Source organism: Electrona antarctica (assembly GCF_951216825.1).
Source record: "Electrona antarctica genome assembly, chromosome: 13".
In the NCBI taxonomy this organism is placed as follows: Eukaryota; Metazoa; Chordata; class Actinopteri; order Myctophiformes; family Myctophidae; genus Electrona; species Electrona antarctica.
Genome location: NC_136794.1, coordinates 23182669 through 23254757, shown reverse-complemented (window position 1 = coordinate 23254757; position 72089 = coordinate 23182669). Strand labels below are relative to the sequence as shown.

Below are 72089 nucleotides of genomic sequence, written 5' to 3'. Positions count from 1 at the left end.
GGAATGTTGTCATGTCCTGTGGCCTTGTGGGGTTGGAGGGCACTCAGTTTCTTAATTACCTCATCAGTTGTTACCATAACTAGTTTAAAATCGTCTTTACAAACACCTAGGTTTTTGTAGAAGGTTGTAATGTGCTCTACACCAAAGAGCCCAGAGTGGGAGGGCAGTTTGTTAACCAGAGTTGTTGATATTAACTGTAGCCTACTGTAGTATATATAGTGTATGTCACTCCTGCAACTAAAATATTCAGGAAGCACTTCCCACACACGGCTCATAAAAAAACACATATGATTAAAATAATACAAATTATTCAAAATAAATAATCTATCCTCGTAAAGTAAGGGTGGCAAAAGTCACATTTTCAAGTTTCGAACATTGGATCTTTGGGTCCTGGATCGTTATGGGTACATTGCTACCCTGTGGCAAATATAAATATTTTACTAGCCTGTTGCAAATATAAATGTTTCATCAGCCTGTTGCCCATGTGTGAGAAGTGCTACCTGGATGTTTTATGCAGCAGGGGGAGATGCAGACAAACACCTGACAAAATAAAGGAAATCTCAAAGTCTGAGTGAAGGAGCGTTGTTTCCACTTATCTACCATGTCCTTTACTTTGACCAACATACTGTACATTTCAAGGCCAACAATTTTTGGGTTGTGCAACAACAAGACATTTCAATACAGCCAAATTATAATACTCTTTACATTTGTATTACTGGCTTCCTTATTTTAATGACACTGAACTGCATTGGAGCAGTCAGCTCAGATGGGTTATCTGGTACGCTAAGTCGCTAACCAGGACCCAAAGATCCAATGTTCGAAACTTGAAAATGTGACTTTTGCCACCCTTACTTTACGAGGATAGATTATTTATTTTGAATAATTTGTATTATTTTAATCATATGTGTTTTTTTATGAGCCGTGTGTGGGAAGTGCTTCCTGAATATTTTAGTTGCAGGAGTGACATACACTATATATACTACAGTAGGCTACAGTTAACTGCCAGCCAACACCAACCAAAAGTGTCACATTCCAGACGATGCTTTATTTGCTTCTGTGTAGGTGGTTCTACCTGGATTTAGCTTGGGTGAGGCACATACACTTTCCAAGACACACACACACACACACACACACACACACACACACACACACACACACACACACACACACACACACACACACACACACACACACACACACACACACACACACACTATGTTCACTATGTTATGGCTTGATATTTTGCTTTTAACTCTAGCATGGGCAATGGACTGGAACCCCACTGCATGTCCTTGCAGGAGACAAGCGCATACCATCACGCGCATACCATCACAAGCGCGCACACACACATGCGCGCGCACGCACGCACGCGCACACACACACACACACACACACACACACACACACACACACACACACACACACACTTAAACATGATCATCAGGTGTTATTGTTATATAAGGAGGTATAATTTTTTCAAAAAAGTGTACAGTATTTGTTAAAATGATGGTTTTATGGGGACGCAACCACCAGTTCATTATGTATGCGTGAGTTTAACCTTAGCACCACCCACCTAATCCAGTCCCTCCACCTCCTCCTTTAAGACCACCCACTTGTCCTAGTCCCTCCCCCTCCTTATAAAAGGACAGCCCATGGCTCTGCCCTTTTGTTTACAAAATTACACATTGGTGCCTGTAATGTAACAAAAATGTTAGAAGTTAACACTTCCCATATTTCTGAGATGTCTGATAAGCACCATTATGCACTTATACTGCCACTATTTTATTCATGTATAGGCCTATAATCCACGCATACCATATCAGACCTGTTTTTTCTGATTTGTTTTAATCATTTATTTATTTCCTCCAATTATATTAACCCTATTGTCACAATCAGCTCATCTCATCATCCAATTAAAACATAGTTTAACAGCAGAAACAATTAGATTGATAGATCATTTAGCATGAATAATTTGCCAATATACTGTAGGCTATTTTTTTCCTCCAGCTATACTGTAAGCACCCTGGCATTGAAACTGTCCTTTATTGACACAAAACACACAGCTCTGCCCTATGCACATGCTCTGGACAGAAGACTCTCCACTTTTCTATTGCTGATCAAACTCAATTTACAACATGAATATGCCGTTCCTTCTGACTGCATTGAGTTTCAGCAAAAGCAAAACCTGGTTGCCAGGTTTAAAGAAACAAGCGGCCAGGTCCACGAAAACGAATATATATGAAAACGTTTCAACAACACCAATCCTTTTAACAACATATTAATCTGAGGGCCCTTCACATGAACCATTGGTCAAGTCAACCACATCTCCCCTGCAAGTTACTTATATGAAAACAAGCCCAAGTCGCTTGTAATAGCCAGACATGGCAACATGCCTTCCAGCGAGACACAACAGATATACTTCTAATCCTTGACTTTACAGCCTTGTATAAGTATTAGGACCTACATATTGACTACAACAGCCAACAAGAATGCACACTGTGTCACTACACTCTGTATCAAAGCCCGGCCACTGTGATTATAAAATAAACTAGAAAAAGTGCCCTTCTGGGCACAGGTCTCCACCAGGAGGATAGGACTGTGTGAGATGTTTGGCAAAATGTTTAGGAGTAATATAAACATGTTTGCCTTTGATGGCAATTGGATGATTTGAGGCATTTTGTTCCAAAAATGTGTTTTGCAAAAATCAACCTGTTGGTGGCGCTATAACAGGCCAATGTGAAAAGGGTGGGATATATTCCTCAGCCTAGTAAGAAAATGTGTGAAAGATTTCACGTAAATTGCATGCTACGTTCCTGATTTGAGGCTTTTGTTCAAAACGGGGCAATCTTGCAAACTGTAAAAGCCAATTATAGCCAATTAGGATGGAATATGAAATATCGGACAGATCCGACTTGAGCACATGACCATAGAGATACTGTGTAACGATTTGTGAGATTTTTGGACAGAATCTGGAGGAGTAATATCAAAAGATGTGTTTTACAAAAGTCGGCCTCCTGGTGGCGCTATAAAAGGCAGATGCGGAAAATGCAGGTCAAAGGTTTGTCCTTGGCCTCTAGGGAGTGTGCATGCAACGTTTCACGCAGATCGGTGCAGTTTTAGGTAAAAAATGTGAAAAGCTGCCTCATGGTGGCGCTATAACAAGCCGTTCTGGAAAATGCGGGGCAGAGGTTCATCGTTGGCATCCAGGGAGTGTGTGTGCAAAGTTTGGCATCGACCGGGTTAACGGTGCCGGAGATTAAGTGTTCACAGACGGACGGAAGGACGGAGACACGGACGGAGTGCAAAACATACTCTCTCCCCATGCCTTCGGCCTGGTGGAGACAACAACGGACAACCTGAACTCCTGTCTCCTTGAGAGCAGCAAGAGCAGCAGAGCAGGTATAAGGCTGGTTTGTGGTTTCCTTGATTAATCCTGAGGACCCGACGTGAACATCTACTTGCTTCCAAGTTCCAATCTAACGAAAAACAATCTAATAGACGTCTGCTGACTCTGCTCTGCTGTGAACTGGTAATGTGTGAAATGACTGTTTGAAAATCTAGCAAACCGCGCCGTTCAGTTCACACGTGTGTATGTAGCAGGCAGCTCCGCCCACAGAGGTTGTCGTATTTTACAAAATCACACCCGTGTGAACTGAGTGGTGTAAGGTCTTATATAGACTGATCAGCTGTGGTCTGACGTAATGTCTGACGTAATGAAATCACACCCGTGTGAACTGGGTGACCATAGCAACCGTGCTCATTTTTTGAGCACAGACAGACAGACTAACAAAGCCAGTTGTAGGAGTGGTTTACACCACTCAAAAATATATAGAGGGGGAGGTGCGTGTGTGCGTGCAATAGTAATACGTCACACTATCAGTGTTTATATCATTGGCCCGTTTGACTGTCAAGGGTTCAGCCTCCAGGAAGAAACCCTAAATACAAAGTTATTACACCATTCCACATAAAAACGACTCCAGGGTGTCTAATGAAGTGCACAACTGGAAAAATACAAAAATTGTGGCACTCCATCTTTAATGAACTGAACTGTGAGTGTGGGCGGCCACATAAAAACAATTTTAACACGTTCTTTCCATTCTTTTGAAAAAACCTTCCTCCTAGTATAATCATAATACCTGATAATCATGTTTTAGGGGGGGATCACGGCACCCCGTCTTTAAGTAATGAGAGAGATAGGTTACATAGCTGTCCCTTGCATGTGCCCCCATGCCCATGTGCCCCGCCCATGCCCATGTGCCCCCATGCGCCCCTATAAAGTGTCCACGGGCCCCAATGCTGATGTCATCTTCACACTTTAAAATGTCCAAACACGTGTCACATTGATCAGTATGGGAGGAAACTGGGACTTTCCCTCCCAGAGGCTGGTACAGTATGTGCACGCACCCACACTCACACCCACACACCCACACCCACACACACACACACACACACACACACACACACACACACACACACACCTACTTGATGTTCTCGGTTGTCAGTGTGGAGGAGAGTCACACACACGAGTACACTACACCACTTTGTGCTCCCGTTCTGGACTCTGACATGAGCGATGGACTGGAAATGATACACAAATCCCTCAAGCCTGTCCTTAAATATTTGGTTGTGATGTCCAGCTTGAGGAATAGAATGGATGGTTCTATCCTTTGGCACATACACACTGGTAGATAAATACACACGCCATGTGTTGAACTTGGAACAGAGGATGAGCTCAAAGTCTTTGTCATGGACACACAAACACACTCAACCTCACACTATGTTGCCAGTGGTGGGAAAAGTACTCCAATAAAGAAATACTCTGTTACAAGTAAAAGTCAAGAATTAAAAATTAACTTGAGTAAAAGTACAAAGATATTGGCTTCAAAATGTATCAAAAGTACTCATTGTGCAGAATGTCCCATTTCAAGAAAATAGCAGATCTACAAGGTCACAATGAGGCACATCGCCACACATTGTGAGCTTGCAGATCGGCTATTTTCAAATGGTCGAAATGTGGTTAATGTATTTTTTGTAATAATATAAATCTAAAAGTTAACTAGTAACTAAAGTTTTCAAATAAATACTAGTGGAGTAAAAGTACAATATTTGGATCTGAGATGTAGAAGTAAAAGTAATGGAAATTGGAAATACTCAAGTACAGTACAAATACCTAATAATTGTACTTAAGTACAGTACTTAGGTAAATGTACTTAGTTACTTTTAACCACTGGGAGTCACTGTGTTGTGAGCAATGGATTGGAACGGTCACTGCGACTGACATGAGCACACGCGCACACTCTCACTGTCTCACATGCACACCCTGTCGAGGGCAACAGACTGGAACGTTACGTCCATGTGGCTAGCATGCATGTCCACAAACATACACACACGCGCACATGGTGCGTGCTATAGATTGGAAAGGGCCATCTTTCAGGCTGACCTAAGCAGTCAGCTCTTCCACCAAAGTAACTATGTACAATTACTCAAGTGGACTTAAGTACAACTTTGAGGTACTTTGACTTTACTTGAGTATTTCCATTCTTAGATACTTTATACTTGTACTCCACTACATATCAGAGGCAAATATTGTACTTCTACTCCACTACAGTTATTTAAAAACTTAGATTGACTTTATAGATTTAGATTATTACAAAACATAGATCTACAAGCTCACAACACGAACACATCATGACACGTTTAAACTCAGTGTGCGTATCATCTTGCGCCTGGGGCCAGTGTAATAACTGGATGGGGGCACACTACAAATCCCGAACATATGAACCTATACGAATTCACACTCTGCACACACAGCGGCAAGTTTGAGACTGAATGGTCAGATGATATCTGAATTATGCCAGGGATCATTTTTGTGTGACAGATACACACATACACATTATAACCACAGGTTTATTTTTGAGCGGTGCCTCCGCTCCATTACGCGGCTATGTGTGTCCCTATGTGTACGTGTCTGTCTGTCCAAGCACGGACAGCTGCAACACCTAAAGTGGCCAGCCCAGTAGAGTACAGCACAGAGTCAAGTGGCACAGAGTAGACTACAGCAGTGGTTCCCAAAGTGGTCATTGAGGGAGTTCCAGGGGGTCCCCAGCTAAATGATAGCTTGGAACCAAATGGAACCTTATGGGTCTGTAACTCTTCTAAAATGTAATTTAATCAATGTTAATTTAACGGTTAAATTAACATTGATTTTACAGTATAAATTCTGGGTCCCAGAGATATGTCATTAAATGTCATGTCAAACCTGGGGGTCCTTGAAATTAAACAGGTTGAGAATCACTGCCTGAGAAGTAAAGCTCTTCTCTTATGGGGGTCCCTGGCATACCTTTTCAAATGGGGGTCCGCAGGCTAGTTAGTGTCAATTTGGGGGTCCTTGACATGAAAAGACTTGGGAACCACTGCACTACAGTACGAGCCCTGGGCACGTTCCTGGGGGTCTGGATGTCCCAGGGAGAGAGAGAGAGAGAGAGAGAGAGAGAGAGAGAGAGAGAGAGAGACACACACACACACACACACACACACACACACACACACACACACACACACACACACACACACGCGCACACACACACACACACACACACACACACACACACACACACACACACACACACACACACACACACACACACACACACCTTGTTCAGAGGATAGTGGTCCAAATCCTCCTAAAATCAGGCATCTTCCCATCTTGTCTTGGTTTTCTAGTCATTTCTTCCTGGTCTGAAATCCTCTTTTTCTCCGTTACTCCTCCTAACATTCTACCGAGACAGATTTTCACTATCACCCAGGACTGCAAGCTCTATGCAATGCAAATGATCTGGTGTGTGTGTGTGTGTGTGTGTGTGTGTGTGTGTGTGTGTGCGCGTGTATGCAAGGGTGTGAATCAACCAAGAGTGTATGTGGGACAAAAAAAGTATTTATTTTTAATGGAAAGCTGAGGAGAGGCAGTGGAAACCTGTGTTTGTGACCTCCATTTCTGGCTGCATGGCACATTGGTAGAGTGGCTGGATTGAGTGGCTATTGCAAAGCACTCAGCCATCCATCGACCCATAGACATTGATCTGCTAACTCCCATGACCCTGAATGGCTGCTCAGTATGCTATGCAACACACACACACACACACACACACACACACACACACACACACACACACACACACACACACACACACACACACACACACACACACACACACACACACACACACACACACACACACACACACACACACACACACACACACACACACACACACACACACACACACACACACACACACACACACACACACACACTCTCGGCTAATTCTTGGTGATCACGTTCCAAACGTTAATTGACTGGAATCAGTCCAGGATAGAATACAAAAAAATAGTTGCACAAGTTATAATTTGGAGGATATATATATATATATATATATATGGGCCATTCTACGGGTTCAAATTGCAGTCCCACAATGAAAAACACATATTAAAAAACAATTGAGTGTTCAGACTTTTCACTGTAGTAATGTCATAGTATGGTCCGGGTGAGCAGTATGGGTTAGCGCGCCAGCCTGTGTCCTCCGTAAGGAGGAAGCCCAACAACCCTCGGTGAGGCCTTTAGGAGGGCCATGCAAGCAACAAGCGGAGCCGCAGCACCATTGCCCTGCGGAACCATTGCCCACCACTCCTGAATGAAGTGTCTGGTGCTGGGACTCTGGTGCAACGCACAGGTCCTGGGCCTGGTGAGAGCAGGAGTGGACCTGGTGAGACGTAGGAGGGGCCCGGACAGGAGGAGGGGCCCGGACAGCCCTGTCCATGCGCCAGAAGTGTACCTCCCAGCCCTGGCAGAGTAGTTCTGGAGTAGTTGCAACGGATTGTGTGGCCCTGGTTTTGCCCTGGGACTGATTGTGATTGAGGGTAGCTACTGGGACGTAAGTCGGGACATGATCACCCAGGCTGGGTCGCCTGAGTGAGGGGTATGATGTTGGTAGACCCGAATCCCTGTTGACCTCAGGATACATCACTGAGGATACGTCCCAGGTGAATCCATGCGATATATTTTTTGTTAATTAATCACAATACATTAATTGAGATAATATAAAATTAAATATATAAAAAAACATCCTTTAGTGGCTGTCCCAACCTCTAACCCCTAAATTTAAATTCATGACAAAAGTACTTAAATGATTTTTGTCACTTTTTTGTAATACCCCCATTTGATTTATTTTATAGGGAAGTTGAAATAATGAAATTGAAAGAGTTTAAGTCCATAGATGGAGCCTGGTTTAAGCCACACCCCCACACTCTTCACCAAGAAGTGACATAGACTTCATGTTCATCATGGCCAAATGATGAGTAGCTAGTTTACTTCAGTCTGAAATTAATGTCTTCCAAAATCGTCTGAAAATCTGTGTGTGGTTTTAAGGAGTGTCACTACCGAAACACATAATTTCTCATAAATTATAAACTATTTGGTTTGTTTGTGATCTGTTTTTCTTGGCCATTTTTTGCCTAGCATTGTAGAGTTAAGCTAAAAACTAGATAAAATTGTCACTACCGAAACAGTCACTACCGAAACAATTAGTCACTAATTAGTGACATGATTGTTTCGGTAGTGACAAAATTGGATGTTTATGCTTTTTAATGTACCCAATTCTGGCAGAGAGAGACAGAGTGAGAATGCAGGCAAAGGAGATGGAGAGGTTTGTTGGGCTTCCACACGACCTAGCACCGAAGTGATCAGGCAGTAGTAGTAGTTTAGTAGTAGCTTGAGCAAATGTAAAGCATCTTATGAGTTAATATTTAGTGACTATGGCACCACATTGTAAAGACAATGCTGTGGTCACTACCGAAACAGTGCAGTCACTACCGAAACACTGGTTGTTTTGTCTAAAATCAAAGATAGTGAGTTATCATTGATAACTCACTATCTTTGATTAAAATATTGGTTGATAACTTATCAACCAATATTTTAAGATCATGATTGGTTAGGTGTATGTGTAATGTCAACTACCAATAATGCTGATATAACCAATATAATCAACTTTATACATTTTACAAAGAATATTGCGTTTAGATTTTGATTACTCTCAATAATCCATTCAACATACAATAAATTGTTAAAATTTCAATTTAAATGTATTTAATTGTGGAACCACCTACCTAAATTCTTAAAAATGTCTGTACAGGGGGGAATTTAAAAAAAAGAAATAGATTAAAATAAGTACCTTTATTCGAAGGTAAAAGTCTATGTTTCAGTAGTGACAAATTTGGGGAGAGGAAAGATATTCCAATACATTATTAAAATACAATATGATAATTGACTGTGCCTTTACTAAATATGTGTCCCTTAGATCTGGTGCAACATGAATATAGTCAAAGCTTTTCCAAAACAATTTCCAACTCTGAATTTGAACCAATTCGGTAGAATGGCCCATATATCTAACCTCTGTCCAGGAAAATACATACACCATAATCCATGCAATTGCACACACAGCTAAGGATGAGAAATTATGCTCAGATATACACCTTTATGGTCAGTTATTTCAAAAGGTCTGCAGAAGCATATGCATACTACTCTTAAACAAATGGGATCTGCAGCTCAGTGTGGCTGTGGCAGGTGAATACAAATTTTGTTTAACCACATAAACACTGTGAACTAAACTAAATTGGTCAGCGTTCCCCAGGGGTTTATGCTTTTTTCCCTCTAGTCTACACAGTACACACCATCTCTTTGCTGAAAATAGATTGTTATCAGGGTCATACTAGGGTGGGGCCTAGAACCCATATATTGTAGGTAGGAACCAGTTTAGAGAGCTCAACTGGCTCCCAGTAGATTTCAGGGTTACCATTGCCAGATTGAGCACAGGGCATGGTTCATAAGATCATATATGGTGAGGTCCCCATATTTTTTTAAAGAAATGTTTTACTCAGGTTAACAAAGTACACAATTTTTTCACCAGAGCCAGTGTAGCCACTTTAACAATAAAGTGGCCAAGGGATTATTGCGAACGCAGTGATTGCGAACGCAGTGAGCATTTACTATGAGACCCAGCAGATCATGTCTGTCTGTCTGTGTGTGTGTCACGCTGTAACACCACCCGCCCGCCACCAGAGGGCGCAGCTGTATCACACACAAAAACACACACACACACATGCACGCACACACGCATGCACGTGCATCGCATGCACGTGCATCGCACGCACGCAAAAAAAAACATTAAAAAAAAAATGTATGTGTCAGACTGCCACAACAGCTGCGTTCGCTTCCCGCGTTCACGCGTCTTACTTGTTTACTTACTACTACTTACTGAGGTCTTTTAAACAGCAGACAAAATAATGCCTATTACTTAACTATTATTAGAAAAGGCTAGTCTCGAGAAAAATAAGGGAATGCTTGATTTATATATGTATGTACTGTAGGCCTATATGTTAGTTAGTTATGTTTTGTATAACGTATTAACTGTTAACTCTGAGAGGACCTCAATGGAAAATTTGTCTTAGGACTTTATTGTGTCATCCTCAAACTGCTGTAACCATGTGGTTTTATTGCTTTTCAAATAAATCAAATAAAAACTATAATGATTTTCGATAAATGTTTGCCTATTTTCACCAAGTGTTCGATGGTTACAGGGTGTGCGGCACTTCCTCATTCACAAAATGTACTCAGCTACATCCTTCCTTGTTAACAGTTAAATAAATAAATAAATAAGGAGTAAAACAATACATTTGAGCTGCATCTCTCTTGAACAAAATGCCCACAGTAGAGGCTGTTCTGTTGTACAGCTCACCAAGTACCTGCTCAGTCCAAACCCCATAATCCCTGATCTTGATGATCATATTTTGACTGTTTAAGACCACGACCGAAACAAAGAGTTTGAATCCGTTCGATGAGCAAAACCATGAATTACAGATTATTCAAGGGGAGAATTGGTGAAACATTTATGTCCTATTTAACTATATATTTGGCTTCAAAACAGACAAAATTTCATCATGCTTTAAGTAGCATGTTTTGCACAAAAAACACTCCTTGGGCTAAAAACGGCCACAGCCATCATCACAAATGTGATGAGGTCACCACATTTTGGGCACATTTGGGCAAGTGGACGTTGTGTATGTATGTGTATATATACAATATTGTAGGCAAAAAAACAAAACAAAAAAATATATACTAAATTTCCCATTTTAAACAAAAGAAACCTGTTGGCTGCCAGACTATACCAACAATTACATTCCTTTTCATAATCTGTACTTAACAGCAAGGAGAGCACAAGATCAAAGTGTAACTACCTCCCACGGGCCTATTAACAGCTCTGTGGTCTGTAGCCCATGACTCACGTGCGAGCACACACACACACACACACACACACACACACACACACACCTTGGGAAACATACAAAATTAGCTATATCTACATTCAATACTTTGAAAAATATTGCCTATGGTGACCAATATAGCAATATTATTGCGTATTGGCCTGAGACAAGCAAAAACACAATCTTGCTAATCAATAAAGTGGAAGTCCAGGTCATACAATTGGGGTCCATATCAGCAGTGAAAGCTGTCAGCTAAGCACTAGAAACGTGATGCCTGGGCATATTGTCCTGGCTGACCTGCATATGTGTACTTACATCAAGCTTGCTGATCCACATTCTGCGTATTGTGCCAAATATGAAAGCATCCACTGGAGCACGAAACCTTGACGATCGATAACCTCCACTGGACAGGGTCCAATCAAGTTCAGTTTCATTCCAAATTATGTTTGATAGAAGAGATGTCTGTAAACTTGTACCCATGTCATTGTTTCACTTTATTTTGCGACTTCATTCTATCAGAGCTTCTTCAGAGCATACATAATTCATTAATGGTTCATGTATGCTTTGATAGGCTAAAAGCTCAAAGTGAAACACTTATAAGTGAGTACAAATCAGTTTGATCTAATTGATGCACCTTAGCAAAGCCTTAGCTGGGTGGAGCGGTGGTTATCTTGCATTATCCATCAGAATCGTGTTTGAAATATTTTCAACGACGAAAGTAAATGGAGTGGGTCGAGGTTGTATGAAAGGCAAACATGACACCACAGAAAGGGATGAGTTTAGCTTTGTTTGATCCATGCTCTCAGCACATCTCTTCCAATCTGCATCAACATTATACCACATGACACATTATATCCCACACGTCAAACTAAAACCCAGGTAGCATCAGAACAAAATCACTATGAAATAAAGAGGGTCTTTTTGTTAGGAGCAAGAGCTCATTCTAATCTCATTTCAGTAATCACATTTGCAGTCATCTGCAACTCTCCAAACTCAAACGCATTTCTCCCATCACCATGGCAACATTCCATGCATGAAGAATGCAAATCCAATAGGTAAAATTGATCATGAGACGCTTGGAGAAACTGGACTTTGCCTCTCAAACTCAATTCATGTCAGACTTTTGTTAAATTCTACAAGCTCACCCCGACATGCTATTATGCACAATAAAGCCAAGCAGATGCAAGTCAAGAATTTGTACTGGGTTTTTGACTAACTTATAGTAGGGATGTGTAAAAGTGGCCAAAATGAAAATCGCTTACTATAATTCAATAGCATTCATGTCACCTGCAGGCCTATGCCAACAAACTATACTCTAAAATGTTGGATGATAAATTGATAATATAGCCTTTGCAACATATTTTCTTTGTATTAAAAATATTCTTCTTAATTTATTCAAATAAATCGATTAGCAATTAATCAGACCGATCCCTACAACTAATTAGCATACATATTTATTTTTGTGGACGATGAAAAGAAAAGGCTTATAATGATCAAGATGTTGAAGAGAGACACACTGACATCTTCTGGGCTTTTTTGTGAACTGCGACTAACTGCTATTCCACTAATCTCAGTTCACTCCTTTTCCAATTCTGTATACATAACAAGTACATTTACCTAGTACTGTACTTGATATTGTACTTTTGACTGCACTATTCGAAGGGAAAAGGTAGATTATGAATACACCACCATGAAAATAGCATATCTACAAGCTCACTATGCTTGCTCTGCTATTTTACATTTACCGGTACATTACATTTTATGAAAAAAAGAAATCAGGAAATCTTTGACTTTCTTTTGGAAGGTCTACATTTAGAAATATAAATCTATTAAAATACTAACTTCTTATTTTGTAAATTTTAATAATTTTTTTAAAAGCATGTACTTGTGTTAATGTTTGTATATCTATACTATTTATGTATATTTTAATGATCAATCAGGAAATGGAACACACACACAAGTTCCTATTGACTAGTAGAAAAAGAAAAATGTAATAAAAACATGACTAATATGAATAATAGTGTTTTGGCAATTGCTATTTGCAATTCACAAGTACAAGAGATTTTAAATGTCAAGATCAAGCATCTACAAGACAACTAAAAACCCAGCAAAAAACAGTAGATCATTTTAAAGGGTTTAATAATCATCAACACATTTATGTACAAAGCAAGCCATGTCATACCCAATTGACCAAAGAAAACAGGGAAATCCTAAAATGCATCTTTTTTTGTCTGTCATTAAAATAGCTAAGATTACACCAGGAATTCAACAGTTAAACACTATTAGGTACAGAATCACTAGAGTTTGACAAAACCTTCACAGATAATCTTCCACATTTATATAGCCCTGGGCAAGGCAGGGGTGTGATTGCGACAACACAGAGAAGTGAGAAATAATGGGGAAGGGGGAAACGAGGAAAGCTTTCCACTGGAAAAGAATGGGAAGCAAGTGTCCAAGAATCATAGGATTAAAAAAGCAAAATCACATTCGTGCCACATTTCCCAAAAGCACCAATGTTGTCTTTGTTCTACTAAAAGCCAATAGAAAACAAATAACCTCATTAGAAATCTTAGTTGCTGAAATCGAGCTGAAATGATGGTGTACACATTAGAGACCAATGCTGGGTCTGACTAGACTAGGTGGAAGAGCAATTTTCCACCAGTGTGGTAGCAGCTCAACTCAACTTTTTGGTTTTCCACTGGGCTGAAGTACCTAGTACTTTTTTGTTATCACGTTAGAAAGCAGAGGCTTTACCAGACGTGTGTGGAGTAGGTATACAGTACATGATAACTATTGTTGATGGAAAATACAATATAAATAATGTACTTAACATCCTACATACACTAATACCCATTGAGCAGTATTGAGATACGGACAGCTGTTCAGTTTAACAATGCAGTACAGTATGCACATCTTATACAAGAATTTTAATTATTTAAGTTCAGTTTTCTGGTTAAAATGTCCAAATGTACTGCATTGTTTTAGGGCTGATCTTGAGGTGGTGTTATGTGGACACTGCGGTGAGGCTGATGAACTGCTGCAGAGTAGAGCTGCAGCAACTGCATGTCCCATTTCTTTCCCAAAAAGGTCATCAAAAATATTTGTTGTACTGTGTAGAGATATTTTCCAGAGAGCATCAGTATTCGCTTTAACTGTAGCATTGTTTTAACACGCTTCTAAAAAGATGGTTTGCAGTGATGACCAGCTACATAGAGGGGACCCCATCTGTAGTGGAAAACCTTTGTAAAAACGAGTACGTTCAAGTTGAGCTGGTACCATTCAGTGGAAAAGCACCATAAACTGGATTGCTCCAATGCCGTCCTATATAAAGCGGAAGTGAAACAGCACTGCAATTCAGAGCATGGCATCCAAAAGCTTCTTAGTGCTCATAATGAGCAGCCATTTTTAGCTAGAGGAATCTTGTGACAATTTGGACATTGTCCACATTATATCATACGTTTGCCAAATCTCAAATTTGCCAGTAGTTCCATAGACTGAATATTGACCATCTGCTCGGATTTAAATTGCATTCTCAATTATAGTGCGAGTTCTATACCATTACAGATTAACCTGCTACTCTGAAATCCAAGGCAACAGAATCTACAGTGAAATGAGAAAATGTACAATACAGTTCATAATATACAGTATATGTTCTTCCACACTACAAAAGCAAGTGAAACAATGTTATTGATAATGTGTCTTCAATTCTGATTACTTATGACACTAGTGAGCGTGGTAAACCAATTGAATGATGGCGAGACCTGAATGGCCATGAGACTAAAGTCCATACATCCTATTCATAGCCGAGGGCAGGTTTCCCACACAGCATCTTGGCACCAAGATCTGGGTTTGTTCAATACATTGCAAAATGCAAAACAGAAACGTGCCCTTCCAAGAAGATGACCAAGTCTAAGGGATATTTAATGTCCTACAATCATCTGAACTGCCACTTGCAAATATAAAGCCATCACAATGGAAAGTGTGTTTCCCCCTTCGTCATAGCTACCTTTCAAACACAAAGAAACATAGTAAATTAAATTGTAATGAACAGTTAGCATACTAAACAGCAAGTTTCCCGACTGCACATTGCACTGAGCATTGACTCATATCTGATTGAGGTAAAAAACTATGTCACTTCTAAACCGACAAGGAATTGAACAGAATTAATTCCAGCTGCAATAACTTAACTTATTTCTATTGCTACCCAGGAGTGGCAACTATTGTTTTCGGCCAAAATTCAATTTGAACGTACTGGATTACATATACATTTTTAGCACTGTGGAAAAAGCTTTTGAGAGCTTGGAAAGCAAACATCCAAGTGTTTTACTGTAATGGAAAATTGCCCATGAATTACTAACAAAATGTAGATATAAGGAGAATCAAAACTATAAACAATAAACCTGACTCAAATACCAGAATAGGAGATCATCTTCATACCATTTTAAAAAGTTGCTGAAAAAACACCTAGTACATCTGTACAGCCATGTTTTGTGAAGAGATGCATTTTTTTTATCCAAACTTAAAACTCCCTCTCTCCTTGCAAACAATCTAATCATCTATTCCCTTCCTTCAATGTCAAGACCATGAGCTCTTCCAAATGTTTCAGCACACAAGCCAAAGGAAACTTTAGTCCATTGTCCTAGTCTAGGCTTGAGAAAACATATTACTGCTCTGTTCGTGTCTGCAAATATCAGGTCTGTGAATTCTTCTGTCCCAACCCAGTTTCATCAACCAGGGGTGATGGACATGAGAAGCCAGTCGCTGCTCGATAACATAAATGAATGTAAAATGCATTTAGAGAAGCTAATCTTTACAAAAAAAAACACCACTATTTTCTCGTCAGTCGTTTACCCAGTGTGAGCGGTAAACACTGGGGTGTTGTCATGTCTTCTATGTACACACTCATACACAATACAGTCAAACTGTTCTGTTTCCTCAGTGGTAATCATCACAGGCCTCAAAATCCAGATGCTCACTCATTCACACACCTAAATGGGGCAGTGGCTGTTGCCGGGGCTCCTGTGTTGTAACCATGACAACTAGGGAATCCTTCCTGTTTGGAGTTTAGAGAGGTTCAGTCAGGTGACCTGGCTGCAACAGGGAACTGTGGGACGGGTCAGTCCTCCAGTCAAGCAGTTCTTTTTCCCGCCCCATCCGGTCCAGTGGGGCTGTATACCAAAAGACCAAAACACATTTGGACTTTGTTCACGCTTGTTAAGTGATGTGTTTTTATTTATTTTTTTCCAAATAAAAAAGCAATGCTTCAACAACTTGCTCCGTCTTGACTTTGCTGGGTGATTAGTAAATTATATTAACATGATGTCTTGGTGTTGGATGAGATGAAATAGTCTGAGACAGTTTCTAATTGAAGGTGGTTATTTCAAGCGAGAAGAGACTGAATGATAGCTGGACATACACACGAAGGGATGAGTGAATAATAGTAAGCCAAAGAAAAATCAAAGTGTGGAAACATGCCCAAGATTTTTACTACTTCCTTGACAATGTCTCTTGAGTCTTCACATGCAAGAACAGGTTTTTAATGTATTGCTTATAAATGCAACAACCTAAAGACTAAATAGCCGATGAACAACTAGAAGGAAATTAACAGGTTGATTATAGCTTGACGTGGTTAATAAGAAAGTGGCCACCTAATCTAAAGAAAGGGATGGGGGTCAATGCAGTCAATTCAAAATGTATAGACAAAGTGTAAATCACCTGACTAATGACAAGTATTTAAAAGTCTGGAAATTATGGCCATGACATGACATATAAGGTTCTCTGGTCACGACTGCTTAAAACTAGTGGTTTTACCCTGAAGGTGCAGAGGTTCTAGCTCTCATCATCTGAGACATGGGGTTTTGCAATGGCCATCTCTTCCTTGCTGTTGGCGATCAACTTGCACTTCTGCAAAACATAAAGGACACGCATCATGGTAATGCAATTAAATTATATCAAATCAATATCACAATTATTAATATTTCTTTTGAATAAAACAATTTAAATAGTGAAAATAGCAGATGTGACGCGTGTCGCGTTCTAAATTGGCCATTTTTACTATTTTTGTATGGCACCACTGTACAGCTAAGTATAATACAGGGCTATGGGATTAATCAGAATTTAGTAAATTCACACACTGTCTGGAGTGTTCCACCCATGAGCCCTTACCTCAGTGAGCTCCTTGATAGTATGTATGTTAGCCTGTTGAGTAACCTTCCTCTTCGCTTCCACTATGTTATCCATATTGACGGTTGGGGTCGGGGGAGCAAGGCATGGGGGGGGCTTGTTGGTGATGGTGGGGAGCGGAGCCAGGGGTGGCATGGACGCCAGGGCACCCATGTTACTGAGAGCAGCCGTCATGGTGGCTGCCGTCATACTCGCCATAGCAGCGCTCATGGCCATGTTCCCCATCCCCATATTGTGGCCCATATTATGGTGCCCCATATTGTGCATCCCCATTTGTCCCATGTTCATGTTGGGCATATTGGGCATGTTGGGCATGTTGGGCATATTAGGCATGTTGGGCATCCCCATACCCATTGGAAGGGGTAGAGGTAAGGGCAGGTTCAGGGGTTGAGGGGACGGGGTGGGTAAGGGAAGCTGGAGGATGGCTTTGGGGCGAAGGCTCTCAGGGATGGGCACCCCAGCCTTGGCGCACATGGCAGCAGCATTTGCCTTGGCTATCTCCAGTAACTGCTCCTTGTCTGAAAATAAGGAAGGTAGGAAAAAGGGGAGGTAGGAAAAAGGGGAGCAACACAAGAAGGGTTAGAGGCATAAATAACAAACTACAATATATCCCCATCTGAAATCTAAGTGCATTGAAATTACCGCTGACAGTATTTGGTGATTCAGGAAATTACATAGTAATCACAGTATTTAACAATGGTGTTCCCGTGTGTCACTCGTACCCAGGTCAGTGAGCCGCGGCGGTGACTTGCTAGTGCTCCGTCGCGTCCGAGACCCAGAACGTCTCTGCTTACGGAGGATAAGAACCGGAGAGTGACTGGGTTCTCTTTTCCACCTGTCCCGCCGGTCAAACGAACGACTGCGGAATACTGGCCTCCTCCCTCTGCCCCTTGACCTCGACCGACGCCTGGACCGAGATCTGGATCGCTTGCTCCTGTCTCCTGATCTGGATCTCTTCCGCCTGGCTGCAGAGCGGCTCTTGGATCGTTTGCTTCTGTCCGGTGACTTGGACCTCTTCCTCCCCCGGGCAGGTGAGCGTGAGCGCCTCTTGCGTACCGGCGAGCGGGATTTGGACCGCCGAGGCCTGGCGCGGGACTTTGAGTGTGATCGCCTTCGCCGCACGGGTGAGCGTGAGCGACGGCGGCGAATGGGGCTGCGAGATTTGGACCGCCTCTTCTTCTTCTTCTCCTCTGTAGGGGAATCTGATCTCTTCCTCACTGGAGACTTTGACCTGGTAGAAAGTTAAATGTGAGGACTGATTAAACAATTTCTCCACTAAATACTTTGTAAGGGTATCTGCAGGTATCAGAACTTATCTCCTTTATAATTTGTAATAACTTCAGAAGATATTACAAATTATATGTAACTTTGTAAGTCAATTAAGTGCTTGAGATAGGCACCTTTCATTTTTTAATTGTGCTGTGCAAATGGAGGGTGGAGTTTACCTGGCTCCTTTCCATGTCTCTCCATCTCTCTCTCTCTCATTCTCACTGGGTTTTTTTCTTGGCTGTCTTCTTAAATTGAATCTGAAATTCTGCATCTCCATAACTTGATATCTGTTCTGCATGTGAAGCTGCTTATGTATATCTTGAATCAGCTGCCATTCATATACCTTCTTCATCTGTCTCTCACCCACCCCAAACCCTAATCTAACAGCATGGATTAGTTTTAACCCACCACACATGTCAGGAGCCACAGGTGATTTTTAACCCGCAGCATAGGTTTGTCTGACTGACTAATGACTGTTGGTATGTCTAACCATCATATGCACACCACCAGTCTAACCCTTCCTTCTTTCCTAATCTCTTGCTCTGCTTTAACTGCAATATTGGCCGGGATCCGCTCGTAATTCCGACGGCGCATTAGTCAGAAAACATGGCTTTGCGTGCAGTTAGGGACAGGGTTAGTAATGTGGGGAGTCGGCCCCATATTGGCCATCCAGTTAAAAGCTGTTACTATTTCAACAGGTACTATTCAATTTTAGTGTTCTGGTTCCAATTTGGTCTGCTCATATCCTGAATGAGTTATATCACCTAAAATTGGTATCTTGATCTGAAAATGTATTTTCTGTTTACTAAAGAGTTAGACGGGGAGAGCCCTGTTACACAACACTCAATGGCTAATATAATAAAGAGCTATTTAACATTTTAACAAAAACACTTACTGCATATTTTATTTAACCATAACTACCCGTATATCTGTCTGCCAGATGCAGCCAGTGCCTGTGAAGGGATGCCAGAAAACACAGAGGAGTGTTTGTTTTCTCCTTAAATATCACAAGTAGACTACTCAAATATGATCCATGAATGTACAGAATCCTTCTGAACTCAGAAGACTAAAACAAATTAGATATCTGCAACTACACCCCTTGAAAACAGGGAGCCGTCATCTTTTGGTAATTTTTATATCTCTCTCTCTCTCTCACAATCAGAACTCCACACACACATAACGAGCTGGAGGGCCACACAAACACACCCGAAAGCCACAAACCTGGAATGCTTCCTCCTGGGCGGTGACTTTGACACTGATCGTCTAGGAGAGGAAGTGGAACGTGAAGGCTTCCTGCGGACAGCAGGTGAGCGGGACTTGGAGAGATTCTTCTTCTGCCCTACTGGGGAAGCAGAACGTGAGGAGCTTTGCTGGCGTTTGGACGCAGTTTCGTCTTCCTCATCAGAGCCGCCAGAAGCATCGGAACCATGCTCCGGAGAACCAGACCTGGACCCATCATGTTCATCGGACGAGCTGGCCGGGCTACCAGTGCCGTCTTTCTGGTGGTTGTTGGAGGCCATGGGCTGTGCCACTGCGGGCTGTGCCACTGCAGGCGGTGGGGCAGAGGTGCCTGCTAGCGGTAGTGGTTTCCATGGGCCTGTGTAGGGTACATATCAATTGATGAGAAAATGTCCATCTCATTTGCGGCTTTGGGAGTGATAATACATACAACTATCATTTGGAATAGGTTTGAATGGAATCACAGCTCTCATAATGCATCGATTTACATAACGTCATGGCAATCCCAGAGAAACCATGTTCAATATGACACCTCTGTATATCCACCTTGTAAACACTTAACCGCCGGTTACATGGCTTCATTCCCAGCTTGGCGGAGCCCAGCCCCACTACTGGCATTGATGCGATCATTTTTAAATGACTACTGGGAAACTTAGGTGGAGACTGAATGGACTGTTTTGGTTGTTTTATCTATTCTGTTCGCACAATACACTTTTTTTTTTTAAGTAATCACTTTTTCCATTTATTTAGTTTCTTTTTAGTAATTTCCTTTAGAAATTAATTGATAAAATAATGTTGACAGATGTCCTTTGTGGAGTTTTACATAAGCTACAGCTACATGAAATCATTTAGTTTGTCTTTTTGTTTTATCAATTAATAAAAAAAATAACAATTTTAATCTAAAAACACAACATTAAAATAACTGGTCTCACATGCTGCTGGTGATGCTCCACTCTCTCCAGCTGCCTTTCCACTGCACACTGGCTCTGTGCTGACTTTGTCCATTTCGGAAGAAGTAGGTTTCAAGCTTTTGACAGGAGAAGAGGATGTTGAGCAGGCTGGGGAAGCGCTGTCAGACCCTCCATCACTGGATCCAGACCTGGACCTAGATCTGTTTAAGTCAGGGGAGGCCGATTTTGCCGGAGACCTCCTGCTGCTCTTTTTGGGGGATTTCGAGCTCCTCTTAACCGGGGATTGAGAGACAGAGCGTGATTTTGAGCGCTTGGACCTAGTTAGCGGTGACCTATTCCTCTTGACAGGAGACCGTGAGCGCTTTTTAACCGGTGTTCTGGATTTTGAGCGTCGCTGGGCAGGCGGGCTTTTGGATTTACTCTTAGATTTGGAGCGGCGGTTACGTCTGAGAATCACAACGGACCGTGATCTGGTCCGCCTGGCCCTGCGTATGGAACGGGAGCGTGAGCGACGGGCTCTTGGGGGTGGAGACCTCCTTCGACGAGGCGGAGAAGGTGTTCTGGAGCGCCTGCGACGTACTGGGGAGCGTGTCCAGGAGCGGCGAAGAGGGCGTCTAGACCTGGACCGGGAGCGGCGGATCCGAGTGATTGAGCGGGACAATGAACGCCTGCCAGATACACCTGCACGTCTGGGGGAACGGGTCCTGGAGCGCCTAGCACGAGATCGTGACACAGACCTTCGACCTTTCCTAGGAGAGCGAGAAGGGGACCTGCGGCCACTGCGTCTGGGTGATCGTGACAGTTTTCTCTTAGGGGAGAGAGAGCTGCGGCGCCGCTTCGGCGAAACTGATAGGGGGCTCCTTCGTCGTTTAGGAGATGGAGAACGCCGTTTTGGCCTCCCAGGGGATTTGGCCTTCTTTATCTTCGGTGAGAGGGAGCGAGAGGTGGAGCGAGACAGATGCCTGCCTCTTTTGGGGGACCTCGACAGGCGGCTGGATCTTTTCGGGGATTCAGGAGACTTAGACAAGGACCTCCGTCCAGGATTGGGAGACGGAGAACGGGACAGAGAATGAGACGGTGAGCGTGACAACTGCCTGGGCTTCAGGGGCGATACAGACCGCTTTCCCTTTGAAGCAGACTTTGAACGGGACCTTGACTGCTCTTTACCTGCTGTTTGACCAACAGTCTGTGGTCTACTAGGACTCGGTGATCGACTGGAGCTGGACCTCCGGATGTCTGGGCCTCTCGAAGGAGAGCGAGACTTGGACCTGGAAGACTCTCGCTCCTTGACTTTTACTCTCTGGTCTGCGTTGGCCTGATCCTTCTGGCCGGCATCATCACGAGGAGTAGTTGCCTCCTGCTTGGGGATTATGTCAGGGAGTTCTTGGGTATGGCTAAAACCACCATCTCCATGGTGACCCTCTGTCTTGACATTAATTGCCATCTGCACCTTTTCCTCCCTGCCTGAAGAGGGTGACCTCATGTCTTTCACAGAACTGTTATTACTTTCTTTCACTGCAGATGGAGAAACATTGTTATTGGATGCCTCTTCTTTCTTTACAGCCATTGGTTCAGGTTTCTGGGTGACAGCAGGTGCCCCCTTCTCCTCTCCACGTTTACCTTTGGTCCCCAGTTTGGACACTGGTTCTTGGAAGTCTGTGGCTGTTGCAGGGGAGTATTTGCCATCTCCAACTCCTTTCCCTCCCTCCCCATCAGACTCAGATCCCGAAGCTGAGCTGCTTTCAGTTGGGGTGTGTGAAGGAGATTTTTTGTCTTGCTTTTCATCTTTCTTCTTCTTCTTTTTCTTCTTTTTGGCAGCATGCCTTTTGTGCTTTTTGGTTTTCGCATCTCCCTCTATCTCCACACGATCTGAGGAGGAAATAGTAATGTTACAAAATCCAAACAAAAGCGGTATTCTAAGAAAGATGCGTCTGAGGTCTGTTTTGTCTCATACCTGTGAGTTCTTCCTTTTTACCCTCATCCTTGGGTCCGGGTTCGTCTGCAGCACCTGAAGCTGCTGCAAGTCTGGCACTATGAAGAGATTGAGAATAGACCTTCAATACTAGTTAAGTTAACACAAGACCACATTATACACAGCAGCACTGACCACCAGGTTGGAACTGTCTAGACATGTGGACAGTAGAAGTACTTTGTCATATGATAAATTGTAGATGTATATATATAGCGCTTTTATCCAAAGCGCTTTACATAGATTGTGTATTACCTCATACACATTCATACACTGATGGCGGAGGAAACCATACAAGGCACCAAACTGCACATCAGGAGCAATTGGGAGTTCAGTTGTCTTGCTCAAGGACACTCAAGGATACTAACTCTGGGGGAGCCCAGGATCGAACTGGGAACCACACGGTTCCCATCTGGCTGCTCTACCAGCCACTCTATCCCCTGCCTCCCGACAGCTCACAATGTGTAGCAAGCCGTTGCAAGCTTGCACATCTGACATTTGTTTTTTTGGGGGGGGAAATCACCTATAATGGATGACATGCCCAAAATAAAGTCACTAGGGACAATGCTAGGACACAAGGAAGCATTGGTCATTTTCCATCTTTTTACAGATGAAAATAAAATACAGATTGAATGTAAACTTCCAAATGGTGTGATACGTGGAAATGTGAAATTACTTGAAGCCGATATGCTTATTTGAATGTTGTTAAACCTCCAACCAAGAATCTGAGTGAAAGGCTCTCAAAGTCAGTGACGTTTTTTCCACACTATTAGCAGTCAGGTAAGAGGAGTGAACAATGGCTTCTAAACTCCACCCATCCCCACCCCTAGCCCTAGCCTATTGGTGGCGAATGGCGATCTGAAGAGAATAGCCACACATTAGCCAACAGAAACTTGGGAGCCGGACAGAGTCAAGATTGACAGTTTTATGTTGTGATTCTCTGATGTGTATTCCACATACTGTAGAAAGACAACGCACATGAATTGCACAGCACATGTCAACTGTCAGTGTGTGAATTCTTACCTGGCTCTGGTGGTCCTAACGGGTTTAGCTGGAAGAGGCGGCTCTCCATCCGACTCTGGGCCCGACTCTGAACTGCTCTCCTTCTCTCCTTTCTTCCTCCTCTTCTTCTTCTTGCTCTTGTGTTTTCTGTGCTTCTTGTTCTTTTTGTGTGGCGTCTCATTCCCTTCCTTGGAATTGATCTCGTCTCTCTCAGGTGCCTCATCCTCACCTGCAGCAACACCAGAAATCCCAATTATTACAAAATCTGTCATTCTAGATTGAGAGGGCCTTTGTTTTACTGCAAGAGGCCATCTATGACAGGGTCCGTTTGTCCTCTGTGTGTGTGCGTGTCCGTCTGTGGTTAATCTCTGAAACAACTGGACCGATCAGCGCTAGACTTTATATGCCTGCTACAAGTAGGCCACAGAAGTACCCACACCCCTAAACTATTGGTGGTTATCTGAATCTTCGTTTAGTATGTGTATTGAGAACAATAGCCACACATTAAAGGGGAGGCGTCCAAAGGCGTCACGTGGCATGGAATGAGTTTTAAGCAGAAACTGCCAGAACTAGGCCACAGAAGTACCGCCAACAAATTTCTTGTCACACGTTTTATTTTTATTCATTTTAAATAATTAATCTTATAATGGAAGTCAAAGGGGTTGTGATCGACCTGAACATCTAGGCCAAAAGAGTAGACAGCTGATGTCACAGATTTAAGTCCAAGATCAACATTTGAGCCAAGTCCGAGATCCACACTGAAGCCACGCCATTTCTAGTCTCTAGTTTATTTATCCAACACCTCTAGGATGTAAACTAAATTGTCATCAGTATTGTATGGGGCACTGTCAGAAAGGCCAGCACAGACCTTGGATCCTGGGACAAAACCATTGATTCCCCAGGCAGAATGTGTGATATTTTTGCTTATTTTCCAATGCCGGAGCGGTTGGGCAAAGACAAATTTATTTGTGCGTGTGCAAAGTATTTTTGTTGACAAAGTTGTACATGATGTCAACAGTATGTAACATAATCAAGCAGCACGCTAGCAGACAATACACTAGTTCTGTCTTTCAAACAGTTTATTATTATTATTTTCACAATGACATTACCTGCCCATCTTCTTCTTAATACATTACCCGCCAGCATTAATTAATCCCTCGCTAGCGTATTGCCATGGTTTTTATCGCGCGTAACACTTACTTTGAAGATCCAAATATCCGTAATCGCATCTTTGTGAGAAACTGCTGTGTGTGTTGTCATGACCGGTTGTTGTCGTCTCACTCCTCAGTGGAAAAGGCTGACGGCGAGTATCACAGCGCCTGCTACAGGCCGTTGAAAACGCTTGTCTGGGCCAGAAACTGCCCCCTCAATGTCCTTTCTGAGATACAGGGCTTTGAAGACAGGGCTTACAATGCAAGTGGATGCGCGCGCATCTTCAAAATAGGATACAATCCGAATTAAAACTTGGATTAAACAATACAAACCCTCAAACCCGAGCATCTCGGGTTTGGCGGGCGAGGGTACTAATTTACGCCCTCGTGTTCCTCGTTTCCGGCGGGCAGACGGTTAATTAAATTCACTATAGTTTAAGCTTGTCATATGAAACTCTATACAGTCATATGCATACATCTGTCGCGCAAATTATCAAAACATTAGAAAGTAGCCGGCATATCCGTGTATCAGATTGTGAAAATATAATAATAATAAAATGATTGAAAGACAGAACTAGTGTATTGTCTGCTAGCGTGCTGCATGCTTATTTTACGGATATACATACTATTGACTTTTACAACTTTGTCATGAGTAATTTAAAAAAAAACGTGTATGTCTTTGCGCAACCGCTCCGGGATTTAGATATAGGCGATATTTGTGTGCCTCATATTCTGCTGTCTGAATGTAAAACATCACTCACCTGAGGGAATGTCCACTGCACACTCCATTATGCCACTGGTGTGCCAACTGCCAACCCTTTACTCGATCACACTGGATAAAACAAATGTACAGTATATGTTAAAGGACCTATAACATAAAATTCAACTTTTTACATTTCTTTTGTGTTTTTGGGGCTCCCATATGTGTTTTCTATCCCCACAAATAACCAATTGTGAACAATCAGGCTTTCATATCATATAGGTGCTTTAATGGAAATTGCTCTCAGGAACAGCTCAACTGATTTTGTCCTCATCGTGATGTCATCAATGTCACCCTACTTTGTATAATTCCTCCTCTTCTTCAGTCTTCAGTTCCAAATTTGCATTTCCACTTTGTTTACAATGTCCACCATTGTTGATTTTCCAAGCTGGCATGGAATGGAAACAAGCCTGGTTTTATCTAGCATCAGTATAATAATTACTCAAATATGAAATAATCTGCATATCAGCACCCCCACCACCTCAGAACATTGTGGTACTGCAGCTAAAACTGCTTTCAAAGTCCAGAAAGAAATGACAAGGACTGGTTATATCAGAGTGGTGATTGAGGCTCAAACCATTAGAAATAACTTTGAGGGACAAAGACAATATTAAATATTAAAAACAGTTTTAAAATGCACGTTATTTGCACTTTAAAGGAAAGAGGGACATAAACCAGTAACAACTTAAAAATTATATTATATTTGTTGTAATGTAAAAGAGCAATACTAACTGATCTACAAGCATTCTGAGATGGTAGCTAGATCTCCTTTTATGCATCTACACCTGTAAGTAACTCGGTTATTAAAGATACAGTGATATGGTCGGTGTCCATTTTTATGGCTTCAGTGTGGATCTCGGACTTGGCTCAAATGTTGATCTTGGACTTAAATCTGTGACATCAGCTGTCTACTGGATCCATCACAGAACCCATTCGTACTGTTTGCATCCGTTTCTGCATGTGATGCTAATGAATAATGATACCGTTTTTGTAGCATCATAACAGAGAAATGGAGCATGCTAAAGTAGAGTATGTCATTCAAACATTTAAAATGTATGTTGAACAGCAGAACAAATTATCAGCACAGCCACAAACATCAGTTCACAAGTAATAATAAAATTAATAAAATACAGGACATATAAATCCACAATACTTTGTCCTTTAACTAGGTGAAATATCTAGAGTGTTTTAATGCTACCTTTCACCAGCCCTCACTCAGTCATAATAATTTAGTGCCCAGTTGTTTTGGGATTAGTCAATCTACGTTTGCAGAGAAACAGTCAAAATTGTCCCCTGCCCCATCCTAATGGGCAGTGGCTGCCATTAACAGAAACAAGTTGTTTTTTTTAGTTAATTGCTTTGTTGAATATAAGCGGGCTTGTATATAGCATACTGTATTCACAAAATGAAACGAAAGTGAAACAATATATAACGTGTAGGTAACCAAAGGGGATTTGCTTGCTGTGTTTAGCCAATCTACAAGCTCACCGCGCGTTGCTGCAGATAGTTTTTTCGGCGCAACAAGCCTGAAGCCTCAACACTGTCCAAACAGGAGCTGACGCCGGGCCTGACTGACTGCAGGCAGCGGCAACACGGTACACACAGCGTCAGACTGTCCGTTCATACTGTAATAAACAACCATTTAAACCTTTCATACGGTCCACAAAAACGGCAACGAGACATTTCATGATGCTTTAACGAGGTTAACAGTATTGCTTGGTTAACAAAGCAAGGCGTACAGTACGCACACACACACGCCGCGGCCTCAACAGTGGTCCGTATCCAACTCGACGGCTAGCTAGTTAATGTTAGCCACACGTTAGCATTCTGTTATCAAATCCGTTTTTCCCCCCACCGTGTTCCCTTCTGAGGGACGCCGTGGCACATTCATCCGCTGCGGCTGGTTCTATGGCGCATATTTACCCGGTTTAAGCCTCGAAGCCGCTGAACTTGAAGTTGGTGGGATTACAAAGCCGATGAAAAGTGTTGAGTGTGCTGTTCGCTGAGCGTTAGCCGACTACCTGCTCCGCCATGATGGTCAATGGGTATCCCAGCATGCCACGCGGCCTGCGCGCGGTTTGAATGGGAGCGTCACATCTCCAAGGCAACTCCATCATGGCTGCCTGCATGAAACCAAACAGACAGTTGAACCCATATACTCATAACACACACACAAAGAAAATTAAACCCTTAATACAATATGCCAGTGGTGGAAAATGTACTATTTTTTTTTACCTAGTAAAAAATATCAATACTGCAATGTAGAAATACTCTGTTACAAAAATGTACTGATCATTACTGAATCTTGAGTATAAACTATAAAGTACAAAAGTTTTGACATACAAAATTACTTTAAAGTACCAAAAATAAAATTACTCATTATGCAGAATGCAAGTTGTCAAATGTTTTAACATGTTTTCAAAAACAGAGAAAGATAATCTAGTACATATATGTATGTAGGCTATGTTGTTGTTACTCCATATCTTATACACAGTTACAAAAGCTTTATAATGCCGTATCGATAAAATATGATAATTTTGAGATGCTTCTCCAGACCCATAACACATATCGATTATTCGGCAATCATCTTCTATCCCTGACTTCTGCTAGCCTCTAGCCTCCTAGCTTTTCGAAACGTGAAAACAAAGACAGACACAAAAAAGACCCACGTAATATGCATTAACCGAAACATCAAACATTGAGATATGGAAAAGAAAAGGTTTAACATAAACTTGGACGACTCAGCTTTCACAAAAGAAAGAACACCGGTTTGTAGCTTTGATTGGTTATCGAGATTCGTATTGTTCTTTCTAACTTTACCAAACTATTGGTAATTCTGATAGCTAGGTCAAGCATAGTCATTGGTAGGCGGTAGCCCTTAGCCCAAGATTTAGACTCTCGTAGAGTTTTTGAGAGTCTAAATCTTGGGCTAGGTAGCCCTGCTGCCCTGGAATGGCTGTACATTTCATGTATGCTATCATTCGAATCGGCTCCAACAAGGGGTTAAATTAGCTCTAGTCTGGTCCATAGCTCTAATGCACCAATGCGTAGCTATGGACCAGAACTAGGGTTAAATTAATTTCGTTCTTATGCCACTAAATGTGGAACTACTAACAGACGGCAAGAAATGTGAATCCCTAGACTCCTTCAAAAACGCTCTCAAACAGCACTTATGGGCGGCTGTATGAATGAATGAAAAAATGAATGATTTTATTTACGTGTCTGACTGCCTTTTGCAGCCCATCCCTTACGATTATTCAGACACAATTTACAGTACAATATATTTCCTGTGCCAACACGTGGACACCAAAATATTAAACAAAGTAAATGTCATACAATGTATACATAACATAATCAAGAGTACTGTACATTCAAGTGGTCCATTTTGTCGAGATAGTGGAGGGCAAGAGAGAAGACACTGATGCTGATTTATTTTGTTGCATAGAAGTGTATATTTGTATGTCTCTAAATGTTCTGATGAATTGAAAATGGAGGACACTGATGTAAACAAGTCTTAGTGCTTTTTCTGGTTTTATCCTCGTAGCAGTTTTTGTATTGACCTGTACTTTTGTTGAACTGTTCCCATTCTACAAACTGTTAATACAATTTTCAATCAATCAATCTAGGGATAGGTCAAGAATTGCCAAATCAAGTGCTTGCTAGTTGGATTACCTCTATCCATCATTCTGATACAAAATGTTCATGTCATTGAATTCCAGATAAAACCACAGTTTGAACCTTCATCCAAGGGAGGTGTTTCATCAACATCTTTCACACAACCTGCGCCTCAGTCAGCTGGACAAGCCTTGTCCTATGCCGAATTTATCATCCAGAGCGAAAAGCATCCACCTGCACCCCAGGGAGCCACTGCTCCTCCTAAACAATGCATTGTGAATCACAGTGCAAATACAGAACTCCATGATGTGGCTGATTCTAGATCCGTTGCCCACAGTGTTTCTGTAGTGACTCAGGACCAGGATAAACAGGCTGATGGAGAGGGAAGTGGATCATCAGAGGTTAAGCACAATGAGGAAAATCAGATGACTGATGGCCAAACATGTGTAGAAGGTCAAAGATCAGAGCCAGGGATCAGTCTGGGTAATAAACAAGTGGGCTCTGGAAGTAGTATTATTGTCAGCCCCCGACAGGTAAGCTTGAAAATTATATAATAATATAAATACATTAATCATATAATATGAAATAACTCGTACTACAAAAGGACAATGTTGTTGGTGCATAAAATCACCTGAATTATTTGGTCACTTTCTTATTTGATGAATCCTCAAGCTAAGTAATTCACTGGACAAGTCCAACAAAGGCCTGATAGTTGTCTAGTCTGTCATAAATGTAACATAACAGCTTTGTTATCTCCTTTGCAGAGAGGAAATCCTATTCTGAAGTTTGTTAGGAGTGTCCCATGGGAGTTTGGTGAAGTTGTACCAGACTACGTCTTGGGACAAACAACCTGTGCTCTCTTCCTCAGGTCTGTACTTTGTGTCATAATAATTTATTTGCATGTGAGAAAAGAAGGCAAAGCTGCCTTTGAACTTTAAGCAATCCATAAGTTTTGTCTGTAAAACGTGGGTTTCAAACCCTGATCTCCAGCCTGGAGTGGAGTAGAGTAAAAAGGGAGGGGACCAAGTGTAGACGCTAGGGGAGTTCCATAGCCTATTGTGTTGCATTGAGTCTAGTAGTCTATTGTGAGTCCTGTAATACAAATATACTGCACTCATCTTCTGTATCATATCTCACACCTTTTGTTGGGGGCGTTTGACATTCTACAGTCTTAGGTACCACAACCTCAACCCCAATTATATCCATGAACGCCTCAAACAACTGGGACGGACATTCACTCTCAGAGTATTACTGGTTCAAGTAGATGTGGTGAGTGAAAATTTTCAAAGAACACCTTCACCATGTTGGTTATCTGACCAGTAGGCTTAATCTAAGTTCAGCAATCCAACAGAATCCAATTCAATCAATATTATCTGACTTTGTCTGAATGAAAATTCTATGCTGTGGAACCGTTTTCCTTTCAAATATTTTTTATTTGATGTCTTTTCATTTACTTTCTATTGTTACACACCAAGCTCTGCCACACATTTTCAAACCTACGATTTTAGTTTGCCTTTCTGAGGTGCTATTTTTATACAGTTTCATAGGCACTGTCATTTACATCATATTGATATTGATTTGCATTACAGAAAGACCCCCATCATTCACTGAAGGAGCTAGCTCGCATCTGCATCATGGCTGACTGCACTCTCATCTTAGCTTGGAGGTAAACGCTGCAAGAGCTACTCCCTGAGCCAGATACACTTTCTATTTGTGCCTAAGCAAGTGCATTGTAAAAAGAAAAAAAGAAAATGTATGGGGCACAGTACACCCATTTTGACAAAACAGTGTATCGTTGAGCACATAATTGCCATGTCCACAGTTTGATTCTATGTGGAGAACAGTGGTGCATGCACACATCAGGGTGGTTTTGCAAGATAAAATGTCCCCCCATTATTCGGTCTGGCTACCCCCTTTTTAATGAAACACAATTTGTGAATTGGTTGCTTTGAGCACTGTCTCTGCTCTGTCCCTGACTGTGTGAAGGGCCCTACTACCGGTGCCCACTTTTGTACTCTCCATATGAAAAGGCGGTGGAATGAGCCTACACCAACTCATAAAGCTCATACCCTAAGCTACATAGCCAGTCAAAAAAAATATATTTACAATCTATGCATTATTGGTCTTCATCAGAGAAATGTATATGTATAACTGTCAACTAACAACACATGTACTGTAAGTGCTTAGTTAAACTCCAAATGAAGAGTCTAGCAAATATAACCATGGACGACTTGACAGTGAACTTTGTGATTTTTTTGCCCACACCCACCATTAATGTCCCCCATGCCGTTGATCGATCGCCTCTGTCGTTCCCCCTCTCTGTCCCAACATTTACACTCCCATATGTGTGTAAAACTATATTTTAACCCATGGTGACCCTATTTTGGATATGTCATTATAGGTGAAAAGTTAATAAATTGTTCACAAATTAACATAAAAAAGGCGATCTACAACCTCACCACATGTTGCAATGAATGTAACACGTATGAGCTTACAGATCGGCTATTTAATTAATACAAGTGTACATCTTGAGATTCCCTTGGACACAAAGCGTTTGAAAACCACAAGTAAATAAAAACCTGCCTAAAATATAACCTTTTAGAAGGAAAACAAAACGTCTTCCAAGCACAATTTTTTACATTACAACATAAGAAGATAAAGTAAAAATCTAGACTGTTGCATGGGGAAGTTTGCAGTTGCACAATTAACATTACTGTGTTGTGTTCTGATTATTATTATTATTATTGATAACATCCCTGTGTTGAACTGGCAGCCCGGAGGAGGCAGGACGTTACCTGGAGACGTACAAGGCCTATGAGAAGAAACCAGCTGATCTCTTGAAGGAGCATGTTGAGAAAGACTACTTATCCAAGGTTTGCACACACACAAAAAAATATACTACACTATGAGGTCAACGATTGTTTGTTTTCAATGATATTGGCCTATGGGTAATAAGATAACCTAATTTCAGAATGAGAACGCAATTGAATTAACTACACTTTAGTCCCTTGAAAACAGATGTGGAAATTGTTGTATGCCATGTGTTGCCAACATTATGTAATTCATTTTTATCATCACTTTTGTATTGCTATTTTTTCTTCCAGGTGACTGACTGTCTGACTACTGTGAAGTCTATCAACAAGACTGATGCCATTACCCTCTTGTCTACTTTCTCTGTAGGCTAAGTCTTCACTAAGCAGAATGGCATATCTATTTTTAGGATTTACAAAATTGTTTGATTTTATCATTCGTCTGAAATGGTCATTTGTTTAGAGGGAATAGTGATAAAGGAACATGTCCTTTTTTTCAGTCTGTAGAAGGGATCATCAATGCTTCTAAAGAAGACTTAGGCCTCTGTCCAGGCTTAGGACCACAAAAGGTGAGAGAAATAGATTAATATAGTCATATGCAATATATATTGCAAAGATTCAGGTTTCAGGGTGTATTTTTTGAAGCTCATTTGTTTGCTATATTGTGTTTGCAGGCAAAACGTCTGTGTGATGTGCTCCACCAACCCTTCCTCAAGTCTAAGAAGAAAGAAAGCTGAACTTAATATTTAGCACCTTTTTGTGCTTGCTCGATCACCATTTTTTAGATCACTTGTCTTGAACCCTAGCGTCCCTATTCTAGGCATGTCAAAATAGGAAAACATTTGGCGAATATAGCAGATCTACAAGCTCACAACACGTTACACTGTGACATGTTGTGAACTTGTAGATTGGCTATTTTCCCCAGAGATTTGATGTATAAGGAAAAACTTAAAAACCCCACCCGTGTGAACTGAGTGGTGTAAGGTCTTATATAGCCTGTCTGACGTAATGAAATCATGTCTGACGTAATGAAATCACACCCGGGTGAACAGGGTGAACATAGCAACCATGCTCATTTTTTCTGCACAGACTAACAAAGCCAGTTGTAGGAGTGGTTTACACCACTCAAAAATCACACCCGGGTGAACAGGGTGAACATAGCAACCATGCTCATTTTTTCTGCACAGACTAACAAAGCCAGTTGTAGGAGTGGTTTACACCACTCAAAAAAGGAGTGGGCCAAGGGATTGACCTCTGCCAACGATGGTCAGGGTGGATAGACGTATAGCTGGTGAATTATATATGTGTAGTCGGTATATAAGCAAGTTTATGGTTAAAGTTATTATTATGAAAATATTAAATGTATTAAAATGACATGAAAAGTGACAAACTATTTAAAGCTGCAAATATATTTATAACAGATATACTATTTCCAAATCGTTTTTACCGGATAATAGTTTAAATAATGTGTATGATTGTCCTATGTATACATTCAAATGTTTTTTGTATTCAATTTGCATGCAGTTCTATTCACTGTAATAACAGTGTGCTGCTGACACATCACACTCAAGTTAATTACAGTTGATTAAGTGTAAATGATCATTTCAAATGTATTAGACTTGAAATAATAAAAAAAACAAGCTTTTTGGTGAAATTGGACCCGTTTATGCAAAGCAAGCAGATCTGCTGTTACCCAAGATATTTTGGTTATTGGTGCTCCGAATGTATGAGAAGTTTGTGTGTGTGTGTGTGTGTGTGTGTGTGTGTGTGTGAGAGAGAGAGCGAGACTAATGCATATACCGGTAAATAGGTTTATCGATAGAAGTTTATTTATTTAGTTTATTTATAGAATTGAAATTGAAGAAAGAAATGTTCTTGATGAAGAGACAAAATGTCGATCGGCATGTGAGTACTGAGTACATGTCTGACTGTCTGGCGTATGACAAAACAAGTTCGCAAGTGTCCGTTTTGCACCAGCCAAGCCAGTCCAAGGGCGATGAAACTTAACTTACTGCACATTTTGATGGGAGATTCTTTCTACCTGCTCTAATTCTATGTTGTAAATTTAGAATGACGTACAAAAAAAAACAGGAAGCCGTTTTTGCGCTAGAAGTGTTGGGGCTCCGTGTTGATCATACTGTCTTTGTGTTAAAAAACCAAACCGTTATCTTTGGTTTGGCTGACTGAGTTTAAGCCCCTGAAAGCAGGTTTTCATAGGAAGGAAAGGTAATAATAGGTAAGGCAAGTGAAGTCAGCCATCACAAAACACAAATTATGCAGCAGGCACAAAAAGAAAAAGAGGACGATGAAGATGAATCGTGTCCTGAAGAATTTGTGGGACTTTGTGACTTCACAGCCAGTGACAGTGACCAGGTAGGCCTATGGAATAATAATCCTATACTGTGCACAATGCTATACATTACTATTCGTGTTGGATCAGGATGTTGTGGGTGCGTAGGCTACTATACCTTACCTAGCCCAAACATTTAGACTCTCGTAGAGGTTTTTTTCGATTTGTCAGAATCGAAAAAAACCTCTACGAGAGTCTAAATGTTTGGGCTATACCTTACCATACGTAATCGTATAGGCTATATGTCTGTCTCTGTTACTTTATCCAATAACTCTGTATCTCTGAGACTGATAGTGCACTACTGTGTACACATTTGTACACGAGGTAAGTATATGGTATTTGGAAATGACTTAAAATAGAAAAGTTCGGAAAAGTAACTGAATTAATGCATCGATTCGAACTGCAGTGCAGAGTAATGACACCACAAGGGCAGAAAGTTGCTAGGCTGCAGACTCAAATGTAGGAGGCTTTATATCCCTGTATTGTCAAGTGCTGCCTGCAGTCAAACAGACACTAGCAGCGGTGGTAATAACTTATTATTACATTATAACATATATAACACATATGGGAAATGGAGGCGTGGCGGATTTAACTGTTCAAACACAACATAATGTATGACAATGCCCAATTGATAGGTGTTGTTTTTTCCACATTATTAATTACCAATGTTAAAAATAATATTAATATTTGTATTATTATTGCTATTAGCTTAGTTTCAGCACTGGTGACAGGATCCTTGTGCACGCCAAGACATCCTCTGAGTGGTGGTGGGGAGAGCTGCATGGTGTCTTTGGCTATGTTCCAACCAGCTATCTGCTGCACCAAGGCCTGGAGGAGGATGACAACTCCTTAGAGGATCCATGGCAAGATGAAGAATATTTCAGCAGTTATGGCACATTGGTTGGAAATCTTTCATTTAACACATATGACACATTATTACAGTATTATCTAGCATTACTTATTACTATTTGATATTTATAGTATAATAATAATAACTTTATTTTATTTATATAGCGTCTTTCAAGAAACCCAAGGACGCTTTACAATACAGAACAAATAAACAACAAACTCATTGCCAAAAGCCTGAGTGAACAAATGTCTCTTCAGTGCAGACTTGAACAAGTCCAATGTAGGCATCTGGTAAATCTCCAAGGGGAGAGAGTTCCAGAGGGCAGGGGCTGCCACATAGAAGGTTCTATCGCAGAGGGTCCGCTTTTTTGCGTGACGGATGGTGAGGAGCTCCATGTTCGAGGATCTCAGGTTCCACTCAGGGGTGTAGTCCTTGAGTAGGTCAGACAGATACCGTGGTGCAAGGCCATGGAGGGATTTGTAGGTGAGGAGGAGCAGTTTGTAGAATGATGCAGAACTTAACCGGAAGCCAGTGGAGGTGTTTGAGGGTGGGGGTGATGTGCTGCCAGTGTATAACCTCATTAATACTTTACTACATATATGACACAAGTGTGATTTACTAATATGTGGTGTCTGATACAGAGGCTTCATTTGGAGATGCTCGCAGACAAACCTCGTACTGAAGCATATCGCCAGACCATCCTCAACAACAGTTCTTCTCTGAGGGGCAAGGCATTGATGGACCTTGGCTGTGGGACTGGCATCATCAGTCTGTTCTGTGCACAGCTGGCAAAACCATCTGTGGTAATTTATTAGTAATAACATATAGCTTTAAGGGGGTATTCTCTCTCTCTCTCTCTCTCTCTCTCTCTCTCTCTCTCTCTCTCTCTCTCTCTCTCTCATTTAGACCAAAATACTTAATACTTAATAATTCATTTTGGCTAACGAAACCGTCTTTCTACAAAAGTATAAATTAAGGTATGGATGGAACTTCAAACCATAGAATGCGCATTCACTGTATCATGATATATATATCATGATCTATCTCTGAAAAGGCATATCATGGAGACATTGTATCACTATACGATATTTATCACCATATCGCCCACCCCTAAAACTCCAATATGGGCACTGAATTATGGAGAACTATATGAAGCCATATGGTTATGTTCATGAAACATCACAGTGCTTATAGCTCTATCTAGTGGACAAGGAGCGTCACAACAACAACCATTGAATTGAGTGTAGCCCACTGCAGAGCAACCCTGCATGGCATGCCCTCTTCTGTGGTGTTGTAGGTGTATGCTGTGGAGGCCAGCTCTATGGTGGACTACACCAGGCAGCTAGTGAAGAAGAATGGCTATGAGGCGGTGGTGACCGTGCTTCAGGGCCGAGCTGAGGAAATAGACCTACCTAAGCAGGTGGACGTCCTGGTGTCTGAATGGATGGGAAACTGCCTGCTGGTACTATTACTATTACTACTAATGACAATTATAATTACAAATAATAATACCATACATTTTATATAGCACATTTACAGGCACTCAAATGTTGTATGGAAATATTAGGTACAAGAGGACTGACCCTGACTATTGGGTGGCCATAGCTGAATGGCTAGAGAGACCCTAGTAATCCGGAGGAGGTCCCAGGTATGATTCCAGGCCTCAGCCAATGTGTCAAAGTGTTCCTGAGCAAGAGTTTTAAACCCTAACTAATTGCCCACTTGCACTCCTGTGTACATCATTCAGCTGGATGTAGCTGAGCAGAAATTCCCCTGCAGGATTAATTATTCTCAGATAGTAATTTATTGATAAGATCCCATGAGGCAAGCACATTTCAACAACGAGACAATTAAAAAGGAAACATGTTTTAAGTTATAACAGGAACTGAATTCAGTTAAAAGAAAGGGTTCACTTAATGGGAAACAAGTGAACAAGTAAAAATGTAATAGAAAAATTAGAGAGTAAAATTACTGTGCAGAAGAACAAGTAAAGAAATCTCAATGTAATGTGATTTGACTTATCATTGAAATTTCACTAACGTGGGGCATAGAATGTATAATTTATGCTCCATTTAGCCACAAATGTAAAGACTAAATTTATACATTGCTGCACAAAGGTCATGCCTCTTCCCGTGTCCTCTCCCTCTGGCCTAGTTTGAATTCATGGTGGAGTCAGTCCTGGTGGCCAGGGACCGCTGGCTAAGAGAAGGCGGGGTTATGTGGCCGTCTTCTGCTGTGCTCACATTGGTCCCCTGCCAGGCACAGAGCTACTACACAGAGAAGATGGCCTTTTGGGAGAGGCCCTATGGCCTGGATTTCACTGCTTTAAAGTAAGGCCCATGGTCGCCCATCATCATCATTCAATCATGCACGCAGTGCACTCACTCCACTTTAGTATGATATTTGTTATTTTGTGCCTTTGTACGTTATTGAAATCCAGAAAGTAATTTTGTTTGTGGAATTCTAAAATATTTTATGCTGAAATGAATGAAGACTGGTGGTTATTAGTTTTTGCCATTTTACGTATCGTTTTTTAACTGGTGTCTGATATAAGTAGTATGTCAGCAGGATATTATGCATGTGTAACTGTGAAATATTAGCCAAATGCACTGCAGTGCTGAATGTAAATTTGGAGTCCAATTTATGTTGAACTATCTGTAATAGCAACTTGTTGGATATAAGCCCTGAATATGAGTAGACTGTACAGCCATCAGATTTACGTAAAGAAAGGACCTATATGTATGTTATGACCTGCTTTTTATGAGAGTATATTCTGATTTCTGAAGGATGTTCCTACCTTTGCAGGCCTCTGGCCCAGCAAGAGTTCTTCACCAAGCCAAAGTTCAGCCACCTCACCCAGCCAGATGACTGCTTGGCCACTCCCTGCGATGTAATCTCATTGGACATGCACACTCTGCAAGTCACAGATTTAGAGGTATCGAGAATGAATAAAACCGCAACAATATCCTCTTTCCCTATTTATACCTGACCCCACCACCAACGACATACATCCACACACAGTTGTTGTTTCAATATTGTTCCCCTATGCTAGGAAATGAAAGGCCAGTTTGAGTTTCCAGTGAAGAAGTTGGGTACTTTCCATGGGTTTACTGCCTGGTTTGCTGTTCATTTTCAAAGCCTGGAGACAGGGGCTGCAACAGTGGAGCTCAACACAGGACCTAACTCAGAGTAACAGAATGCAAAGTATTTCCCTCAATACATATTTACTTGTGTGTTTGTATCACCAAATACAATTGGTTTCGACAAATATACATATTACACTACATACTGTAAATTACATTTTTATATCGCACAAGACTCAGAGAAGGGGACGATAGATTTGTGACTTGGACTCGATTCTGACAATTTTGGTGATTTCTGACTTGACCCGTAAAAACAACATAGGCTTGCATGTCTATGACTTGGATTTGAGGTGGATGCCTTAAGGGCCTTTCAACCGGAAGCAAGAAACGCAGGATAAACGACAGGTCTCCAGCGTAAAAAAAGCGAAACAGTATCCAGGTCTGGTGAGTCGCGGGCGTGTGCACGAAACGAGCACGCGCGCAACAAATTCAAGGGACCACGCTCACGTAAATACGCTTGCGTTGTCGCACCACGACTGCTCCCCAGTGCTCCGCGCAAAAACGCAGGGCTCATTGAAAATTAACTATAGGCGCGTTATATCACTTCACGTTTGAAAGGCCCGAGACTTATTAAAGGGTTATGTCACTTTAAAACACTTGTGGTCATTTTAACTTTTACTCTGGCTTTGTTATGAAGCCCCCATCAGAGAGGTAAGGGTTTCTTGGGGAAGAATGCTAGCATCAAAATGTAAACTTAAAACTGTTGAGACTGATTTGAAAAGTGAATGTTAAGACTTGAGACTGAGAGACTTGTGATTTGCATAGCAATGACTTTGCTACTATAGTTTGTCTGATAACATGAGTGTTTCAGGAGGGAAACTGGTGTTTCAGGAGCATACTCCCGAAAACATTTCTTTACTTTGGGTATTCAAAAATAGATGTTTTTTGAATACCGTGTCGCATTGCAATGCATTGTGAGCTTGTAAATCTGCAAAACCTGAAAAAATACAACTATACTTTCAACTTTATACTAGATATACTATGATTTATTTTTTTACCTCTATTAAAGATTAGTAGCATTTTCAGCCAGAAGTCATTATCGATGAATAAATGCAAATCAGTCTTCTTAAAATACTCTGTCTCACCAGGCCAACTCACTGGAAGCAGACCCTCTTCATGCTAGACAGCCCAGTCACTGTGCATATTGGAGACTCAATCAGCGGAGCTATTGTTCTACGTAGGAATCCAGTCTGGAGGCGCCATATGACTGTTACAATACAGTGGAGCATCAACACTACCAGTGAAGGAAAAGACAACTGCCAGGCAAGTCCTATCCTCACTGCTCACGTAATATGAAGTATTCATTGCAGTGTGGTATGTCCTTATGTGGTATGGTTTGAACTAAGACCACAGCAATGCATACACCATTTTTTTCTAAACCACTTTTAAGCCCTATTTTATGCTTCGTCGTGGGACAGTGTCACGTGCAGAGACGCAAGCTCACAATGCTTTGCAACGTTCTATTAAATGCTGAAAATGTTATGAAGATTTTGAAAATGTCTGCCTATATTAAAAATATATATAATAAATCCTATTAATTTCACTGGTTGTTTTAAAGTAACTTTAACTCTTTTATGTTGTCCTTGGATCACTTGTGTCTGTCCACAGATTCAAACAAAAAGTTTCCCCATGTGGAGATGACATCCTACTGCTGTCACATCCAGTCTCTGTGTGGACTTCAGAGTCAGAGGGGCATGTGATCAACATTGTATGCAGTCAGTTGACAGTTTGAGAACAGAATTCATACTCCTACTATGGGACATAGCATACTGGTAACCAGCTAATTGCATAGACTCTATGCAATTAGCTGCTATGCCATAGAGTACACACATACAGTAGAGTGAGCTATTCCCCAGTACACACCTATAGAAATCCACGGCCATCTGCACACAGGTCATATTGATCAACACATGGCAACATCTTCCAGGCTTTTAACTTTTACATCAGAAGCACTGATTTTATCATTTCTCAGAAGAGATACAAATGTATTAAAACTTAACTTGTTTCATGTTTTATTTTGTCATGTCATATTACAACAGGAGTCATTTGTAATATTGAGATTTTGTACAATGCTGTATATCAGTATTTATAAAAACAAATATGTAACTGATTGTAAACACATTTATGTTGACTGGTACACCTTACAAGACTGGGCTACACCACAAATAAAGCATTTCTTTGTACACTACTCTGAATTGCTGAAGTATAATGGATTCTACTGGTTTTGTGTAATTGTTGTGTTACTTAAGAGTTTCATTTTCAAGTTCTCTTGATGGAAGTCAGCAATGATTTTGAGTGGTAACATATTGCCGTATAATAAGCTAATAGTTTTGCTCTGTATTAAATATTACTGTTTACTGTTTTCAAATAGACGTGGTGATATGTTGTGCGTTACAAATCACATCTGCAGCAGAGGACACATTTACTATAAGACCTGTTTGTTTTTTAATAAAGGAGGCCATTCAAGTGGTCATGTTTCCAGTTTCCCCCTAGCTCTTGTTCTGGATCGTGTGCTGACCTCCGAGGAGACAAGGACAGTAGACATGGCCTGAGGAGAGGAAGACCGGGAGAGTGGGACAAACGAGGGAGGTTTGACAACTTTTTCCTCAACCTTCTCAACAGGTTTAGCCCTTCTCTGCTTCAAGTGATTATCACAATGTTTCACAAAGGTATCCATCTTCGCAAAGGTCTTGTTGCACACTTTGCAGTGATAAGGGCGCTGCCCTCTGTTAAGACGCATATATAGGCGTACATATGATGACCGCACAAAGGTACGACAGCAGACACCACACTTAAGGTCCTCCATGTTGTTGGCTTGTGTTTCTTGCGGTGGTGGATCTGGTGCTGGCACCTGCACTGAGTGGCTCTGCTTGGATGATTTGCCTTGTGAGAGATGCTGGGCCTTGTGAGAGAGCAGAGTTGATAAGCAGCGGAAGCTCTCGCAACACTGCTCACACTTATACGGCCGTTCCCCAGTGTGTAGGCGAACATGTGAAACGAGTCCAGCCTTCTGAGCGAATGCCTTGCCACAGAAGCTGCATTTGAAAGGCTTCTCTCCCGTGTGGAGCCGGCGGTGGGTCTTTAGGTGTGAGGCGCGGCCAAAGCTCTTCCCACACTCCGGGCATTTAAATGGCCTGTCCCCACTGTGGATCATCCTGTGTGCCCTCATGTGGGAGGCCTGAAGAAAGAGCTTGCCACAGATCCCACACCTGTAATTCCTCTCCTTGTGAGAGGGTAGGTGGAGGGCCAGGTGGGCAGAGGATATGAATGTTTTGCTGCAGAGTGTGCAGCTGTGAGGGTCCGGGCGGAAGCCCCTATGGCGCCGGCCCCTTGCACAGGACGGGCATTTAGAAGGCGGCGGCCCCTCTGCTTTGTGCAAACGCCTCTGTCTAGGGGTTGCTGATGACGGGGATTTGAAATTACATCCGCAGTCTGAGCACTTGTGCTGCTCAGTTTCACCTTTATCACAGATTTTTTCCAACATGACGCTTTCTACAACCATGATGATAGAGGAGAGGATCCCTTTCCTTCACACACCATATTCGTCGGTATCTGAAAATTATAGCAAATAAACATACAAAAATGTTGAATGAATGCGTTTCACAGATGTGAATAAAGTATAGGCTACATGGGCACTGGCACACCACAGGCTAGCACCAAATAGCCGCACACTCCTGCCAGTAGCCAGGTTATTTTTTCCTCAAACTCACTAAATAAAACTACCAAAAGCGATACAATAAGCGTGGTATCATATACCGATCACAACATGCACATTTGATCAAAAGAAAAACGCATCGCAGAATCAACAACAGTAGCTTAATAGGCCTCACCTCCCCTTCAGCGGAGAAAACGAGTAGGCTATATTCTTTGTCGAAGCGACTAAATGCGCGAGGGATGAGCGTACATACCAGATTGTATTCGCTGCTCAAAAGTAAAAGCTCATAATAGAAACATTGACTATATCTATATGATGATTAGAAAAATCACTGGTAGCCTACAACATGGTAGGCTATGTTCTATTCGCTATCCTTATCCATCTCTTTCTTTCTTCCCTGCAAACCCCAGCTCAGCTGCTGCCTGCTGCCTCGTTGTATTCGTGCAGTCTTTTTTAGAAGGGGTCACAGCATCATCTAGTGATTGGCGGAATAACGGTGCAAACATATATTCAGTAATCAGTATTCATTTTATGGAATGCATAGAATAGACCTATAACACATCAAGTAGGCTAGGCTACCACATTAGAGAAAACATAGGAAACGAAAGTTACGAAGCGGAACAGATAGGCTCCTGTTGTTCTAAACACAATGAATCAGCTTATTATAAGTTTCGTTTAATTGGTTTGCTTACCAGGAAATGTGTTAAGTTTCGTTTCTTGATGTTGGGTGGTGAAACCGTGAAACGATACTGAGTTGGCAATGATCTGCCCAGAAGGAAAAAGAACAAAAAAATTAACAGTAGGTGACGCGGTCTATAAAAGCAACATATTTCAACGTCACCTCATTTGTGATTGACAGAGAACGATCTGGCTGCAACCTGACTTCTCATAAGATATAAACCATGACTGAGGTTAGTAATTATTTGATTGGATAATAGTTATTTATGATTAGCTTTGTCTTCAAGTTTAACGTGAAGGACAGGCAATTTGATAGGAATAGAATACAATACAAAATGACCTAAGAAAGGTAACTTTCACCACATTTTCTATTTGACTTTATCCCTTTATTTTCAAAGTGATGTATATATGAAAATATTTAAAAGTAGTAGGCTAATTTGTGTTAAATAGCTTTATAGCCTAATGTAGTTTCTCTAGCTAAAACAGGGGGGAAAAAATCACCCAATCAGGAGTGGAAGTGACCGGGGACAATAGTAGCAGACACAAGAACACTAAAAAGAAGCAGATAAATATCTAGCCCTGAAACATCACTGTATGCAACATTGATTGATTGATTGATTGAAGAATTACAGTACATTTCAAGCACAAACTCAATACAAAGGCTGTTAACTGTGAGTGGACGACCCAATTAAGCATTACACTTGTTTCCAATAGGGTCCACCATGTTCAAATCATCAAAACATTTAGAGACGTACAAATAGACACTTCTATAGACAGAACAGGAATTCATCATAAAGGAGGTAAAAAGGGAAAAGAAATATATACAGTGAGGGGAAAAAGGGGGGGGCGGTGGGGATGAGCTTCAACCTAATTTGCGCACTTTCTCCATATCCATTTGCGAGGACTTGCAACGCACACTGTCCCGGGCAGCGCACCCCCCGCGCCTCCGCCTCCCAGTTCTTCTGCCCCTTTTCCCATATTTATATGCAGAGCCTAAAGGTGGTTGCACACTGGACGCCTAGCCTACTTTATCCGCGGGATTCAGCGTTTTAGCGAAAGCGATCATTTAAGCATAATAACAACAATAAAATTTGCAAATGTATCTGTCTCTTCAACAAATGCATGGGAGCCGGTGCCCGGTGTAGGCTTTTTCCAATTGCGGTTCTTATAATTCAGTGTTTTAGGCAAAACGATGCCTAATTATTATAGTATGTTCATTCCATACCAAATCTCTATATGTGTGGTGTGATTCAGATCTGTCATCCATCTCTGCGTGTGTTGACACTACACAGTGACTGTGTTGTTGTGTATAGGCTACACGCAGAGATGACATATCAGACATATCAGAAAGTGCACCTCTGCTGGAGCCTGGAACACTCCATCATCGCAGTTCAGAACTGCGGGAGGTTTGCACTAACCTGACTCCGCCAGATGGGGCAGCAGAGAGTTCCCCCCTTCGGGGAACCCAGTGTACTCTCTGCTGCCCCATCTGGCGGAGTCAGGTTAGGTTTGCACATGCTCAGTGTAAACTTTACACTGAGCATGTGCAAACCTCCCGCAGGAGACCGGGCCACACCTCCGTGCACCTTCCTCTTTATTTTTCCTAGGCGCTGCCCGGGACAGTGTGCGTTGCAAGTCCTCGCGTCGCTATCCATTTGCCCCGACATATAGGGCGCCGTCGGAAATACCGCACCGGAGCGCCTATTAGTTTGCATTGCACAGTGTGCTCAATGCGCTATTTCCGAACGCGCCCTAAGTTCTTACCCCATGGCCACGGATGTTACAATACTGTATGGCCTCGCAGAAGTAGGCTACCTGCATCTTCCGTATTCAAAAGAAAATATTGTATTAAACCATATACGGAATATGTGGTACTCATGCGCGGAGCCGTACAGTATTGTAACATCAGTGGCAAACTGGCAATAAATCACTTTATATTTTAAATCTGAACGTGTATATGTAGGCTATATGTAGACCTACGGGGCAAATATGGATCGAGAGAATGCAAAAAACAGACTGTAGCTCATGTCCATGACGGTTGTGAACCATGGCTAATAAATGTCTCTCCTCCCCTGATTGGATGACATTGTACGGCATCCCGACCTGAACATTTATTTTCTGTTTATGGAAAACGGTTACTGAAACGCCTATACATAGGCTAATCTCTATTTCCATTTGACCAAAAAAGTAAAACATATCACTTCACCTTTATGACGTGTAGGCTATTTAACCACAGCTGGTTTAACACAATGGGGTATTTGTCTGTCTGTCTGTCTGTCTGTCTGTCTGTCTGTCTGTCTGTCTGTCTGTCTTTATATATTTATTACAGTATGTTTTATTTGTATGTCAGTGGTGAAACTATAATCTCTGTCTGTCTGCATAGCATGTGAGAGTTATTTTATTTCAGTGGTCTGGTCTGTGTGGGCTGTTAAGTGGTTTGTCATGTGGTCATTTTGGTCTGTTCAGTTTGCTTAGTGGTATGATGTATGGATCGAGTGGACAGTCACATGTTTGTTTCCACCCACACTATAGGCTACACTGTTGTTAGCTATGCATTGTTGTTTTTCTAGAAATAAACAAATACACACCACTCATAATATTTTGTGAGAAGGTAGGCTACGGTGGTCAGGCCAGCTGCACGTGACTATTGTGAAATGTGTCATTTTCGTTCGGCTTTAGAAATGTAATGGCTCTTAAAAACAAAATAGGGATTGCGCAATTCATCTGCAATTAGATGTACTAGTATACCGCCCCAGGCAATATTTTTCCGACACTCCCCCTTTTCACATCAAATTTCACTTGCACATTATATATTTTTTCCTGATTATCAGACACAGATCACAATCATAAACTGGTCCAGCTGGCTCTCATTGACTTCAACGCATTCCATTTAACTTCCGCCTCCAGTTTGCCTCATGTCTCTACCTTCATTATTAAGTACCTGTCTGCCCACCCTTGTGATTGCTACACTAGTAATGACCTATATTACTATGATATGACCTGTTTGCCCCAGTCTATCTTATGTTAGCCTAATTGAGTTCACCCGCCTCTAGTTAGTTCCCATAGGTCTACATACCGTACCTCTCTGTTTCAGTGTGTCGTCTGTAAAAGTAAAACTGTTATGGTGTGAGTACCTGTATGCATTGTCGGTTTTGTGTTTGGGCCAGAGAGCTTCACCTGTGTTAAGGACCGTTCACACTGAGCACTATAACTATACAGATAGCTATAACTATATCGTTCACCATTGTGTCTTTTTATAGTTGGTGTGAACTCCTTGACTTTTTTGAGTGGTGCAACCACTCCTATAGACAGCTATGTGTGTCCCTGGGTGTCTGTCTAACACAGACACACACAGGCCAGGGAGGAGGGCTTGTACAGTACAGTACAGTACAGTACAGTACAGTACAGTACAGTACAGTACAGTACAGTACAGTACAGTACAGTACAGTACAGCACAGCACAGCAGGGGTTCTCAACCCGTGGGTCGCGACCCCTCGGGGGGTCGCCAAATTATTTTAGGGGGTCCCCAAATTATTAAAATTATTAAAAAAAAAATGTATTTTTATTTTCACGATTTTTCAAAAATAGCAGACCTACAAGCTCGTAGCGCGCCACTCGGTGGCGCGCTATGAGCTTGTAGATCTGCTATTTTTCAATAGCTAAATTATAACATAATGCTTAAAACACCAAAAGGGGTTCCCGCCCAAAATGGTTTAAGGTTATTGTAGCAGTCATTTTATATTGGGGGTCGGGAGGGGGCGGGGCGGGGGTCCCGAGACATTGCCAAAGCATTTTCGGGGGTCCCCGGCCAACAACGTTGAGAACCCCTGCAGTACAGTACAGTACCACTCACTAAAGACGGGTCTGATTTTTTTAAACAATACTAGTTTTAGTTATAGTGCCCAATCAGTGTGAATGATGAGTTAATGTTTTGCTGTGATCCTGCAGAAAGTCTGATATTAAACCTGCTGCCTATGTTTGCCTGTTGTTGGAACCTCAATTTAGTTTAATAAACCTAGATGAGTTTGAACCTTGCCTGCCTCATCCTCAGTTTTGGCACGCTGGAGCCAACAGGAATCAATTGCTGACTGATACGCAGATTTGATAAGAAGTTTCTCTATTTTAAGGATTAGTAAATGCATAGGCTATTTCAACAAAACTTTATTAAATTTAATTAAAGTTCTTTATAATCAGTATATATTTTTTTCTGTTACATGATCCTAACCAGGAAGGATGAACAGAAAGAAAACTCGGTGAGTAGTGTTCCTTTATCTTGCTATTCAGAAGCATCACCTTTAAATTAATTTCAGCAGCACATATGTATAAAGGAAGGTTTATTTAAAGGACAACTTTAGTTTTTTCAACCAAGGTTCATGTTTTAGGTTGTTATTAGAGAAAGTAAAAGATGAGTGTTATTTTTTTTTTCATTTGCTGCTTTCTTTCGTTTTAGGGATTTTAGCTGTTTTTGACAGGGGGGCGGGGGCATTCGAGCATGTTTTTTTACAACATTTTATAGCGATTTCTTTTTTAATTATTTACTATAGTCCTAATAAACCCCAGGAAATTTCATCTGGCCACAAAAGATCACGAGATCTACTGAATGTGTCAAACTGACATTGAGCCTATGACACACAGTGTGGCTTCCCCCCAGTAGGCTACCTTCTCATTCAGTAGATCCTGTGATTTTTTTGTGGCCAGATGTAATTTCCTGGGGTTTATTAGGACTATAGTAAATAATACAAAAATAAATCGCCATAATATCTTGTAAAATAAATGCATATTTAGCCCCATGCTCGAATGCCCGCCCCCCTGTCAAAAACAGCTAAAATCCCTAAAACGAAAGAAAGCAGCAAATGAAAAAAAAAAGAACACTCATCTTTAACTTTCTCTCATAACAACCTAAAACATGAACCTTGGTTGAAAAAAACTAAAGTTGTCCTTTAAGCTTCATATAATAAACTTTGCATATTTCTTAGAAATGGAACTAAGCAATAATGTCGGCCGGCCCAACCCACCAAACAAACAAAACATTCGTTTAGGGCCTCATGATAATTCCCTATTTTTGCCAATCAATTAATCAAATAAACAAACAATTTTAAATATATAGTGTGATACATATTCCAATTTTAATATTGTCTGTGATGATTACATTTCTGTGTGTGCAAATTTTGATGCTGAACCTTGGCTGAGGCTTAGGAGTAGTAGCCACATTTTTGTTTAGGACCTCGAAAAAACGTGGCAGGTTAAAACTAACCTGTGGCATCCTGTAAGGTTAGGTTTTTGGTAGGGTGTCGGTCAGACTCATGACTGTAGGATTGTTAGTATGTCAGACCAAACACATGCACCCGAAAAACCTTGATCAGAATCAGAACGGCACGTCTCTCTTATTATCCTAAAAAGTCACTACAAATTCCCTAAACAATTTTCTGACATTTGTGTATGTATACCAGACAGTTGATTCAATATTTGCACATTTGATCAGACGCACTTTCTCCTACCTATAATCTCATTCATTTTCAAACTCCATGGTGACTGATATTGTCCTTTTTTAATATTTCATGCATGGACTTCACGGATGTGTCTGTCTGCAAATGTCAGACCATGTGTGTGTCTGACTTTCCTGCGCATTACAGCATATCTCGAGAACCGTTTGACCGATCGGCGTATATATTACCACAGAGGCGGAGTCGGAGTGATGTGCAGAGTGGCACAAATCTCTGTATCCATCTGTCTTTCAATGGATTTCATTGATAAACAATTCATTAACTAATCAAAATCAATATCAGTCACCCAAGCCAGGGGGTTTTCAATGAGTCAACATGGAGTTTGAACAGTAGGAGGCGTGCCGCGTGTGTCTGATCAAATGAATATCAAATATGTAAATAAAGAATCAAGCTACTTCAAAATAGTTCCAAAATGTTTTTACCCCAAAAGTGTTTATCGTTAACTAAAATAATGCCTTCTGAAAACGGTGCTATGCCGTGCATTTATTGTAAGATAATTATCAGTGTCACATGGACTGATCACATCAGGAATGTGGTCCTCCACGGGGACCTACCACAGGTCACAGACAAAGTCAGAGAGAGAAGGGCACACTACAGGGCACACTACAGCATCAGACACCAGGAACTAGTGGCAAGCAAACTGACACTGTGGGAGCCAAGTCAGCCAACCCATGTCAGGAAAGGCAAGAAGCGCTCCACCTACGTAAATTCACTGTGGCCCGACAGCTTGGCTAACAACACTATACTGTAGAGCTCAAAACCCTGATGCTCATTTCTAGTAGTAATATTGCAACTTGCAACATTGCAACATGACTTGTCAATATATTTATGAATACAAGTATCAATTGCTATCGATTAACCTTGCTGGGTGATTACAAACTTTTTAATGCTAATGTACTTTTTAGATTGACAATAGCACTCTAGCGCCACAAAAAAAAACAGAAAACAAAACACAGCAAGCAGTAGGTAACAAGAATGTATTTTCATAAAAGTATGCAGTGTACATGGGACAGTTGCATGGATGCAATGTTGTATTTCCTACTATGGCATGCATTACTATTTGTGCACGGAGAGATTGGTGCAAACAGAGTGGTTTGGTAGAAAAATGTAATTGAAGCTCAATGTAATGTTGTGACACATACAGTACACTGTAGTGTTTTCATTGTAATTAGTAAGCCTAATCATGTTTTTCTGTTTAGAAATGCGTTTGGTGCAACAGCACCTCCATTCATTGACTACCTGAAAGATATTCTACGCAGATATCCTGATGGTGGACAAATTTTGAAGGTGGGACCAGTGCACATCAACATTCTGCTACAACCGTATTACATTTCTGACATTTAACAGAATTACATATTGCATGTTTTTAAATGGCTATGTAAAATACATTATTACATGAATAGTGTATTTTTTTCTTGTACATATTTACCTGCACCTCTAATTCACCTGAATTTAATGTAAAATGTATTTTGTTATTAATATTACTATTATTCATCTCAGTTCAATATTATATTTGATTTATATAATTTGATTATGACATTTGCAATGGTCTGAACAGGAGCTGATCCAAAATGCTGATGATGCTGAAGCATCTGAAGTTATTTTCATCCATGATGAGAGGAGCTACGGTACAGAGACCCTTTGGACTGATGACCTGGGGAAATACCAAGGTATGTGTGGCTTTCTGAGAATTCTATTTATTGTCAAACATTTCAAAGCTCATCTTTGCCAGTTATCGAAAAATATCATCTAGACCAGTTTTGAGAATCAAAGAAATACTAAATATATAAAGACTAAATATTTTTGAAGGCCCTGCTCTCTATGCCTACAACAATGCTGTTTTCACTGCTGAAGACTGGAAAGGCATTCAGAGCACAGGAAGGAGTGTCAAGCGCAACGATCCAAACAAAGTTGGGAGATTTGGGATCGGCTTCAACTCTGTTTATCACATAACAGGTAAAACAATGCTACTCTTAATAAATAAAACAGAGCAGACAAAATTGAAACTCGAACACAATTTGAAGCTGAAAAGTTATTTTCTGTTCATTAAACAGCTGAAGAGACGGATAGACCTCTGTTACTGAACAAACTAACACTGGAGACGATTTTGGCAATCGATAAATTGATTAATTTCTGTTGCACAAGTATATGAAACTGTATAGGGTCAACCCTGAAACTGTGGGTCAAATAAAGATATAAAACCTCAAATATTGGGTAACAGTGGTTATCAGCTGCTTTTTTTTAACTGGATGTAATATTATTAAATTGAATGAATTTGGTCTGTAACTGTATTCAGTTTTCACAATTCAAACTCAGTATATGTAATTCAAATTATGTTCTGGTTATAGACCAAATCATCATGACTACTACTATATATCAAAATTGTTATCCACTAATATTACATATTATATATATGCCAATAGAATTTAACATACCGTAGTGTTGAAGTTGGCTTTTATAGCATGAGTAACCCTACAGACTAGGAGTTTTAAAGTTGTCGGCGAGCCATTTCGAAGTATTTCACACTACAGGAGTATATATTTTTAATCAGACACACACACACACGTAAACAAGTGTTAAATATTCTGATTGCGAACTCCAGTGAGCCATTACTATGTAACCCGGGCAGAACTGTCTGTCTGTCTGACAGTGCACCCGCCCGCCACCAGAGGGCGCAGCTGTATCACACACAAATAAATACACACGCGCAAAAAAAAAAAAAAGTATGTAATTTATTCTAATTGTTGTTATTGCAATTTACGAGCTGCGTTCGCTTCCCGCGTTCGCGCGTCTTACTTGTAGTAATACCTAATTGCTAGGGTGTTTCCAGTGTTTCTCTTCAGCTCTTTAATGAACTAAATTAAAATGTTCAATCAGAAAGAAATTAGTATTACAAAAATCTTTAAGATTAAAAGCATTACAGTAAATATAATGTGGTTACCATAATGTTGCAGACATGATATTCATATATCTGTTTCTTTTTAAATGCTTAAAAGGGTAAGATATATTATTATTCTTTTATTATGTTTTTTTATCCCACAAAGTTTGGGTAAGATTATTAAATTAGTCAAAAGGTGTGTATACTGTAGGTAAATATTGTGATGGATACTTTTATTGCAACATCAAGCTAAAACAATATAATTTAGCATACCTTATTTATGTTTCCAGATGTACCATGTATATTCAGTGCAGGACACATTGGCTTGCTAGACCCCCAAGAGAAACTACTTGGAAAAGAAATTGGAGGCATTCGATGGTCTTTGTCTGATACAGAAGACCAGGAAGCTTTAATGACCTTACGTGACCAATTGCACCCCCTTAAAGACATCATTCCTCTTGTGAGCAAGCAGACATGGGAAAACATCACAGGAGACCAGCACTTTCATGGGACACTTTTCAGATTCCCCTTGCGCATTGAAGCATCAGAGATTTCTGATAATGTGTATGACACCAATAGAGTCACCCAGCTTTTCGACAGCTTCCTTTCAGATGCAGACTTGAGCCCACTCTTTCTGAAAAATGTTACATCTGTGTCGTTGATCCATGTCAAGCCAGACAACTCAAAGTCAAAGTTCAAAGTTAACATCAAAGTCAAAGTTCAAGTGACCTCATCACACGCCACAGATGTTGTTTTGGAGTCAGATGATTTAGCCATCCAAGGCTCAACAAGCTTCAAACACATAAGCATTTCTTCAGAAGGCTGCAAAGAGACAAAGAAGTGGCTCGTCACATCTTGTTGCATGAAAGAAGGCCACATAGCAAAGCTTGATGCATTAGCAACGAAGTTGTGCTTTCGTCCTCAAGTTGACTTGGCATTTCTATGTGATCAGCAGAGACGCTCTAATGACAGTAGGCTGAGCTGTTTTCTGCCACTACCGAACAACGAATCCAACAAGACTGGACTCCCGGTTTATGTGAATGCATGCTTTGGCCTCACAGACAACAGAAGACACATCAAGTGGCAGGAGGAAGACCAGAAGTATGATGAAGCAGCTGAGTGGAATGAATTGCTGGTAAAATATGTTCTCCCACATGCATACCTCAGGATCCTCCAAGATGCTGTAAAACTAGCCGAAGACAATGCACTACCTGCGTCCTCTGTATATGATCTTTGGCCAGACATCAGCCAGATGCAGCACAAAGACAAATGGCATGAAATTGCACTGGATGTCATTCAACGCCTATTCAGGCAGAATGTTGCTGTCCTCTCTCTTGCAGCAGATGAAAGAAAGTTTGTCAGTCTTTCAGAAGCTTTGCTCCCATGCAGTCATTCAACAGAATCAACAAGCACTGAAATAGTGTCCGCCATTAAGAGGATTCTGGTTTCCTATGGAGAAAATCTTGTCACACTACCAGACTGTGTTGCAAGAGCTATTAAGGATGCCTATCAACAGCATATTCCATTGAGGCATGCAACACCATCATTCTTACGGGCGGCTCTCCACAGAAATGGTTTGCATCATATCTCCAAAGAGGACAAGCTCTTGCTTCTGGAATACATTCTGAGTGATGGACAATACAGAGAACTTGAGGGCCTTCAGCTCCTTCCACTCAGTGATGGGACTTTCAGATCTTTCACAGATAAAGAAGAGGACATTGCTTTCATTGATAGCAATGAATTTCCAAGGTAAGTTATTATTATTACTATTATTATTATTATTATTATTAGTGTGGTTGCACACTAAAAAACAATTTTTCAAAATTGCGACTTTTCCAGATATTATTATTATTATTATTATTATTATTATTATTATTACCAGTCATGGTGTAATGCTATATAGAAACTACAACATTACAGTAGTCATTCCCAGTTCTAGTAGAGCACCTTTTATTGTCATGGCCCGGTTTCCCAAAGGACACATGCCCTCTAGGCCGCACACAGAAGCCTGTGAACATAGACATTCCGTGCATAGATGTGCCACGCAATGGTAGGCCTCAGGCCTCAGTAGGCTCTCTTTACTATATATATATATATATATATATATATATATATATATATATATATATAATCAAATATTATTAAATAAAATTTCAGAATGGTAGACCTGAGGCCTACCATACCAGGCCTCAGGCCTGAGGCCTACCATTGCGTGGCACATCTATGCACGGAATGTCTATGTTCACAGGCTTCTGTGTGCGGCCTAGAGAGCATCTGAGCATGTGCTACACCATACCTCTTACACCATGTGTCCTTTGGGAAACCAGGCCATTGTTCTAATTAAGAACTCTTGCTCTACAGAGTGCTGCTGCCAGGCTGCAAAAATCTCTTCATTCCCAGTGATCTGAGTACACCTTGCCTTTCTCACCTGAAAGAGCTAGCCACAACACGTAAGGATGTCATTTTGTACAATGCTTTGATTTAATAATTATTCCATTACATTACAATGTATAGTTCCAACATTATTTTTCACACACGCACACGCATGCACACACACGCACACGCAAGCACACACACACACACACACACACACACTCTGGTTGATTGATTGATTGATTGATTGATTGACTGACTGACTGACTGACTGATTCATTTATTCATTCATTCATTCATTCCAGATTTGTTCAAGACATTCAACATCAATGCAAATGATGTGGCTGAATATGCAAAGAGGTATTTGCCAAAGGCTTGGAAACAGACAAAGGAAACGCATGTTACCTGGGAGATTGGCAATAATCTGCATCCACCCTCAGGGTGGCTCCAAGAATTCTGGAAGTTTCTCAATACTCACTTCAGAGATCTAAGCTCTTTCAATGGCATGCCATTAATTCCCATCAAACCAAGAGATGATGTCAAGCATACTGTACAACTTGCAAGATTACAACAGAACACAACCCTAATTTTCCAGCAGACCAAACAAACCGTCTTGCCGGACCAAATTGTTCAAATTGTAAAAAAGGTTGGTGGAACAGTTGTGAAAGACAATGACTGGCTGAAGCATGAGGACCTTGACACTTACGTCTTGAACCCATCTCCAAGGAGTGTCATGCAACTGTTTTTGAACTTAGATTGTCAGCATTTTGTCAATCAAATCAAGACTCTCTCTCACGGAGAAAGGGAAGAACTCAAAGATTATCTCTCTAGTTTGGATTCTCTTACAGTCACTGAGAAAAATGTTCTGTCAAAGTTGCCTATTTTCCAAACCATGGACGGAACATGTGTTGCCGTCCATTCAAAAAAAGCTGTACTTTTAAGTTCAAGTCCACAAATACCAACAGATCTCCCCATGCCTGATACAGTTGTACAGTGTGCTACTGAGGCTGATCGCAGACTCCTTCGACTGCTCAATATTGTTCTCTTGAATACAGCTGAAGCAACTGGCCTCCTAATTGATGGAATTGAAAGGAGGGATTTTGGCAAAGAAAATGTAGTTAAAGTCATGACTTGGATTCTAAAACATGGCAACATCCTTTTCTCTCAGAATGATGCTTTGAAAAGGCAATTGAAAGAATTGAAATTCATTGAAATGAATGGAGAGCTGAAAAGTACCTCAAGCTTCTTTGATCCAGGAATAAAAGAATTCAAAGTTCTTTTTGGATCAGATTTCTTTCCTCCATCTGTTTATACAAAGACCCCGCAGATGCTTGGGAGCTTAAAAGTTCTTGGATTGCTGACAAAAATGAGTGATGTCACTCCAAACCTCTTGTTGCAAGCTGCCACACAGATTGAAAAATTGCATTCACACTCAGAAAAGGAAGCTGTTCAAAGGTCTGAGGTGCTTTTAAAACTGCTAAATACCAATGATTTGCTGGCCAATTTCTCAAAAGAGCAGCTTAAATGTCTCTCTGTGTTACAATGGATCCCATGTGTCAAACCAGGTGATGAGAACAAACTCAATAAGGGCAAAGGAAAAGGCCTGTTCTGCCCAAATGATGTAAGGCATTCAATGTACGAGGACATTGTTGGGCATGTAATGCCTCTGACAGGGGAGGTCAGTGAGAATGTTGGTACCAAACTTGGTCTCAAGCACGTACCCCCTCCTGAGAAGGTGAAAGAGAATTTGTCAGCATTGAGATCCATGACACAGACAATGAAGGCTCCAAACACAGATACCAACTTCAAGAGGAAGTTGCACAGCATTTACAAACACGTGCAAGATAACATTTCTGCTTTCCAAAAAGTGATGACGGATGATGAATGTTGGCTATGGACCCACAACCAGTTTGTTTCCCCACGGGATCTTGTTCTTGACTACCCACCTAATCTAGATCTTAGCTCTTACATTAAGAAGGTGCCAAAAGAATTTCTACCATATAAGAGATTGTTGAGCGAGTTTGGACTAAGGTCGAGCCTTTCAGATGAAGAAATAATGGGTATACTTAATGATATCAAGCAAAGCATTGATGGAAGGAAAGATAATGTTGCAAGTTCATCAGAGCTGAATGTCTCAATATCTATTCTTAACTGGATGTGGAGAGAGAAGAAGTTTGTTAGTGGTGATATGCCGGTGCCCGTCAGGGTAGAGGCTGACCGATTTACCCTCAAGCCACTGTCAACAACAGTCTTCTGTGACATAAGCAGAGAGGGATTGGATTCGCTTAATAAGGATGAGGAAGAATATTATGTGATCCATGAGCAGGTACCAAAAGCAACTGCGGAATGGCTGAATGTTCCACTTCTGAGCACCCGAATTCTCAGTCCAGAACAAGTGGGAATAGAACAATGTGGGCAGCATGAACCCATAACCACGAGGATTAAGAACATTCTTAATGAATATGATGAAGAAAATGACATTTTCAAAGAGCTTATACAAAATGCTGAGGATGCTCGTGCAAAGGACTGCAAGTTCATGGTTGATTTCAGAGTGCACAATGCCCCCCCTGAAAGTCTGATTGACCCTGGCATGTCTCTTTGCCAAGGGCCATGTCTCTGGGCATTCAATAATGAGCTATTTACAGAAGATGACTGGGGAAACATTGTCAGGGTAGGAGCCGCGTCAAAGGCTAACATGGTTGAGAAAATTGGCAAGTTTGGACTTGGATTTAACACTGTATATCACGTGACTGATGTTCCCTCCATCCTTAGTGGCAACCATCTTCTCATTCTTGATCCAAATGTCAACCACCTGGCAAAGCATATCAAAAGCAAAACAAATCCTGGAATCAAGCTGGACCTCTCTCAACAGCGACTCTTGCATTGGTTTTCTGGTCAGTTCAGACCGTATGAACGCATTTTTGATTGCAATTTATCCAAAGCAAATACTCCTACTCTCTACTCAGGTACTCTTATCAAACTACCTTTCCGGACACCTGAAGAGGCTCTCAAATCTGAAATCTGTACAAAGGTGTATGATAAACAAAGAATTGTCGCCTTCCAGCAGCACTTTGCCAACAATTCACAAACTCACCTGCTGTTTCTGAAGAACGTCAGCACCATATCTCTACAAAACATTGCAGACAATGCTCCAACTCCTCCAACAGATGGCCATATAAAAAACATTTTCACAGTTTCAAAAAAGGTTTTGAAAAACACGGCGATTCCAGATGAAATCCATACATTAAAGCAGCGTGACGCTCAGAAAAAACTGATGAAACTTGATGAAAAATGTAAAGAAGTAATTGACTGCTGCACGGTCAGCATTGCCGAAATAGCCCAACATTGTGATGGCTCTAACATCCAGGCCTGGCTTCTGTACAATTGCTTCGGGACAGAGGAGTCCTTACAAATGGCCCTTAAAGATGACAAGAAAGCCAAATTCTCTTTGCCTGTCGGGGGAATTGCTGTACCCTTGCACAATGATCCAAAAACCAAGAAATGGGTCACATCACAGACTGATCTAGTTGGACAGGCATTTTGCTTCCTCCCTCTTTCCATTCACACTGGCCTTCCGGTTAATATAAACGGAGCATTTGCTGTAACTTCCAATCGCAAAGGTTTATGGGAGACTGGAGTAAAACATCACTGGAACCAAGCTCTTCTTAAGGATCCTACAGCCACGGCATATATCACAGTACTTCTAACCCTGAAGAATATGGCTGAAAATGAGGAGCTGGAAAGTTACTGTTATCACACCTTTTGGCCTGATGGTGAGAAAGTGAGTGATACTTTCATGCCTCTGGTAGATGCATTTTACTCTGCTATAATCCAGAACTCCAGCAAGCTCTTCAATGATGGTAAACATTGGTGCTCAATCGACAAGGCTATATTTTTACATCAAAGCATTGAAGAGGACACAAGGATTGGCAGGCTTGCTATAAAGATGTGTCAGAGCTATGTAAAGGCACCTAACCATGTCATTCCTCTTCCACTGTGGGTGAGAAACAGCTTCAGACATGCTGGCATGGAAAAGGCTATACAGAGCAGAACGTGGAACTGGGAAAAGTTTTACAATGAAGTGGTGTTTAACAACCTGACTACCATGGACCCTGAGAGTAGAAATGCCCTTGTGCTGCATGCTATTGACCTCAACAGTGAGCCAATTGACAACCTACTTAAGTGTTATCCATGCATTCCCACACAGAGTGGACAGCTCCAGTATATCAAGAAGCTTGTGAATCCATCAGGGAAAGTAGCCTGCCTGTTTGATAATAACGAAGGACGCTTGCTTGGAGGAACTGAAAGTGACTTTTGTTCCCCCAAAAGGATTCAGCGGCTTCTGGAATTGGGAATGCTAAATCACCAACTCCCATTGGAAGACATCTTGGACAGAGTTGTCAAAATCACCAGTGTTTGGAGAAAAGACAAAAGAAAAGCCTACGGACATCTGAAGTGCATCCTTGAAGTTCTGAGGAGTTCCGATAAAGAGGAGGACTCTCCCTACTGGGCTCGACTAAGGAATACAGAATTTATTCCCGCATTTCCTCCAATCAGTGGAAAAGACCAAATGGTGAAACTTTGGAAGCCTGTTGATGTTTTTAGTGACGAATGTTGCTCCCTTGTAAGCATGATACATCCTGTGGTCGATCATGCAAATCTGAACCTGCACAGTGCTGATCCAGTCCTCCACATTTTGGGAATTAATCAAAGTTGTGACTTGAGACCTGAGACTGTACTTCAACAGCTGCAAGAAGCTTGTAAGGAAACAAAATCCTTCAACAATTCCAAGTCTACACTTCACAAAATAGCCTTTGAATGCTACAAGTTTCTGGATCAGTGGCTCTACAATTTGGGGGATTCTAAACTCATTTCAGAGACTGCACATTCATTCCCGTTTATTCTGGTTGGGGACAAGTTTGAGCTTGTGAACTCTGTGGCCAAAAATGCAGAATTTGAAGCAAAACCATATCTCCATGAGCTTCCAAGAGGCTTCAGTTGCTTCACAAAACTGTGGGAATGTGTGGGTGTTGAAAATAAATTCACAGTTGATCAGTGTCTCACTGTACTGAAGACACTGCAAACTCTCCATGGATCCAACCCCCTTCCAAAATCTGATCTCAAAATTTGCCTAACAATAAACACTGGATTGTATGAAGCTAAAGAGAAAAATCTAAGTGACTGCTTCATACCTAATGAACATGGTGTTTTACGACCTGCAAGCAAACTATATTTCAATGACAGCCCCTGGATGCCGGTCACTACAGCTGTCACTTTGTGCCATGAGAATATCCCACGTGTCATGGCTCGCTATTTTGGAATTAAGACAACCAGGCATCAAACTCTGCAAGATCATTTAGTGGACGACATCTCACCCTTTGCCTTTGAGTTTGAACAGCGAGAGGAATTGACTGTCCGAATTAAAAACATAATTTCAGCTTATCCAGCCAAGAAGGATATCCTGAAAGAGCTCATCCAAAATGCAGATGATGCAGAGGCAACAGAAATCCACTTCGTTTGGGACAAAAGGCAGCATGGCACGAAGAAAACATTTGGGAAGACATGGAACCAGCTACAGGGCCCGGCACTATGTGTGTACAACAACAAGGTGTTTTCTGATGCAGATCTGAAAGGAATTCAGCAGCTAGGAGAAGGTGGGAAACATGACATTCAAGGCAAAACAGGAAAATACGGTCTTGGATTCAACTCTGTTTACCATTTGACTGATTGCCCTTCAATTATGACTGGTGATAAATTACTCTGCATTTCTGATCCAAATCAGAAGTACATTGAAGCTTCTGCAGGGAAGCAACCTGCTGGATGTGGTTACAAACTAGCAAAGATTTTTAAGGAGATGTATGATGATGTCTACAAGTCATTTCTTCCAGATCAATTTGCACTTGAAGATGGCACCATGTTCAGATTGCCTCTTAGAACAGGTGTCATGGCAAATAACTCCAAAATATCAAACCAGGGAGTGACTAATCAGGATATGATTGAGTTGTCCAAAGCCCTGTCTGAAGATCCAGAAGGATTGATCCTGTTTCTGAAAAACATCCGCAAAATACAATTCCATGAAATAAACGAGGACTCGCAAGACCTCCGCACAACCTTCACAGTTGAAAAACATCTCTCAGAGAAGAGCAATGAAGACCGATGTTCTTTTCAAAAGCATCTCTGCATGGCACTACAATCTGCCAAACAAGTAACACCATACAAAGCAATTTATGGTGTCAGCATTTCAACCAATGATCAACTACAAAGCAAATGGGTCATTGCAGATCAGTTTGGCTCCTCCAAAAGCAGCATTGGGAAAGAGAGGAAACATTCAGACATTATACCCCAAGCAGCACTAGCTGCACGTGTGCATCCTAAGCCAGTCAGAATGGGAGCATTCACTGGACGAGTCTTTTGCTCACTTCCTCTGCCAGGCAAAACTGGACTTCCAATACATGTCAATGGAAACTTTGAGGTCGATTCCTCCAGGAGGGACCTTTGGAAAGCAGATGGCCAAAGTCTGAAAACAAATTGGAATGAGTCTTTAAAACAGGACGTCATAGCTCCGTTGTATGCAGAACTAATTCATTTCCTCCGTGGTAGCATTAAAAAACAGAAAGTTTGTCCTGCAACTGATGAGTTTTCATGGACAGTTCTTGATAGCTCCTACTTGAGTTTTTTCCCAACCGTCTCAAAAGACATTTCTCAAGATTGGCATGGGATGGTACAAGATGTTTATCGATCAATAAATGAGAAAGCACTTGATGTTATTCCAGTGGTACGGAGTTCAGTAAAGAAAGTTGCACATCGGACAGCTACAGAGATTTCTTTTGACTTTTGTACTGTCAGAAAGACAGAACTGACTAATGCACCTTACTTGATAGACCCACGGAGCACCAATATGAATTCCATTTTAGAGGATCTTGGAATGAAGTTAGTGCCTTTCTCCCGAAAAATGTCAGAAATTTGGGATGGTTTCAAAACTGCTGAAATTGAATTGAATGCAGTCAGTGCTTCAACTGTGCGGAATTTCCTCAGAGAAAAAACACTCAATGATTCGAACCAAACGGAGAGGGGTTTACCTTTACCTATCTCACACACTCTGATTAGACATGAGGGCAGATGCTCCATGCTGTTACAGTTCTGCTTGACAGATATCAACAAAGACAACTGTAGTTCAATCAATGGGCTTCCACTTCTTCTAACAAAAGACAAAGTTCTAAGAGTGTTCAATTGTAAATCTCCCAAGCTGATGTCAAGATATGATGGCTTGTTCTCTGGGTATGAGGCAGATTTTGCACATTACCGTATTAATTTGGACCACCAGGAGATTCTACGACAAGGAGGCTTTCTCCACAATTTGACAATTCCCATGTCAGAGAAGTATGTAAAACCTTTACTTCAGAGGTTCCTGCAAGACTGTGCAGTTGATCCAAGCACTAACCTCCATGTCCCAAATGAGGCAATACAGAAGTGGCTGAAAGAACTTTGGCAATTCTTCACAAGCCAACTCACATCATCACACGATGTGACACTGAGTACTGTCAAGGAGTTGTTCTGTGACTGTTGTATAATAACTGTTGTGTGTCCAAGGTTAAATAACAGACCCTTTCTCCAATCAATCAAAGACATGCCACATGTGATTAATGTTGGCACAGAAGGGGACATATCAAGCATTCTCTTTAAACTTGGCTCCACAAAGCTTAATGGGTTATTCTACGCTGAGGTGCACGGTGTACGTTCACTTTTATACCCTGAACTAATGAATATAAATGATGCAAATGCTGTATTAGATGAAGTCTACAATCTCAATCATTGTGAGTTTCGCCACCTTTCTGACGAAGAATTAAGAAAACTTCAATGTGTTTTACAATCTGGAATATCAATGTCCAAAAACAAACAGGATTATCAGAGAAAGCTCACATCCTTGCCGTTATTCGAAACCATACATGGTGAGCGAGTGCTGCTTGATAATCTTGGACAGGTATTTATCCTCAACATGACCTCAATCTCAATAGGAGAATTCCCAGCTCTGTTCATGCAGCATCACAGAAATACAGTTTTTCTCAAGTACAATCTTGAGAATAAGGCACTGTCTGGATGTCTGAACATCCAAATCCTATCTGACTTGGACTTCTTTATGAAGTTCATCTTGCCTGTCCTACACAACCTTACAGAGAGACAGATTCTTCACTGTTTCAAAATGTTGTTATCAGTACAGCATGCTCACAACTATAATGAGCATCAGGACAAAATAATGTATTCAATGAAGGATGTGAAATTGATTCAGAGTGCCCATGGGAACTTGGAGAAAGTGTCCTACTATTTTGATGAAAGTGTGGAAATGTACAAGATGATGTTGCCTCAAGACAAATTTGTACCTCAAAGCTTTTGGAATGAGTTCAATGCATCCCAGCAGTTGCAAGTGAAAGAACTGCTTAAAGCACTTGGAATGAAACATGTTGTGTCAAAGGAGGACATAGTAGATTTTGCATACCAAATAGAAAGAGAGGCAAAAGGCCAATTTGAACTTAAGGAGCTGAAACGGAAGTCATTAAAACTGTTGAAAACAGCCTTGACACAACCGAGCAAACTGATGGAGAAAGTTGCTGACATCAAATTCATTTTTCCTAAAGCAATTGGTAAAGAACTGTGTGACTACCATCAGCCACTTGTAGCTGAGAGAACTGCTGTTGCAATCAGAGGATCTTTGATTGAAAGTGATGAAGTGATCAGGGATCAACATCTGATTTGGACTTCAATGCCAATAATAGCTTTACCAGACTACTGGTCAAAGAAAGAGAAAATGCAAATGGTGGCTCATGGAGCCCTTGAAAGGCCACCTGGCCTATGCGTCACCACAAACATCAGCAACATCTGTCACGTACTGTGTCAAACTAATGACTTGATCAAAACTCGTGCTGAAGTGTTTCGTCTTTCATATGCCTATCTACAAACGAATACTTTTGATAGCCATTCACTGACTGGCCTCCCTGTTGTGCTGGTTGAAAACGACACAAAACTGGTGAAAACTGAAGAGACCTCTCTAGGACTCCAAAGTGACCTGGAATTCAGGCCCTATTTGTACAAAATCCCTGGAAAGGATGCCCTCTATGCAGAGTTCTTCAAAATAATTGGTGTTAATGAGGAGCCAACAGCACTGCAGTATTGCAATGTCCTTGAAGCAATTTACACTGAGTCCCGTGATAAACAAACTCTCAATGGAAACCAGCGGATAACTACCAAACATGCTGTGAAGAGACTGTTTCAGCTAATTCAAAATCAAGCAAAATCAGCCCTTAAACTACCAAAGGTTTTACACCTTCCTTCAAAAGATGGTAGGCTGTACCCCTCAAACATGCTCTACTTCAATGACACAGTGTTCCAGGCAAACAGGTTAGAAAGAGCATTGGAGAACAAAATACACCTCCTCGAAAACCTCAATATCACTGACCAATGCCATTCGGTCAGTGATATTTATGAACATCATCAACTGCTGCCGTTGCTACCAAAGGATATTCAGCCCAAAATGCTCTCTCGACATACTGAAGAGAAGGTGGTGGATTCACACATGCTACTTTGTGATAGAGCCAGCTGTGATTTTAGTGGATGGTTTGAGATGCATCTCTCCTCAATACACTTCAGACATGGACTTATCTGTCTCATCAGAGCGGAATCAAAGGGTAAAATTACACAAGAAGACGCAACTAACATGTGTCAGCAAATGTTTGGCAGCATTCAGATGGTCTGCTGCAAAAGCCTTAAAACAGAGCTTTGGTTTGATCAACAACCGCTAAATGACACCAAGTCTGAAACAGAGGTCTATGTCAAAAAGGGACAAGAAGTTTGCACTTTCTACTTGAAACACAGTGACATCACGGATCTTAAAATGATGAACGAAGTCAACATGACACTGACTAAAGAGATCAATGCTCTCTTGGATAATACAATTGCCTCAATCCACCTACCAGTTCTTGGACAGCTACTTATGTGTGACACACTGCAGGAGGTTCAGAAAACACTGGCTAAGAACGAAATTCATGACAGTGGTGAAACTCAAAACTTCCTTTTTGATGCACCTGCCCCTGGGATGGCGATCCCTGAGGAATGGCAGGATTCCCTAGATATGAGCTTCATCAATAACTTTGAAGAAGGGGAATACGTTGGCTATACTGACTCTGCTTCAGACGATGAGTACATTTATGCAGTTATTGTTGAAAAGCTGCCAGAGCCTGCTGGTGGACAATATTCACGCCGATACAAAATACAGATCGGGAAAGAAGAGGTCATTGAAGTCGGCTCTCTCGATCTATGTCAGTTTAAACGAGAGAAGAAGCCAAAACAGGAGAGGAAGCCAACTTGCATGGAATTAAAGCCATTAGTGCAAGTAGACTCTGTGCCACATACTTCACAAGCATCATCTACAAGTAACTCATATACAAGGCCAGTGCCCACAACACTTGAAGGAGCCAAAAAAGAAATTGATGAATGTTTGGCAGAGATCTGGACTCTTCCTGAGGAGGACAGGCGGAAGGCCATTAAACGCCTGTACCTGAGATGGCATCCGGACAAAAACCCAGAGTATGAACAGCTCGCCACTGAAGCATTCAAGTACATGCAGAACAGAATCGATGGGCTGATGACAGGCAAAACATCAAATTCTTCTCATCCAGAGCAGAACACAAATTTCAGACACTCCCATCCAAGGTGGAACACAAATTACAGAGACTTCTTTGAGCAGTGGGATCAGGAAGCCAGGCGCCACAGACGTGGTCGAGAGAGATTCTATAGAGACTACCGTTCATACAGTTATAACTTTTGGACACATCATGGAAATGTCCCGAGACCAAACAGAGAGGAGGCCCAGCGCTGGTGCAGACAGGCTCGCTGTGATCTCACAGCTGCTCACAAAGTCACTAGCGGTGGGAGCACGGAGTGGTGTCTGTTCATGGTCCATCAAGCTGTGGAAAAGGCTCTCATTGCTGCAGAGTACAAAAGAACAGGTCAACAGGTCAACAACTGCTCAATTACTCAACTCGCAGAAAAAACTTCCTGTTTCATTAATTTGCGGCAGGTTGTAGAAGAACTACAGTTGCTGGGAGTCGACGCCAAGAAGACTCAGTATCCAAGCTCTCACCCTGCTCCCCTCATTCCCAACGGGCAGTTCAAGCCAGAGAATGCAACTCGAGCACTGGAGCTGGCATCAGAGATTCTCAGTCAAATAGAGGCATATGTCAATTAAGCTTCAAGATGGTAGGCTTAACATGTTAGTTAAGTAAGAAGATACTGTTTGTTAACGATACATATTGTGATCTGATTTATCACTTTGTAAACAAAATAAATACTTAGACAGACCAAAAAATTACACTTTTCTTTGAGATGAAATTATGAAAGAAACGTGAAACATTTAACATTGATTGATCAAGTTCATATATTTTTCTACTTGATAACTTTTGTTATTTGGAGATGGTAATACTGGAATTTAACAAAATAAATGTAAACACTCATATATCTTTTGCCTGTTTCATTTTCAGATTTGTGATTTATTTTCAGAATGTAAGGGGAGAGGGTGGCATGGTTAGTCGGACTAAAGGTTAGTAAAGGGACATTTTACTTTTTAAAAAAGTCATTTTATCCTCATGTCCTACTCTATATATCCTCCCACTATCTCTATAACATACACAAAACCTATAAAGTGGTGTGCACAAATAAAAGGAAGGACCATACTGTGATATTTATCATATTTAACATGATTTATTACATGGCTTGGTTGAATGCTTGATTCTGATTGGTCAATCGCAGAATTCAGCTGTGTGTTATTTCTGGATTATGACCGCTCCACTCTATAAAACCGCTGCCTAATCTAACCCTCTGACACCTGCTGCGCCCCGCTTGTTTACTGATGTTTCCAACCTGACAGCCATGTAAACACACACACAGTCATTTACAGCTAAACATTGCTCTAAAAAAATGTTTTTGAAATTATTTGAGCGAGAAATAGACGAAGCAGTACCTGAAAATTGATTCTATTTGTACATCTCACGTCCTTGTTTTCCGACAGTGCTGCAGCTGGGCAGACGCCGGCCAGTGCAACACTTATGGAATACGTTCATTACCTCAAGCAAGGAAATATCTCGTTTTGTTGTGTTTTGGGTCAATTTATTAATTTATGTATTAAGTAGCCATGTAATAAGCGGGATAATATCTGCCTAGGTTGTCATTGTCGGGATATATTTCACATTCAGGGTGATTAACCACCACCTCCGCTTCACGTCGGATGTTAAACCCCGTGTCTGTGAATTATCTCCCGACAATGACCACCTAGGCAAATATTATCCCTTACATGAGGAAGGGGGAGAAGGTACACAGTAAAATATGGAGTGTTCATTTAAAACTCAAGTGGAGTGGTCAAATCAAACTCAGCTTCTTTTACGCAAGGGTGGAGTGTGTTCTTCTATACGGCAGTGAATGCTGGACCCTGAAGCCAACCCTGCAGAAGTCTCTTGGCGGGTGCTACACTAGAGCCCCATATGTGACCTCAATCCCTACGCTTATTCTGTAGCTCCGAGATGAGGTCCCATGCACCGTGTTAGCCTTAAATTTAAGCTAAAAAACTAATTTAACTTTAGTTCCGGACAAGAAAATCCAAGTTACGGGTTGAAACGAGCATTTAAATCGCTTGTTTAGTCAGCCGCTTCCATATTTTTCAAGGAAGTTGTGCACATTAGCGCCTCCCCTGGTCGAATGTCGACTGAACTGAAGTCAGTTGGAAAATCTAATTCCACATTCGACCATGGGAGGCGCTAATGCACAGAACGTCCTTGAAAAACATGGAAGTGGCTGACGCAAGGTGTTGGGTGAAATCAGCCCTCAGCGCCTTTTCTGTCAGAAATCGGACCTTTACTTTTTGGATACGATGTGCATAAAAGGGTAAGCAACGTGCCTAGTGGACACCATGCGCCGGTTCTGAAATGCGGCTGAAGGCTAACACGGTGGGTGGGACCTCATCTCGGAGCTACATAATGAGTGTAGGGACTGAGGTCACATATGGGGCTAGTGCTACGCCTACACAAGAATGTTGCATGCAGTACTTAACATCGGTAAGAGTGTACATGTTCCCAACACGATTCTGTATGAGGGAATACCAAGGGTGAGTCAGAAAATAGCAGCCAGGAGAATGAGACTAGCAGGACACTGAAAGACATCAAGAACTGCCAGCTGTGGGAACAAACCAACACACGGGCATCGATCACGAGGACGTCCCACACTAACCTGTGGATGTACTCAAGAATGACGCAGGAGCGCAAAGTACCAACGAACTGGCCAGATGTATGGAGAACCGGGATGACTGGAAGCGACCATGTAAATGGAGGGCTCGTCTGAGGACGACCTAGAGATTGAAATGGTGCATTTTTTAAACAGGATAACATGCCAGACTAAGCACATGAAGTACTGCCTTGTAACCTGACTCCGCCAGCTGGTGGCAGCAGTGAGTTCCTCCTTGTGAACTCAATACTGCAGCAATCTGGCAGAGTCAGGTTAACTGCCTTGTACAGTAGCCTACATGCTCAGGACATTTGAAAACACTCATTCAATGTTGATGGCACTCAAATCTGACCTGCATCTATAACCCACATTGTCTACCATTTATTTGTCAGTTTGTGTAGAAGATGTAACATTCTTAACAATCATTCACAGAATAATACAAAAATAATAATTTGGGGATAGAAATGCATGTTTGTAATGGTTGATGTTCATATCAAGTATAGCCATTCATTTCCTATCAAACATCTGAGGATTCATTATCAAGTTAAATACCTGGTTTAATTCGAGACATTACATTTGGCTTACTAATGCATGAATGATTGGATTGGGCTCTCCATCATCTCGTGTTCAAATGATCACATGGACATGGCCCACTCAAACAATCTGTACTGTTACTCCTATTGAATATTAGTTCTGATGAAATTCTACATGACATGATGTCACATACTTGAAAAGAACAAACTAAGGAAGTTAAGGGTGGAACCATTAAATACAACCACAGGAATGATTTGCTGCAATCAGCATGCAGCACAAAACATCCTGAAGATTTAAGAACATGACTGTAGGTAAAACAAAAGAATCTGGTTAACATTTCATTTAGGACATATACATATGTTGTTGTATACTGTAGAACTGTTCCTGCTTACATGATTGCTGGGGGAAAAAAGTTATATATTTCCATTTGCAACATTCAGAACACACTAACCAAAACGCAAAGCAACAAGGCTAATCAAATGGGAAATGTTAAACATGTGAGGCTTTTTTGAGCCAGGGTATTTGTACTGTGTGCTATGTGTAACGCCCGGGATTTGAACTCTGGTCGCCTGCGTGAAAGTCCAACATCTTAACCACTAGACCAAAGGGATATCCCTCTGGACAGGGGGAAATATTAGACTTTTGAGGCCATCAGGCAGAGGCTCTGAGCCACTCTGCTACATATGGCATAAGTGCACAGGCAAACGCAACTGACATTCATAGTTTTACTAAATAAAAAATAAATGGTAATTGCACAGAGTATTAATGTACAATAACAATCTGTTTGGCTATCAGCCACCCTGGGATCAAAGATCTGTTATTCATACAAAAACCCTGCGAGTTGATGGGGATGACCCCGGGGTCGACCACCACCCCGACTCTTCCAGCACCACATTGGTGACGAGGGACACCAGGTCCAGAGCCTCCTGCTTGGAGCCTTCCAGCTCCATCACCACCACCAGCAAGTTGGTCCACGTGAACACAGCACTGGACGGAAAGGGGAGAGGGGGACACATGAGGGGAGGGGAAAGTGTGTGTGTGTGGGGGGGGGGGGGGATGGGGAAAGAAGAGGAAGTTTTAGTTTAGAACAGGATGGCAATGCTCTGCAGTAAGTTGATCAAACCCAGTCTGTTCTGTTCTTTGACTATATAGAAGTGTCTATTTGTAAGTCTCTAAATGTTTTGATGAATTGAACATGGTGGACCCTCTTGTAAACAAGTGTAATGCTTAATTGGGTCGTCCACTCACAGTTAACAGTCTTTGTATTGAGTTTGTGCTTGAAATGTACTGTAATTCTGCAAACTGTTAATAAATATTTCAATCAAAGTCTGACATTTTGCAAGCTTTATTCAAATACTTTGCAGCAGGCTCTGACATTGAAATAAAATTCTTGTCAGGGTCAAATTCAGATTCTAGGATTTATTTCCTTCAGTATAAGACTAGAATGGTTAGCCTATTCTGCTTTTATAACATATTAAACTATTGTCTTTTCTTAGTTTTGTGTTCATACTAGAACCTGTGCTGGCTACCGGTAGGTATAGTTAAACCTGCATTGTTCTTTGAATTCTGCCTCCGGTTTGTTGGTGAGGAATAGGCTACATATTATTGACACATCATTATTTCCATTAACAGGAAAGGGATCGTATAGTTTTTACTGTTGTATATGTAAAAGAAAGAAAGAAAGAAAGAAAGAAAGAGAAAGAAAGAAAGAAAGAGAAAGAAAGAAAGAAAGAAAGACTGAAGAGGCTTAAAAAGGGAAAAGAAAAAATAAGGCTCCCCAAATGTAGCCTATATTTGAGCTGAGGAAGTTTTCAGAATGTGAGAGGCCAGCCAGGCAAAGGGACATCTAACCGAATTATAACAGAATAAATAAATAAATAACCAAAAACAATTCAACCTGCCAAAAGTATGGGAAGTGATGGAGGTGCCATCATGACCAAAGATGATGATTTCAGGTTTGGCTGTCATTTAAATGTAAAAAAGTTTGGCCATTATTATGGAAATAATATATGTCCATCCGGGTGAATGTATATCTTAGAAGTTTATTCAGAAGAACAGCAACAAGCAAACAACATCTACTAGTCTAGCAGGCTTAGCCTGTATCACTCCAACTTTCTCTCTCAGTACATCTCTCTCTCGTCGTCTCCATCCCACTCCCCTCCCCTCAGCTTCTCCGTAGGTCCTCTCTTATACCTCAGAAGCAGGTCCACAGATAAACATATAAACAACAATACAATACAGACGCCCTGACTGTCTTGGCCGTCGCCCCCCTCCTGAGACAGGAACTACCCAGTGATACCTATTCAGGCCCAACAGGGTCTCATAACAAACAATAGGTGTGACATGGTCTTTTACATACAACTTGATCAAAGGGTTGATTGGATTAAGGCAGGCTTTCAGGCCAAGGTATCGTTGCTCACAGACACAACCAGACAGACTAGCATGGAACAATATACTATATAGATTTGAGTTCATATTTCCCACAACATTCCAGAAGAAGTTTAAGAAGTAGTGGAAAATTGCAGCTTGTATAGATCAGCTATATTCACTAGTTTGTGTCCTGGACTCACGGGGGAGATCAAATTTCTCTTTTGGGTCTTGACTGAGCTGTGAACCACTGGTCTACCGTCTAGCCAACAGGAACAAAACCTCTGAGGCAATGACTCAGACGCATCCTTGACCTGGTTGTCACTTGTCACCATGCCATAAACTGTAGAGTAGTGCCAAGCAAGCCATAATACCTTTCCTATAGGAAGCAGTCATGACCTTGTGGCTGTTAAACTAAGCATTAGTAGCCTATTAAAAATAGAATTCTAACACGCCACTGCATTCACAATTTCACAAACCAACATGTCCTAAAACATTTTGTGACCAAAGGCTTTCTTACAAAACGTGTAGGATTTGTTTTTTCTAATAACAAGGCAGTATGCCTTCTGTTAGCTGTTCACCCTGTTCACCCTGTTAGCTGAGTCCGAGACATTGAACTATTGGACGCCCTGTGTGTGTGACTTTGTCACAGGGAGGAGGGGGCTGAGGCCTTAACCTTTGAACACACTTCATGGGGTACTCACTACAGATATAAAGAGAGAGAGAGAGGGTCAGAGAGGGAGACAGAGAGAGGAGAGAGATATAAAGAGAGAGAGAGAGGGTCAGAGAGGGAGATGCAAGCAGAGGGGATCAGCAAAAAGTGATGCGTTTTTGTGGAATAGAGCTAAGGGCCTCTACAGACGAGGACGATTTCGTCCTCGTCAGTTAACTGAAGGGACTATAGTAACTTTTAACTTGTACATGAAAACAAAGCAAAAACTGAAAATCAACCCAAGTAAATTAGGGTGGAAAGAAGAGGAAAGAATGAACGAGCGGCCAGCAGCACTTCCGGGCCCTCAGAAGAAGGGCCGCAAGGCTTGGATCAAGAATGAGGTTTTTCGAGTGGGACTCGCCGAGACCCTGTGCACATATGTCATGATGGTAAGAGAGTTTATTTCACCTGCAGAGAGAGTGAACTAATGGAACCACATGTACCATTTATGGGTTGTGGTTTGATTTGTTCACTCTCTCTGGCTCAGGACTTTACTGTGAAGAATTTACTACGCAGGCTGGCTGTGTACAGTGTACAAGCTTGTAGAATGATGGGCTATTTTTGTTCTATTTATACTTAGCCAACCATGGTCCAGTTTACTATCTAAGTCTAGAGGGCTTTTACAAGTGGTTAATGTTGTAAGTTTGGTGACATACAGAGTTATCTACGGCTTTTCCTGAATCACACACACATGGTATAGTCTTTGAACACCATGTGCTTGCTGTTGATTAGGAATGTCAAAATCCATGACCAGCCTGGTGATAACCATGCATGGCCCTCCCCTGTCCGGGAAAACACTGGCTTAATTGTCTCAACAGCATGGCATTGCCACATGTTGAGGTCACGTGTTAGCCACCTGTCATATCAAAGCCTAAACTTAGACCGCTGCATGACACACACACGCGCACATGCGCGCACTGTTCCCATTTTACGGACTGTGTAAATGTGTAACACAACCTTTTCCACCACTGCCCACTGTGCATAGTTACACTTGGAGTCACATGCAGGCACTGGACTTCACCTCCTGCAGTTTTAAGGAGATTTAACTCTCACTCACTTCACATGGGTGTGATCTTTTAAATTCTGTCTTACTTTTCTCTCCTTGCCCCCCCCCCCCCCCCCACCCGTAAACTTTTGATGTGACAGTGACACTAAGGGTCCTTTCAAGCGGGCAGCGATTTAACACGCCTAGTAATTCATTCGATTTTTTTTGAGTGGTGCAAACCACTCCAACAACTGGCTTTGTTAGTACCCGTGTGTGTTTGTGTCCGTGCACAGGTGAGCATGGTTGCTATGGTTAGTGTGTGACGTCACTGACATAGCTGATCAGACTATATAAGACCATGCACCACTCAGTTCACACGGGTGTGATTTTTTCTGTACGTGCGGAGTCGAGGGTTGACAAAGCAAGTGTATTTATGTGGGTGCGGCCCCGTGAAATTGCCGCGCGCGTGTTCGTTTCCTGCACACGTCCGCGGCTGACCAGACCTGGAATCTGTTTAGCTTTTTTTTTTTTGTTACGCCCCTGTTACGCCCCTCTTGAGCAGACCTGTCGTT

At 41.4% G+C, this 72089-nt stretch overlaps 5 protein-coding genes across 5 annotated transcripts in view; 4 read left to right on the top strand and 1 right to left on the bottom strand.

Annotated features, from left to right (window-relative positions):
• Window positions 1–13438: 13438 nt before the first annotated feature.
• On the bottom strand, window positions 13439–27918 carry sona (SON DNA and RNA binding protein a). The gene is made up of 10 exons (XM_079517520.1): window positions 27724–27918; window positions 25802–25872; window positions 23911–24118; window positions 22873–22949; window positions 20940–22787; window positions 19990–20365; window positions 18222–18730; window positions 17482–18017; window positions 17128–17220; window positions 13439–16484 (listed from the first exon to the last, which is right to left on the bottom strand). Exons 2-9 carry the CDS (start codon window positions 25827–25829, stop codon window positions 17146–17148), a joined length of 3657 nt encoding a protein of 1218 aa, XP_079373646.1. The 5' UTR covers window positions 25830–25872; window positions 27724–27918; the 3' UTR covers window positions 13439–16484; window positions 17128–17145.
• A 463-nt stretch (window positions 27919–28381) lies between these two features.
• Window positions 28382–33873, top strand: LOC306934767 (DNA excision repair protein ERCC-1-like). The gene is made up of 9 exons (XM_079517527.1): window positions 28382–28568; window positions 29520–29948; window positions 30180–30283; window positions 30585–30684; window positions 31005–31081; window positions 32189–32288; window positions 32520–32591; window positions 32726–32794; window positions 32900–33873. The coding sequence occupies exons 1-9, from the start codon at window positions 28506–28508 to the stop codon at window positions 32960–32962; spliced, it is 1077 nt and encodes a 358-aa protein (XP_079373653.1). The 5' UTR covers window positions 28382–28505; the 3' UTR covers window positions 32963–33873.
• Window positions 33874–34387: 514 nt separating this feature from the next.
• prmt2 (protein arginine methyltransferase 2) lies at window positions 34388–40391 on the top strand. The gene is made up of 9 exons (XM_079517526.1): window positions 34388–34598; window positions 35284–35475; window positions 36067–36228; window positions 36723–36887; window positions 37580–37755; window positions 38231–38360; window positions 38478–38614; window positions 39657–39831; window positions 40177–40391. The coding sequence occupies exons 1-9, from the start codon at window positions 34500–34502 to the stop codon at window positions 40207–40209; spliced, it is 1269 nt and encodes a 422-aa protein (XP_079373652.1). The 5' UTR covers window positions 34388–34499; the 3' UTR covers window positions 40210–40391.
• Window positions 40392–48720: 8329 nt separating this feature from the next.
• Window positions 48721–64979, top strand: LOC306934892 (sacsin-like; the record flags this gene model as incomplete). Its single annotated transcript, XM_079517701.1, has 7 exons — window positions 48721–48734; window positions 49605–49692; window positions 49964–50075; window positions 50215–50361; window positions 51574–53032; window positions 53645–53733; window positions 53962–64979. The coding sequence occupies 7 exons, from the start codon at window positions 48721–48723 to the stop codon at window positions 64893–64895; spliced, it is 12843 nt and encodes a 4280-aa protein (XP_079373827.1). The 3' UTR covers window positions 64896–64979.
• A 5825-nt stretch (window positions 64980–70804) lies between these two features.
• LOC306934891 (aquaporin-7-like) overlaps window positions 70805–72089 on the top strand; it is a gene marked incomplete at its 5' end in the record, with an annotated part of 9144 nt that continues 7859 nt past the window's right edge. The window contains one exon of the mRNA XM_079517700.1: window positions 70805–70921. Within this exon, the coding sequence (XP_079373826.1) occupies window positions 70805–70921 (117 nt within the window). The remainder of the gene's footprint in view (window positions 70922–72089) is intronic.

Coding starts and splice junctions, on each gene's coding strand:
- sona (XM_079517520.1), bottom strand. CDS start 25,829: ATGGAGTGTGCAGTGGACATTCCCTCAG. Junction 18,018..18,221: donor GCCGCGGCTCACTGACCTGG/GTACGAGTGACA, acceptor CCTTATTTTCAG/ACAAGGAGCAGTTACTGGAG. Junction 17,221..17,481: donor CTATCAAGGAGCTCACTGAG/GTAAGGGCTCAT, acceptor TATGTTTTGCAG/AAGTGCAAGTTGATCGCCAA.
- LOC306934767 (XM_079517527.1), top strand. CDS start 28,506: ATGGAAAAGAAAAGGTTTAACATAAACTTGGACGACTCAGCTTTCACA. Junction 32,289..32,519: donor AGAAAGACTACTTATCCAAG/GTTTGCACACAC, acceptor TTTTTCTTCCAG/GTGACTGACTGTCTGACTAC. Junction 32,795..32,899: donor CAGGCTTAGGACCACAAAAG/GTGAGAGAAATA, acceptor TTGTGTTTGCAG/GCAAAACGTCTGTGTGATGT.
- prmt2 (XM_079517526.1), top strand. CDS start 34,500: ATGCAGCAGGCACAAAAAGAAAAAGAGGACGATGAAGATGAATCGTGT. Junction 34,599..35,283: donor CAGCCAGTGACAGTGACCAG/GTAGGCCTATGG, acceptor TATTGCTATTAG/CTTAGTTTCAGCACTGGTGA. Junction 39,832..40,176: donor AAGGAAAAGACAACTGCCAG/GCAAGTCCTATC, acceptor GTCTGTCCACAG/ATTCAAACAAAAAGTTTCCC.